The sequence below is a fragment of the Miscanthus floridulus genome, chromosome 1 (genome assembly GCF_019320115.1).
Source record: "Miscanthus floridulus cultivar M001 chromosome 1, ASM1932011v1, whole genome shotgun sequence".
NCBI lineage: Eukaryota > Viridiplantae > Streptophyta > Magnoliopsida > Poales > Poaceae > Miscanthus > Miscanthus floridulus.
Window position 1 is genome coordinate 151,289,406 of NC_089580.1, and position 69,194 is coordinate 151,358,599.

Here is a 69,194-nt window from a genome sequence, read left to right on the forward strand (position 1 = left end):
AGAAAAATACTGTTCTGGATGAAAAAAGAAGCGGATCAAGCCGGGTTTAAGGGCACGCGAACAGGGTCAGTGTAAAAACACCTTGGCCATAGGATCAATATGCTTCAAATATCATCTTTCAAAAACCCAGGTGAGAAAAACTATATGATATAGCATATACATTTGTGTTAACATTGCCTCATCAAAAACTTTATATGAGATACCTCAAAAGGAAAAACTCACATAAAGAAAAGAGTACAATGCATCTTATGTCCCAATATCATCCACCAAAAACCCCTGTGGGAAAAAATAGATGATATGACATAACCTTGTGTTGATATTGCCTCATTAAAAACTTTATATGAGAAACTCAAAGGGAAAAACGCATACAAAGAAAATAGTGCAGTATGATGTTTGCAACAAGTTATTAATCAGAGAGACTCTCCCCCTGATATTAGCAAACCTCGAAGTAAATTCATACCAATGCACTCAACACATAAAAATATGGAGTATGGTAGACTTTGTGAATATCTCTGCGAGATTATCACAAGACTTAGTTTGCAAATATTGTAATGCTCATATTACCTATGGAATAGAACCATCTTAGTGCAAAATATTGCATTAAATATAACTTATCTCCATCTACACAACACAAGTTGCATTACCTTTATAGATAATGACTATTGATTCATAGAATCAACACCACATAACTTCAATATGTGATATATCATTCTGACAAGCTATACACATTCATGTGAAGCTTTCTACAATACAATGTCAGAATGATTAATGGAATTGACTATTAAATATCTATTTAAAGAATATCACAAAATGGTCTTTCCATATCCATGTAAAGCCTATTTCAATGATCTAGAATTTAGGTATCTTATAGATAACCAGAATCATTATGTTCACATAATTGGATCATGGATTACACCAAGACCACATGTGCTATTTGAGACATCAAAAGATATCCTTAACTTCAATCTACCAACATTTGGTAGTAGTGCTGCTACTAGATAGCAAATCATTACAAAAATAATATCTGACCGGGAACTTTTGCAAGATATATTAGCGCATAAATAGCACAGAGATAATGGACCATATGTCCCAATATCTCATCTCAGTCACTATGGCATAAAACAATCTTCCTCTATCATAAGGTAGAACAACCATAGGATACCTTCATATTGAATCACTCAATATGATCTAGATATAGATAGCTTTTGTATAAAATCCTGAGAGAAGATGCTTGGATCATAAACACAAAATAAAATTTTGGTTTAGTCTGTATCTTCCATCTTAAACTACGTCTTTAGATTACAACGTGCTATTAACATGTGTTCATCACTAATGATATCAAGATTATTGATTATCATATAACACTATGAAATCCAATCAAGGACTTCAAAATAAACACCACGTGTAATCAATCTTGTATCTCTTCAGTTTAGAGAATACACACAAAGTCGATTGTACCAAATTTGACTTAACTTCTTTAAGCCATATATCGACTTACGCAATACACAATCTGTTGTGATTTATGTATGAGGGTTGGGTATGTGAACTCCTTCCGGAAGCTTCACAAATACACCAAATCAAATGATCATATAAATATATGCAATCACTATATCTATCAACTATCAATTGCAATGATAGATGCTTTTGTACTGCCAATCAAAAGATAGTATCGAAAATTTATAACTTACTATATAGAATAATTTGCATTGAAAATCAATGCCTGGGCTTTGCGTAAACCCCTTGTACTACTAGTCTTGCTTTGATCTCACCACCACATTGTTCTCAATCCATTCTAGGACGAAAACACTTTTGTACCCACAGTAAAGGTACCATGAGGTGTTGGCATCACAGCCCAAAACACCTCTTTTCTGGTGAGCAAGACTATCTCTGCATGTATTACATCACTCAACAAGTTCCAGTAAGAGTGAGCAAAGCACTCTGCCATGGTCTTATTGACTGGATAACTTAGAATGTTGTATATAGTTTATTTAGAGAAGTGCGTGTCAACACATGTAGCCTTTTCTATGATATAATTCTGGTTATCAAAACTCAAAGTACCCTGAATGACTCATCGTGACTTCTCAAAATGAGAGTCAGGGCTTTTCGATATCCTAGCTTCAGCATTTAGGTGCACCTCTGAGCTAGGTTTGTGGATGACATCCATCCACAGGGTAATAACCAATATTTACCCAAAAAGGTGTCATCAACCGTAGGTTAACCTGCATTTACTATCTTATATTGCAAGGAAAACCTTCTCTTGCTAGCATGAATAATCCTACTTTATAGCCATACTTCTCCTCCTCTTATTTACAACTGGGAGTTGAGTGGTTTTACTTGGTACCACTACTCTTTCTGGCACATATTTACAACGGATTAACAAGTTAAAAGACACCTTAGTAATCAATAAATGCATTTGGCAGTTTATTTGCAATATTATGCAAATTAACAATTCTTTGAACTCAACATTTAGTACGTGATCCTAAGCTTGAAATGCCTTATGCATTCCAAATAATTTCCTGGTATTATGTATGGTACATCAAATCTCCCCCTAATGCCTGAAAATCCTTATTATCAAAATAAAACCAGCATATGGGTCATAAATAGATCCTCCATAAGAGATCTAAATACTTAACAATCGACGGAGATTGAAATCTCACATTGATCCCTAGTTTCCTTTGTGTACCCATCAATGTATGCTATGGTGGTGAGATTGGTACGTATACAACGTACTCAATTTTACACAAATAGAAAATCTTCTTGGATTCCCACGTACTAAATGCATATGGGGGATATGCAGTTAATCTCAAATTAGGAGTGTGTAAATCTACCTGACCCAACATGAAGTTGGCAAATAGCAATTCACTAATAATGGTCCTGCTATGACCTTGATGTCATACTCATAGATTCCATTTATCCTTTCGGATATATAACTAAATTCTTGTTATACCAAACAATCGTCATTGTAGGTACAAAAATTCAGTAGTGTTTAGGATAATGAGCTCACAACAAGAGCCATTATTTACCAAATGCATGGCTGAGTGTGGATACTTTCACACACTCTAGATCATCTTATAGATGTATCTTTACAACCATGAAATGCTTGAACTATCCATACAATCTTTGTATCAGACCCATAGATATTCTCTTGAATATAATCAAGGAATCTAAGACATTTAATCTGATTTTAAGATAAGAGGGTCTTAAAATCTATTTCTTTTGTGGCACTTATCGTATCCACACTTTGGGAAAATCTTGACCAAAAGAATTACCAATAAGTTTCACCTCATCCCATATGATGGCCAAGTTGTTCATTCCAAATTTGGAATGCATCAACAGTGTGAAAATTATCGTATATGCAATATGTTGTATGGTGATGGTTGTACGCATAATACAACCAAAACGAGACTTATCTTATTACTTATATGCCATATCCAATGTTGTCTTTTTGTGTTTCCATACAAAAATACATTTAGATATCTCTATAATTTGGTAAGATACGAGTGTAATTAGGACATAATTAAATATCCTCAATTGCTAACTCAGTATTCACAAGAAGAATGATAGTGGTGAAATAGGTCAAACTATCATTGCATCGCATCAGTGATGGCCAAAATATTCCATCTTCTTGTCATAAGAACCAGGAAGATTTTGCTTCCTAAATTATAAAGTTTGTGGTACTATTGTCCACTAGGCACATACCATTTCCACATTGGAATAATTCCCGTACAATCTATATATGACAAGAATTCAATGAAATTCTCGTCTAATATATAGAAATCCATAAATATTGTCGAGTATCAAATACATCGATATGATACCCACAATACTTATGCATTGACAACAAGTATTACAGCATCTTCGATGGACATTATCACATATGATCAACGGACCATGAGATTATCCCATATCTCAAAACAAATCATTCGAAACATATTCGATGATCATGTTGTCCATCTATATGATGTTCTCTTTACGAGAAAAAAGAGAAGTGTTGTTATGTGATCCCATAAGATCTAGCATAAATAGCCAAACTCCTATGTAGCTTTAAATTTTAAGATTGAAGCACCCTTCATATCTTATTTCTATAGCTTCTTGTTTCATCCCTTATAGAATATTGATATAGATCAACTACAAATTTAAGAGTACGGCATTGTTTAGCGCTATGCTAAACATAACCACATATATGACATTACTCTTTGTCATTCTTGGGTTCACATTGCCATCACTCATATTGCACATTAGGCCTTTTGTTTTTACTAGTGGAAGCAAATTGTATGAACAATATGATCATAGTCTTCAATAGTTTGAAAAACTAGAGACATGATCCACTCATGATTAGCATCAAGCTATATGAGTTTTCTTTATTGTTCATAGTACTCCTAAAGAGTATGCCGCCAATTATGTGCGTTTCTTTCCACGAGATAGTCTTATCTATGGTAAGGCACAATTTCCTTTGATCTATAATGAAAGCAACCCCTAATTGAGGGTCATTAAATGCTTCTATTAGTCCATGGGATAAAACTAATGTCAATGTCCATTGTCCATGTGGGATATTGATGCCATCAAGAGTGAGTTCATCAAACTCCTCTGAAGTCAGTATCCCCAACATATGACAAACTATTGATTTAATTAATTTACACCTAAGGTAAATTAAAAATCACTATGGTGATGTTGTGATCTCTAATGTAAAATTTAGAGGGTCCATATCTTGTCACTTTATTTTAGATTGTTGGAGATAGTCAACAAAACTATAAACTTTCCAACAATCAGAGGTAATCATAAGATGTGTAAACCTCACGAACAATCATTAAAAATGTTGACACACACATTGAAGATAATCTCTATGTCCGAAACATAGAGTAGATCTCTTAGTAGTAGGCAAATAAATTGTTGCTATAGGCATGGTCTCTGGGCTGATATATTCGTAGGAATATACCGCAGCCAATGCCTAAGACTCTACCACCTGTGTATAGCCTTTAATAATGAATGATGGTAGTCACCATAAAAGTGTACCATTCTAATATTTCCAAAACACTTATCTGGGACAACACAATGTAGGCAATCATCAAGTTTCAATAAACATGATGTAGACCTCTCAGTAATGGGTGAATACTCACTGCCATAGGTACGGTCTCTGGACCGAATAATTCAAGATGAATTAAGCGCAATCAATGCCTAGGACTACATTACTTGTGTTACGATCCCAAATATATCCAAGATATGAATATAACAATTTTTGCATAATCCATCATTAATTAAGAAACGCTTAATTAAGATGATCTACCGTTGTTAAAATGCAATTTATGGAAAAATTGTCAAATTAACAAAGTCAACAAAGTACATGAATAAACACTCTCCTGTATTGATATTGTTCAAAACAAGAAAACTTACTAAGCACATAGTGTTATAGTGGGCTAGTGGCATAACTATGCAAAATCCTGTAGAATAAAAAAATGCTTCCTATGTAACTATGTTAGCCTCACTAGCAAAAAATGGTGTGGCTGCCATTTTGCTTTTTCAAATTAGGCATATATGAGCCTAAATGATCTATCCTTAATTAATTATCAATTAATTGAGATGATCGATTTTGTTGCAATTAAAATTAATTGCCGAAGACCAAAATCGACAAACTATGTATGTTTAGGCATGAACAATTTTCTGGTCTAAAAACAAAACAATGTATAAGAGTAAAACTCTACCATACAGTATTGTCAGAGTCCATGACTAAAACATAAAATTATAGACACAGAAAACATATCTAAACATGACAATAGTAAATTTATCTGCAATAATATATGATGATGCAATTTCTAAGGACTCATAAGTCTCAAAAACATCTATTTACGCTTGGTAAATAATGTGCATCATAATTTATTTAGACATGAGATCTAAAAACAAGCATTTATACGAGGTATAAATGCAATATATATTGTAGTGATATATAGAGGGCTAGTCATAAAACCTGAAATATATCAATAATCGATTAGGATTATTATGCAATTCACAAAATATAGAATGACTTTTGTGCAAAACTGCACAATCTTATCCCTTCCCACGGGAAGCCTACGGAGGCACGGACGGTTTCATCAATCGGGCACTCGGCCTCACGGCCTTTCTTCCGTACGTGCAGTTGGTCGGCCTCCGCCGCTGCCGACGTGGCCACGTGGGTGCAGCGCAGGGCCACCGGGCAAGGGGGCACGGAGGCTGCCAGCCGCGGGGGCGCCGAGGGAGCAGCCGGCCGTTGCCGGCGTGGGGCCGCGAGTCGCCAGGCGCAGGGGGCGCAGGCCGCCCGGTGCGGAGCAGCAGGGCCGCGCGGTCACGGGCACCAAGCCGCTGGCGCAGGGGCTAGCCGGCCGCGGCGCAGGAGGCGCCAGTCCCCGGAGTCGCGTGCAGCCACTGCCATGGAGCCGCATCGAGGCGCAGGGCCGGGGAAGCCGGCCGCGGCGTAAAGGCCGCAGGCTTGGGCCGCCAGCCGCGCGGGCCACGTGTGTGCCCAGCCACGGGGGCCGCTGTCGCGAGCGAGGGCGCGGGGCCGCTGGCCGCTGCAGGCGCAGAAGCCGCCGACCGCAGAGAGCCAGCCACGGGACGCGGAGGATGCCGGCCGCCGCAGGCACGGGGCTGCGAGCCGCCGTACACGGGTGGCCGCGCGGGGGCCTCAAGCCGCCGCCGTCGTGCACAGCCACAACCGAGCGGAAGCGGCGGAGACGAGGACGAAGGACGACATCGACGAGTGTTGTTGCCGTAGGTACGAAACGTGGCCGTATTCCATACCTTTGTTCTAGTTCTCGTTCCTGATTTTCATTCTTGAGCATGACGCCGGCACTGTTCCTTCGACGACGGACGGCGCTGCATCATCGACGTCGAATCCTTTCCGGCCCAAAACCAGCGGAGAGCAAGCATCGCTGATAACGTGTTAGAAGTAAAAAGAACCAGAAACAATGAAGTGATGCAAATGTTGCCGTGTATTTCCAATGAACAATATATACAGAGAGAGAGAGTTCATGTGAGCGGTTAAAGGGTAAAAGCGAGAGGGATGAAAAGACACCTCTTGAAATAATTTATAATTAAGTACTAAATAATAATTCTCAACAGTGTATACGCCTTTGTCTAATATAATAACCAGCAGGGGTCCAAACCCCTCCTTTTAAAAAAAATGTTGCTTTGCAAGGGGGTTATAGCGTTTTTGAGTGTTTAATAGTAGTATTGCCACGAATTTTTTTTGTGTTACCCTCACCAAATTTCATCCATTTATTTAATGAGGTTTGCTACCGTGCTGGGAGGAACCCGAGGCTCCTCAGAGCTAAAAACACATGGGCCGTAATGACATTAATTTGTATGCGCATGGGTAGTTCAGTCATGTTCGTTTGTTGGTTTCAGGCAGCTCAAACCAGCTAACCAACAGTGTTTTTCTTTCACAACAAACCAGCATCAGCCAGCGCAAACCAGCCCAGAAACCAACCAGCGAACAGACCGATTGTAGTTTAATTGATCCGGCATCTTAGCACTGTGACAGATTGAGATGATCATCGCTCTATTCGGCGCAGGGGTGTCCTTGCCGTCCGGGCTTCCGGCCCATTCTCTCATGTTCAGCCTGTTCGCTGGTTGGTTTCAGCCAGCCCAAACCAGCCAGCCAACAGTGTTTTCCTCTCACAATAAACCAGCACCAGTCAGCCCAAACTAGCCTAGAAACCAACCAGCGAACAGGCCGGTTGTCAGTAGCAACGTCTCGCCATGGCCCTCCAAATTCAGCGCCTCGGCGCCATCCAAGCACCGCTGCACCTGCCGTCGGTCGCAACCGCGCACACACAGAGTGGATCAGGAAGGTTGCACACCACTGCAACTGAATTGAAAGGCCGATATTCACTCTTATGCTTTAGTTTTTGCCACAATTGAGCTTCAGAGTTATCTTGCTTCCATTCGCAAAAAAAAGAAAGAGTTATCTTGCTTCCTCTGCAATTTCTATACATATACAGGAGTTTGATAAACTCCACGGTCATAAGCAATTGCTGTTTTGTGTCACAACAATAATTTTGATTTGCTGCAGTCTTTTGGCCATCGCGCAATTCCTGATAGCCTGTAGTCATGTCGAGACGGTGGAAAGGTTCGATCGGCAATATCTACTGGATGCTGCTGCTCTTGGTCGACGGGTAGCCGGATACTTGCATACGCGGAGGCAAGGAATAGGGTGGACGGAGACTTGCGAGCACCGAATGGACGCTGAGATGAACATTATGGAGCCCTCTGCGTTGGCCTGAGACCATTGGGGCTTCTCAGACGAGAGGGAGGTAGCCGGTGGTAATGGACAGTCGTCTGAGATTAGGTGGGAATGAAAGGTCGAGAATGATAGGATCATAAAAGAAACTAAAGGGAATGCAAATGATCAATGTACCCTATACTATTATTTTTGGGGCTTAAGCGTTTCTACCCTTATTTTTAAGTGAAATGATGATTTTACTATCGTTTTTTTAACTTTGTGATTTTACTCCTGCTTTTTCAAAATGAAGGGAGACTCTACCCCTGGTCTGTTAAGCCCCTGTAACGGTGTTAACTTTTGGACAAAATGACAACTTTGTCCCTGCGTTTTTACCCTTGTTTTAGATCAGCAAGTTGACATTTTGTATACATATTTTTTAGAAAAACTAGACAACATTTCTGCTGACAATCCATATAAACAGAATGTAATATCACATAATAAATTAATTTCACACATATTGCATTAACGGCAACAAACCAGATTCATATAACATGCCATCACAGTACCATATTAGATGCCAACCTAGAGGTCCAAATAACATGTCAAACACCAACATAGAGGTCCAAATAATATGTGAAACACTAAATGACATGTGAAACAAAAGTAGAAACTAGTAGTGAGTTTCCTAGGCAACTAGCAGTGAGCTACATATCAACCAACAAAGTAGCAAGCCTCTCAGAAGTTGCTCCTGTCCTGCTTCTTCCTATTCCCCTTCCTGAAACACTTGCACTTATATGAAAAAGGAGCATAATTATGTTAGTATACTAAAATATGTAGTAAAGAGAAGCAAATGTGCTATGTCTTGCTTTGTCCACTTATATGAAAAAAGAGCATAATTATGTTAGTATACTAAAATATGTAGTAAAGAGAAGCAAATGTGCTATGTCTTGCTTTGTCTCATTGTTGGCCTCTCTTGACCCTCTTCCCCTTTCTCTTCCCCTTCCCCTTCCACTTTCTGTACCACTTGCACTTAACAAGAATAGAGTAAAAGCGAGTTAATATAGGTGGCAATGCTGAAATTTGCTAGAAAAATAGTAACGAACAACAACCATGAATCATATGCATTGTCTCATTGTTGTCCTCTGCTGAACCCCTTCCTCTTCCCCGTCCCCTTCCCCTTCCCCTTTCAGTTATAGTACCACTTGCACTAGCACCCACTTGCACTAGCACTTGTACTTGTACTAAATGTTCGTTCAAAGAATTGTTAGTACAAGTAAATATGAATAATTGGGCTAAATAAATGGAATTGGACAGCAATGCATGTATGATTTACATTGGGTCATTGATTCCTTGTCTTGATCCATCTTGTTGTGTTGACTGCCTCCTCTTTTGACTAGCTGTAGGACCTCCTTGGCAAGTCTTGGCTGTATGGCCTAGTTCATTGCATTACAAGTCATATGGGAGGGTCATACTCATCTTCCTCATCAACAATCTCACCATCAGAATCAAATTCAATGTCCGGGTCAGACCAAGCATCATCAGAGTCAGATGATGCAGCCAAATCAGTGTCATAGCTGCTATCACTTAGTACCTCTGCATCAATAGCCTCAGAAGCACTTTCTTTGGTGGCAGCTCTCTTTTTTTGGTGGATATTGTCTTTTTTTGGATGGGGTTGTGGTTGTTTTGTTTGTTGCTATTTCATTTGTGGCTCCCTCATTTGTGGCTCTCTCACTGGTGCCTTCCTCAATTAGGAGCACACTAGCCCTCACAGTAGGGTGAAACCTTCTCTTTGTTGGAGAAAATTGCAGTGGCCCATCAAAATCATTTATATGAGCATTGATACATACTAATCCGTCATCTACATTGATTAGAAACCACTCTAACAAATTCTCATCGGATTTAATTTCCATAGAATCATTCTCCAAATCACGCGACAAAGTAATGTACTGTTTAGAACCTCACAAGCAATGCTCAGCAATGAAATCAACTAGCCACAGCAGCCCAAAGCTATTTGTGTCAACAACTTTTGTTGGCAAAGTTCTACCTTGCCACCATGTTTTTGGACCACTGTCTGGCAAGCTGAAAAACGAGCGCACTCTAACAACAAGTTCCAATTTACTATGATTTAGCCTATAAGTCACAACAGGGAAGAAACGAATTAACACATCTACTAATTATGGCTATTTTTCTACTGCATTGAAGCACACATCTCAGAAATTGTTGAATATACCTGAGCTCTTCCATGGTGGCCGGCTCTTCCATGGTGCCTGACTAGAGATGTCGGTCAAGATGCTGCTGTTGCGGGCTCCAGCCTGCGGGGCGGGACTGAGCGAGACCCCCCAGCTGCACCACCGAGGGCGCGAGCCGGGGGTAGTGGGCTGGACGGAGCCTGCACGGCGCTCCCAGCCGATAGCCGCGCCACCAAGGGAGGACGAGATGAGCCGGGGCAAGTGGGCCAGAGGGAGGAGGAGACGAGCCGAGGGGGAAGCGTGCCGGAGGGAGGAGGAGCGGCGCCACCGCTTGCCGTGCCGCCGCCACTTGCTGCGCCGCCGGGTAGCGAAACCCTAGCGCGAGTCCGGGCGTCGAGCCGCGAGTCGCGACTCCCTTCGGGGACGATTCGAGAGACAGTGACAAAGGAGATAGGGAGTGAGGGGTACCATGGTCTTTTTGTGTAGGTGCCTTTTCTTTTTTTTAACCAGTTAATCAAACAATTTTAGATGGTGTTACAAAGAGGGGTAGACGGGAGCTTCGTTTGAATATAAGGAGGGTAAAATCATAAAGCTAAAAATAAGGGGTAAAATCACCGTTGCACTACGGAATAAGGGTACAAACATCAAATTCCCTATTTTTTTCAATGGGTTCTGGGCCCACAAAATTTTAGTTTTGGTCCACAACTAAAGTTCTTCCCAAGAGGTACCTCCTATCTTGTAACCCTTCGATCATGACTGATGGATGGCTCTTATTATTTCCAAGCACGGTAAAATTTCACTTATTTAATAGTGCCTCTTTGCTTTAAATCATCTGTTGGTGTAGAAGGGAAACAAGATGCTTGTTTAGGAGGTCACTGAAGTTCGATTCATGTAAGGAAATGCTCCTCAACTATTTTTTCGCAACAGTGCCTAGGCACGTATTTCATAAGAAGGTAGAACAAATTATAGATGACCCTGGACTCTTCAGGTAGGTGAATCCAAGCACCCTCTATATATCCTCAGCTAAAAGTTAAAGTACTTGACGGACATGACAAATTCTCCAATGTGAATCTTTGACCACTTCTTTATTAGAATATACATGTAAAGTTTAACAAACATAAGAGATCATAAAAGTATATCTTTCAAGGCAATCTATGCATGCTACTTGTAACATCTTGGAGAATCCGAGACAACCATTTAATTCACTGATCATTTAAGGAACTTTCTTGTGTCTCGGGGATTCTTGGATTACCCACAATACGAGGGTCCAAATAACCATCCATAGGTGCTCGTCGCTCTTCATTGTAGCGAGCCCAGATAACCAGATATAGACCAACAATTATGGAAACTCCCCCAATAATGCTGAAATGAAAGGATTTGAATACAAGTGTACACGGGGTCAGAATTAATGCTACTTCGTTTCAAAAAGAATCGATGCTAGTTTCCTACATAAGTTTTTTTTTACCAATTACATAAATTCATTGAGGTTTTAAAAAGAACTCTGTCTGTGTGACCACTTTCACGTTCCGCAAAGCACCGCAAATGTTGTTATTTGACTTGAAAGAGTATCATGCAACATCTAATAAAAACACAACTCCAGAGCTACGAGTTCAAAAGGTCCAAGATTTGGGGAATAATCCAATAACAATGTTCAAATAGCACATTTGGCATAATTATTGGGCAGTGTGTGAAACCAAACCTTCCGATGTAAATTGGGTCACCAAGAAAAATAGTTGAGAGGGCGGTGGAAAAAGCTGGTTGGAGTGGATTGTAGAGGGCAACTAGAGAAGGTCCAAGAACTTTGTTTGCCCACGTCATGATTGAGTAGCTCAAACAAGACGCAACAATTCCCTGACGGTGCAAGCAAGAATCTTGGTCAGACAATTAACCATGGAGAGGAAATCTTAGTATCACTGTTATGCATGCAAGTGATGTGCGCAGTCTAAGCATAAAGGGAGTTACTCACAGCATACAGAACAGCTATGATCTCAGTTTTTGTCAGCACCCACTCGTGTAGCCCATTAGTTGCAGATACTCCAGTTAACACCATAAATATTGTAGCAAAAAAATAGGAACAAGCTGTCACGGATAAGCTTGCAGGATATTTTATCATCACTGGAGCCTGTAATAGTCAGGGCAGAGAAAAAGACACTAAATCTGTATCAGCAATGAACATAAAAGTAAAGACCTATGCCTATCTTGTTGCTGACAAGAAAGGATGTGGTCAATAAATATTAAACCCAGAAGCAGGAATTCAGGATTAATTGCAAGCTCTAAAAGTTGCATTACCTGTATGACTAGATAAACAGCCACCAAGAGGCAGTTTCCTATAAGGCAGAGGACACCAAGATGCCATGTTTCTACACCATACTCGAGCAAGGCTGATGCCAACCAGTTGGGGGCAGGATAGGGAGTGCTCGTCCATGCGTTGGGCATGATATTGCTTCCAGTAAGGCCAATCAAGGATGGACCTCGGTACAGAGCCATCAGAATGGCGCCGGAGACGCATACAACGGTACCGATGACTTTGAGGATGCCGTCTTTGGTGAAGATGTTGATGGCTTCAACACTGTAAAAGTTAGTCTCATTCAGTATTTACACCCAAATTGGTGGCGATTCAGGACTGGCTCCCTGAAATGTGGGTCCAGGGGTGACAAGTGAAGTGAGTGAGACAAAGACATCCTGAATTTCTGATGACATTGAGTGTTATGACAGTGTTACCCGACAATCGCAGCCAAGAGAAATGTGAGTACTGGTATGGAGGGCTGGAAAGCCGCGGCGTAGGAAGCGTTCGTGTACTGGAGGCCGACGAGGAAGAGGAGCGGGTTCCCATACAGCCTGCATATATAAATACAGTATAAATTCAATCAAGGATAGAGGATCAGTATCACCGATGGAAGACTTGTGCAGACTCTTCGCTATAGATGTTCCTTTAGCAGAGGGATTATTAGTACCCAGTGAAGCCAAGAAGAGCGAAGGATGCGAGGAGCTGAGGGGTCACCGGAGGCCTCACCCTTCTGCAACAACGGATAAAGACCAAAGGGCAGGAGAAGATGTGATTTTCCCCTTGCTTTGCTTGCAGCAAGATCCAAGAAGGAAAGGAAATTAATTGAGGGGCAGGGGCAGTGCACCTCTCGCGGAGGAAGGCGACGGGGGCGAGGACGAGGAGCGCGAGGAGGTCGCGGTACACGCAGAAGACGACCTGGTTCATGCCGACGTTGAGGACGGACTTGGTGAGGACGTGGTAGCCGCTGTAGGCGAGCATGACGAGGACCATCCCGGCGTGCGCCCGCCACCGCTCGCTCACGCTCCATGGCCACGAGTGTCGCTGGAGCGGCACCGCTCTCCGGTCTCCGCCCATCGCCCTCCACTCTCGTCTCCACTGCTCTCACGTGCTACTACTAGGATGAGTACGTTGCTTCCCAGGCGTAGGATTTGGTCCGCCTGGGGTCACGATCGTTGCCTGGACGAGAATCTACCTGCCAGTCACAATCCAAACACGCCATGCCGCCTTGCGGACTCCGGTGGATTTCGGGAGTTGGGACTTGACACGCAACAGGCACAGTGGCGGGCGTCACTCGACAGTGCTCCCAAAGCCCAGGATAGCAACATCTGGCCACACGCAACGGAGTCCCAAAGCGGAAATCCTCCGGTCCTCCCCCTCTGTTATTGTTTTTTTCTTTATTTATTCGATCGATAGCTTTCTCTCTCTGACTCTCTCTCAAGGCACAGGTAGGGTTTATATAAAGAGTTAAACATCTTCAAGAATCTTTCTAAAATTTACTCATTAAATCACATTTGGACAGTTATTGGAATAAAATTCACTTTCTATATTTCCGTGCCCTCCAACATTTTTTCCTATAGCTAGCGAGAAATCCAAAACAGAGGATGTCTACATTTGAAGATCCAATTAAAGAGACTGTTGGAGGATATTTTTTTCACTAAAATCTCTACTCCCATAAATTATAAAGAACATAAAGTTAGTGTGTAACAATAAGCCCGAATTCTCAAATCAGTCCTATCTCCTCTTATTCTAACTACTTACATGTTACACTTTTGGGAGGACCTTTTTTTACCATGCTAGGGTTAGTGTGGGGGTATTAACCCCTATACCCTTACGGCTAAGCTTGGGCTGGCCCGGATTGATGGTTTCAGTCCACCCGAAAGATGACGTGCGGCCCGGTTAACCTGATCGGAGTTCCGCACAAGGAATCAAGACGGATTTGGCGACCAAGCAGGATCCTGGTCGGTTAGAATAGGAATCCTTATCCGGCCAGATATGGCAATTGTAACTGACTAGGATTAGTTTCTAGATCTGTAACCCTGCCCCCCGGACTATATAAGGCGGGCAGGGGACCCCTCTAAAAAATATCTCTCATTGACATACAGCAATACAAATCAGACGCAGGACGTAGGTATTACGCCTTCTTGGCGGCCGAACCTGGATAAAACCTCGTGTCTGTCTTGCGTCACCGTCTTGTTTGGGGCTTGCGCATCTGTCTGCCGATAATCTACTACCTTGGGCATACCCCTAGGTAGACTGCCGACCATATTTCGTCGACAGTGGCGCGCCAGGTAGGGGGTGTGCGTACTGCTCTCCAAACAAACAAGATGGTCATCATCTCCGGCTCCATGGCTACGCCCAGCGGCCTCACGTTCACCGTCGGCCAGATCACCTGGACCACCAGCTCCGACGACTCCATCGCCATGGCCACGGGGGAGGCATGGATTCAGCCTGCGCCGACGACTACTTTACCTGCATCGGCTACGGCTCCGACCACGGTGAACACGGCTCCGACCACGGTGAACACGGCTCCGACCACGGTGAACACGGCTCCGACCACGATGGACCTGGCTCCGACCACGGGACATCTGGCTCCGACCACGCCTACAGCCACGCCAACAACCCGTCATCCGCTTCCCCGCTACAGAGGGAAGCAGATCGACAACACCGACCTGCTCGATTCCGTTGATCGGGTCGGCATCCAACTCGCTGAAACCCTGGCTCTGGTAAGTACGATTCAAACCCAACCTAACGAGCAGGTAACAGCTCTCCACGACAGATCTATCCGACCAGCTCGGACCAGTCGTCCTGTGCGATTTGGAACAGATCTTGTGGTCGTATCAACTCCTGAGGGGCGTTTCGCTCATCGCCGGCCAGACATCGCGACGGGTCTCCGACTCTGCGAGTACGAAGCCCCGACGGAGAACCACCAGGTCCAGCCCTACGGCCTGCAAAACGCTGCCTCCAGCTACGCGTACAACCTGCGACACCGCTCGGATCTGTGTCCTGTACACCGATCTCGGCCGAAGCCATGCAACATCGTCAACATGGTCCGGATCGAAGATTATCAGGAAGGATCCGTCCACACAGTCCGAGAAGGTGACTCCAGCTCCTCATCCGGCATCGCGTCCAACGCATCTGTCCACACCGAGCTTCAGCGTCACGAAGATGAAGGCGCCCAATACGATCTGGATCTACCAGACCACGCCCCGGGTTTCCCCCAATTTTCGTCTTTCCCGCCAAGACGAGGGGATTTGATCCATGTTGTCAGCAACGACGAGCCGCCAGCAGTTGGCGAAACAGAACAAGAAAAGACTGCACGCGAAGCACGCAATATTGACCGGTTTAATCGCCGGCAAATCGAAGCTGAAGCAGACCAGGAGGCACGACGCATAAGGGTCCAACCGCGCGACCTCAACAATGCTTTCGACAGGGTGGGGGATAAACAAGTCTTCAAGACCCCAAGCGCCAACGTAGCCGTCGCCATGGCGACGATGCAGCGGCTGCCCAACACTCCCGAGACTCAAGTAATCCGTGATGACATACAAGCTTATCTGACGGCTGCTATGGCTCAGACCGCAGAGATGAACCAAGCCCGGGCTCCATCCGTTTATGTCGAATCAAGCCACAGCCGCCAATACTCAAGTCGCTCACAGCCACTCAACCTACGTGGCTCGCGCAATAACGACCCATCGGACAACCGTCAAGGCGGGAACGGTGGTCGTGATGGTGGTCGGGACGACAACCGCCGCCGGGAGGATAACCGCCACGACGTTCGAGGCGACAACCGCCGAGATAACCGCGACAATCGTCGTGATAACCACGGTCGCAGCGCTAATCCAGGTGGCAATCGAGATCGCCGCGATGGCAATAACGATCTCCGCCATTACCTCGGTGGACGTGATTTGCGTGCTCGCATCAACCAGAGAGCCGACGATCATGCATCCCATGAAAGCTATCGCCGTATGGAGTACGACACCGTCCACGGTCCGCCGGGTCTGAAGCAGTTCACTCCACACCTGCGCCAAGTCATATGGCCCAAGAATTTCAAGCTCGAGAAGCTTCAGAAGTACGACGGCAAAGAAAACCCCGAATTATGGGTCATGCTCTATGAAACCGTGTGCCGATCAGCCATGGCTGACGAGCACGTTATGTCTAACTACTTCCCAGTCGCCGTTGGTCATGCAGGTCACCAATGGCTAGTTAGCTTGCCGGCAAACTCTTTTGACTCTTGGCAGGAACTCAAGCAGGCCTTCATCGACAATTTCATCGCTACTTGTGAACAACCCGGCAACAAGTACGATCTGCAACGGATCCGAGATCGGAAAGACGAACCACTGCGCGAGTACGTTCGGCGTTTCTCGGAGATGCGCATCAAGGTCCCATCAATATCCGACAACGAAGCAATCGAGGCTTTCGTCATCGGCCTCCGCTTCCACGACGCCCTAAGAGACAAGCTCCTCCGGAAAAGACCTGAGTCAGTCACAGCGCTCTTGGCCACCGCTAAGAAATACGCGGACGCTGACGACGCTAAAAAGATAATCGTCGAAGAAGAAGCAAGGGTCCCACGCTCCGACCACCCCCCACACCGCGATGATTACCGCGGCAACCGTGGTCGGAACGACAATTTTGACCGCCGCAACCAGCGCAACGACTCCCGCGACCACCGTGATCAACGTAATCAGCGGCGCAACCGCCGTGACGATTACAGAAGCAAGCGTGCTCGGGAAGACGATGGCGAGGTCAATACTGTGAAAAAGGGCGGAGGACGTCGTAACTACGAGGACGATTACGCCAAGGCATTGAAGGGCCCCTGCCAGCTCCATCCCAAGTCGAACCATACCATGGAGAATTATCGCGTCCTCAAGACTATCTACACGCGCCAACAGGCTCCGGATATGTCCGACAAGCCTACTGACATGAGGGAACAGCGCAACGAGGACAACGACGACGACGATGCAGATCCTCGTCATAAATACGTCAAGCCGACGGATCGCGTGCACACCATCATCGGTGGCAAGGTGTCCATTGAGACCAAACGAGAACGCAAGCTGCTCGCCCGCGCCTGCTTGAACGTGGCAAAGAACGACAACCTTCTCACCGATCCGCGGCTTCCTCCGTGGTCTCACCGTGAAATCTACTTCAGCAGGAAGGACCAATGGGCCGCCATACCCGAGCCAGGGCGTTTTCCCCTGGTCCTCGATCCTTGTATCAATAAGGTTCAGTTCGACAGGGTACTGATCGACGACGGCAGCTCCATTGATATACTGTTCAAGAACAGCCTGCCCGCTCTGAAAATAGCCCAGGCGGACCTGAAGCCGTACGAGGCACAGTTCTGGGGCGTTCTCCCCGGACAGAGCTCCACACCTCTCGGGCAGATCACGCTACCTGTGCAGTTTGGGACTCCGGACCACTTCCGCACTGACTACGTCAACTTCGTGGTCGCTGATTTCGACGGCACCTACCATGCTATTCTTGGTCGACCGTCGCTCACCAAGTTCATGGCCATACCTCATTACAGGTATCTGGTGCTCAAGATGCCTACTGAGAAAGGAGTTTTAACCCTCAGGGGCAACGTATACGCAGCTTATACCTGCGAGGACGACAGCTTCAAAATAGCAGAGGCCCACGACCTCTCTATTCGCATGGCCGAGACCATGCTCAACGCTAAGAAGACCACGGCCGACCACTTGGAGATCCCAGAGCTCGAGGCTCCGCGCAAGAACATCAGGTGCAAGGAGCACAAGACGATCCAGCTGGTCGAGGGCGATCCCAGCAAAACGGCCCTCATCGGGGCCGACCTGGATCCCAAATAGGAAGACGCGCTCGTCAGGTTCTTGAGGGGCAACGTGGATGTGTTTGCATGGAAACCTTCCGACATGCCCGGTGTACCTCGGGACTTGATTGAGCACTCCTTGAATGTCAACAGCAAAGCCAAACCGATCAAGCAGAAGCTACGACGGTTCGCTCGCGACAAAAAGGAGGCGATTAGGGTAGAAGTTACACGGCTTTTGGCAGCCGGATTTATCAAAGAAGTGTATCATCCGGAATGGTTAGCCAACCCGGTTCTTGTACGCAAAAAGAATAATGAATGGAGAATATGCGTTGATTACACTGATCTCAACAAACACTGCCCTAAGGACCCCTTTGGCTTGCCTCGCATAGACGAGGTCGTAGATTCAACCGCCGGTTGCGAGCTGCTTTCCTTTCTCGATTGCTACTCTGGTTATCACCAGATCGCTCTCAAAAAGGATGACCAGATCAAGACATCTTTCATCACGCCTTTCGGCGCCTACTGCTACACGACTATGTCGTTCGGGCTCAAAAACGCCGGTGCTACCTACCAACGCGCTATACAGGCCTGCCTCAACGACGAGATAAAAGACGGCCTCGTCGAGGCTTACATCGACGATGTAGTTGTCAAAACCAAGGAAGCACATACCCTTGTTGACAATCTGGAACGCACCTTCGTAGCCCTTAATACGTTCCAATGGAAATTAAACCCAAAGAAGTGCATCTTTGGTGTCCCTTCTGGCATACTGCTCGGCAACGTCGTCAGTTACGACGGCATACGCCCTAACCCGGAGAAAGTCAAAGCTGTCTTAGACATGAAGCCCCCCAAAAAGGTGAAGGATGTCCAGAAGCTCACCGGCTGCATGGCTGCTCTAAGCCGTTTCATATCAAGATTAGGAGAAAAAGGACTACCATTCTTCAAACTGCTCAAATCGTCCGAGAAGTTCGAGTGGTCGGAGGAAGCAGACGCTGCCTTCACGCAGCTGAAACAATACCTCACGTCACCTCCGGTACTTACTGCTCCCAGAGAAGACGAAACTCTCCTGCTTTACATTGCGGCAACCGATCGGGTGGTTTCCACTACAATGGTGGTCGAGCGCGACGAGCCGGGCCACGCCTACAAGGTACAGCGGCCAATCTATTTCATTAGTGAGGTACTCAACGAATCCAAGACCAGGTACCCACAGATTCAGAAACTGCTCTACGCCATACTGATAACATCCCGAAAGTTGAGACATTACTTCGACGGATATCGTGTGGTGGTCATGACCGAGTATCCTTTGGGGGACATCATTCGCAATAAGGATGCGAACGGGCGCATCGTCAAATGGGCAATGGAGCTATGCCCCTTTTCCTTGGAATTTGCAAGCCGTACTACAATCAAGTCTCAGGCACTCGTCGATTTCATCGTCGAGTGGACAGACTTAAGCACGCCTGCTTCTCCGGGATCCGACGAATATTGGACGATGTACTTTGACGGTTCTCTCAACATTGACGGTGCGGGAGCAGGAATTCTTTTCATATCACCATCCAAGGAGCAGCTCCGGTACGTCCTCAGGATTTATTTCCCAGCATCTAATAATGCCGCCGAGTATGAAGCATGCTTGCATGGTCTACGCATTGCGGTTGAGCTTGGAGTTAAACGTCTCTATGTTTACGGAGATTCGGCTTTGGTCATCAACCAACTCAACAAGGACTGGGACATGACCAGTGAAAAGATGGACGCATATTGCAAATCGATAAGAAAGCTGGAAGGCAGGTTCTATGGCATCGAGTACATACACGTGGTCCGGGACAAGAACCAGGCAGCGGATGCGTTGTCAAAGTTAGGATCATCCCGAGCCAAAATCCCACATGGCGTATTCGTCCAAGACCTGCTCACGCCCTCCATTGAAGACGAAGATTCAATGACCGACAAAGTCTCAGACCAGCAATTAGTGGCTACGGTTCCGGCGCCGAGCACAACCGAGCCGCTTCCGACCACTCATGAGCCAGACTGGAGAACACCTTTCATCAAGTACTTAACAGACGGTAGTGGTTATATCAATCGAACAGAAAATGAACGCCTGATGCGTCGTAGTAAGCAGTATCTGCTCGTCGATGGCAAGTTATGGCGCAAAAACGCTAAGGAGGAAATCTTGATGAAGTGTATAACCCAGGAGGAAGGCAAGCATCTCCTATACCAAATCCACTCTGGCTCCTGCGGCAACCACGCGGCCTCAAGAACACTGGTCGGTAAGGCTTTCCGAGCAGGGTTCTATTGGCCGTCAGCAGTGGCCGACGCAGAGAAGCTAGTCCGCCGCTGTGAAGGTTGTCAGTTCTTCTCCAAGAGAATCCATGTACCGGCACATGAGATCCAGACGATTCCAGCCTCTTGGCCCTTCGCATGCTGGGGACTGGACATGATCGGGCCTTTCAAACCAGCTCCTGGGAAATTTACATGCGTCTTCGTGCTAATTGATAAGTTTTCTAAGTGGATAGAATACATGCCTCTGGTACAGGCATCCTCAGAGAAAGCCGTCACATTCCTCGACCAGGTCATCCACCGTTTCGGCGTGCCCAACAGCATCATTACTGATCTGGGTACTCAGTTCACCGGGAACGCTTTTTGGGACTTCTACGATGAAAGGAGCATAGTTGTAAAATACGTCTCGGTGGCGCATCCTAGAGCTAATGGACAAGTCGAGCGAGCAAATGGCATGATCTTGGACGCATTGAAAAAGAGGATGTACAGAGAAAACGATAAAGCTCCTGGAAGATGGCTCAAGGAGTTACCAGCCGTTGTCTGGGGCCTCCGAACTCAGCCCAGTCGTAACACTGGCGTCTCACCATACTTTATGGTTTACGGCGCTGAAGCAGTCCTCCCACCAGATATAGCTTTCCGATCAGCACGGGTAGAGAACTTCGACGAAGGCAAGGTCAACGAAGTACGGGAGCTAGAAGTCAACAGCGCAGAAGAGAAAAGGCTTGATTCTTGCGTACGCACGGCCAAGTACCTTGCTGTTTTGCGCAGGTACCACAACAAGAACGTTAAAGAGCGTTTCTTCGTGGTCGGGGACTTAGTCTTGAAGTGGAAGACGAACCAGGCTGGTGTCCACAAACTCGCAACCCCATGGGAGGGACCCTTCATGATCAAGGAAGTCACACGTCCAACGTCTTACAGGTTGGCTCATCTAGACGGCACGGACGTACCGAACTCATGGCACATCGATAAGCTTAGACGTTTCTATGCTTAACTACTGAGATATGTACTCTACTTGTATTTTCGATTTACTTTACTAAAGCAACTATGATTTCTCCGACCACTCTAATGTGTCACTCCAAATTTTATGGTTATTCTAACTTAAGCCAGTACAAGCCGACCACCACTCCTTCTACGGTTTTCGGAGCAGGCCCTGTCTCCGGTTCCTCCCAACACGTGCACGGGATCCGCTCTCTACGTTGCGGGTGATCGGCAGGTCCCCCCTGGTTTGGCTTGTCTGCGTTCACGTGTGCACAGGTCATAGTACCTCATACTCCGACCACATGCCAGACTAGGGCCGCACAAACTTTTCAGGATGACGTGTCGAGCAAAACGGTACAACTAAACAGGACGTTAACACGTTCCCACTTAGTTACACCAACACAAAATTTCAAGCTTAAAGTACGTTTTGTATAAAACAAACAAGCTTATAATGATATACAGTTACGTTATTACAAGCTTGCCTGAAAAGGCTCAAGTTTACAATAACACAACTATGTCCTCCTTCTACAGCTTTAAGCCTATTACATTGGCTGGTCGGGGCGCATGGCATTTACTGCTCGCCGCCTCTGATACCCTACTCGAGTCTCGGGGACTCTGGAGCTAGTCAAGCTGAAGGGGATGGCCCCGCCGGTGCCTGGCTGGTCGAGACCGCAGGCTTCGTTGGTTGGCTTGTAGCTGATGGCATTTCCAGCTGGCTTGTCGATGGCATACCCTGCACAGGTGCTGTCCCACCTCCGCACAGGTTAATATCGCCAATTATCTTTGACGACAAGTCTAGCTGGGCCGTCCGAAGCTCTTCGGCCTGGTCTGGGTCTATCTCCTTCGGGTACCCAGCCTCCAAGCGTTTGAGATCGATCAGGGGGTAGTGAGCACGCACCATGCTTAGCACATGGGCACCCGTGTACTCACCCGCCTCCTTCACGAAGTCTTGGAACCATCCCCATGCTTGCTTGCATCTCTCGACCAGTCCGAGCTGAGGTGTCCTTAGCTCTTCCTCTATGAGCGCCGGGTCGATAAGGTCGAGGACGGGCACAATGCCAGTTGCCATTTCTTGGCACCGCTTGCTCCACGTGTCCCGCTCCTCGGAGGCCTTAAGGCATTGTGCTTTCCAGTCGTCGCGCTCCTTGATCACGGCCTCAAGGTGCCTCTTGGCATTGACTTTCAAAACTGAAAACAGTACAAGACATCAAACGTGATGACACGACAAGGCGATGCGGGCAATTGAACGAGAAAGGTGGTCTGGAGTGCTTACTTTTCAGGTCGTCCTTCATTTTGTTAGTGTGGTCTTGGAGTTCCGACTGGCGGCGTGCCAGTTTCTCATTGTCCTCCTTCAGGCGACCACATTCTGCAAGCGCGCGGCTGTTCTCCCCCTGGAGGCGGGTCACTTCAGCTTCTAAACCTGCATTACAGCTATTGCTGTCAAGAACAAAATAACGCAAGTCCTGCACTTGCTATGATACGGTGAACACTTACTTATTTTCTCCTGCTCTTTGTTTTCGAGCTGGCCGACCAGGTTTTGGTTCTGTGTTTCTTGGTCTGTCCTCTCCTGGTCGGCGGCTTCAAGGTGGCGCCGTAGGCGTTCCACTTCAGCCGTCAGCTCCTTATTGGTCATCATGGTTCCTTCTATCTGGTCGAAGCACCTTTTTCGGTATCTTGCAGTTTTCATCAAGTCCTGCACACAGACAAGCTACGTCAGACAGCTCGACTACACAACAGGGTCAAGGACTAAAGCCAAATATACCTGGACTTCGGTCACCAGACGCTTGGCCGCCCGTTCGACTCTTAAGGTCTCTTCGACCTCTAGGATTTCCTCGTGCATGACCCATTCGTCGTTCCGATAGCGCGACACATATACATGTTGTCGCCTATCTTGGGGACGGCCTAGGACTTCTTCCACTTCATCCTCTTCAGCCTCCTGTTCGGGAGGTGGCACTGGTCCGAAGTTTGCAGACTCCACGACCATCAGGGCTTTCCCACGAGCCGTCGCGTCGGCAACCATGTTCCGGGCAACTTCTGGCTGCTGCCCCTCGGCTAGATCCAGCTCCCTTGGCGCCATGGTATCCGCCTCATCAGGTTTCGTGCTTGGAGCACTTGTATTCTGCTCGGGGACTGGCATCTGGTCGTCCGCCTGCTGAGGCCCAGGCGGAGTCCCTGCTATGGGCTCCTCCACGGTTGGTTGCTGAGCAGTTTGTCCAGCCGTTGTCGGTAAGGACGTTCCGCACCCAGCTAGCTGGTCGGGGTTTTCGGTGGACGCCGATCTAATACATTCAGAGACAAATTCAGAAGATAATAGCATCCAATGCAAAATGCAAAGCTTACATCAAAAGTATAGATACTTACAGTTTTGATTTGTGGAAGGATGTGAGGAAGGAACGTCTCCTCGACCGCCCCTGCTCCGCTTGCTCGGCAGTTTCCACCGGGACTTGTTCAACCTCCGGTACGGGCGTCGGAGCTTGATGCGGCATGTTCTCTTCGTTCGTGCTCTGTGTTGCAGTGGTCGGTGCTGTGACCACTGCTGGCACAGAGGAGCCACCTTGCTCCGACGGTCCCACCTGCCTTCTCCTTTTTCGGGGGACGAGCCGAAAGATGTCCGCATCCTCTGCTTCGTCGTCCGACGGGGGGAAGATGGCTTGACGTCGTTTGTTGGAAGCCGGACGCTTGCCAGCGGCTCTGGTCGAGGCGTCCTCTACGGTCTTGAGTACCGCCCAGTGAACGTCGTCGGTCCTGGCGCTGGTCTAGGCGGCTGGCCCAGTAGCTTGTGGCCATTCTACACCAGGGGGAGGCGACACAAATACTCCTGCCCGGTCACGGCCATTACACTGAGACACAAAATGAAGGAAAAGATAGTTATTTTCTTGATGCGACATGACTATACAGTTAAATGGAGGCGTCATTTACCTTTGGGGGAGGGCGAGCCAGTTTGAAGGCGTGTTCGATGGCGTTCAGTGCAACATAATTGGGATAGGCCAGGTTGAACAGCTCTCCAATCCTGGCCTTGATTTCCATCTTGTCGAGCGGCTCCTTCCTGGTCCTCGTCGGATCAGCGCCTCCTTGGTACTCGAAGCCGGGGTGAACCCTTTTCTGGCAGGGCTGAATTCTTCGGCTGATGAAGTTGCCGACAACGCTCGGGCCATCAAGCCTTCCCCACGGGATCATCCCGAGCAGTTCGGTGATCTGCTCCAAGTTCTCGGGCCTCTCCGACCAGCTGCTTTTCTTCTCTAGAATCAGTCCCACATCGCATAGAGTGATGGTGTTCGGCTCTTCGCGGATGTAGAACCACTTCTTGTACCACTCGTCCAATGAGGTGTTCCAGGGGCAGTGCAGGTATTGAGCCTTCATGCCGTCACGCAGGTTCAGGTAAACGCCTCCGGCGATCTTCGAGCCACCGCTCCCTTTCTTCCGAAGACAGAATAGGTGGCGAAAGAGGTCGAAATGGGGCTGGAAGCCACCATAAGCCTCGCAGAGATGGATAAAGGTGGAAACAAGAAGAATCGAGTTGGGATGCAGATTGCAAATCCCAATCTCATAGTACAAGCAGAGACCCTGAAGGAAAGGGTGCACTGGAATCCTAAAACCCCGTTTGAAGAAATCTTCAAAGACCACAATCTCACCTGGTTGTGGATCGGGGAAGCTTTCTCCTTCCGGTGCACGCCATCCCGCAAGTGCCTTGTTGTGGAGCACTCCCATGGCGACGAGGTCCTCGATGGTCTGCTCGTTGCTCCGCGACTTCCACCATTCTTTCGCCATGACCCCGCCTTTCTTCTGGGCGTCTCTCTTCGCCATTAGTTCGTCCTTACTAAGTGGATGGATGCGGGAGACCGGAGGGATTGGTGATTATTTTTGGGGGAATAGGGTTCGGCAGGAGGACGAAGAAGGTGGCGGCGGCGGATACCAATGGGGAATGGTATGAGTAACTTACCAGATCTGCATTATATAAAACAAAGAGCACCGTCGCTTCGTCCGCCCGAGAATATTGGGCGTCGTGCGCACGCGCCGCAGACGGTTGTTCACACAACCTCGAAATCTGCGCCAATAAACGCGCTCCTTCGTTAATAGTGTACGCGCCTCTTCGTTGATGGTGTAAGGGGGGCCCACACTGACACACCTCAATACAGGTGTCAACCGACTGTTAAAAAAAGAGAGAAGAAGAAGACGGAATGACGTATTGTATCTCTTTACTTTTTTGACCAGACGTGTCAGACTGGCCTTGGCAGAGAATAGAGAAAAGTACACAAAATAATAGTACAAGCAGCGCAAGTGATCGTGGATTTGCCTTGACCACTACTGTGCTCGGGGACTGCCCAGACCACTAATGTGCTCGGGGACTGCCCAGACCACTAATGTGCTCGGGGACTGCACAGACCACTACTGTGTTTGGATACTGCCCAGGCCACTTTTGTGCTCGGGGATCGCTCCGACCACGGCCGTGCTCGGGGAATGCCCCGACCACTGCTTGCATAATGGTTCTCCTTGGCTACATGTGATCTGTACTCACATACAGTTAAGAGACTTTTCTTTAGACCTCGCTACAAGGCTCATACTTCGCCTTCCAGCAAGCTCGGGGACTACGTCGATACGATGCACCTGCCGGTGTATCTTGTTTTGCCTGTACGGTAATTGGATTCTTAATCTCAGCGGAATTTCTTTGATAGACCCTGGCACCACGTACCTGCGTCACCTACTACCAGGCTCGGGGACTAAGTGGGCACACTTCACCTTGCGGTGAATGTGTTTGTTTAAATCGACCCCTGTGTTTTGAAGGATTATTAGGATTATTAGTATGCTCGGGGACTGTCCCGACCATTGCTTGAATAGTGGTTCTCCTTGGCTACATGTGATTTGTACTCACATACAGTTAAGAGACTTTTCTTTTAGACCTTGCTACAAGGCTCATACTTTGCCTTCCAGCAAGCTCGGGGACTAAGTGGGCACACTTCACCTTGCGGTGAATGTGTTTGTTTTTCGACCCCTACGCTTCTGATGTTTAAGGATGCTATACTTCAAGACCACTTACATTTCTTTTCAGAAATACAAGTGGGCACACTTCTCAGGACAGAAATCTTTTTCTTTTTTCTTAAGAGCACCATACATTCTTCGGACAACCTACTTCTCCGGTAATGACGGTGGTCGGAGGCGTCAAGAATTCAAGCCTCGCTTGTCGGAGAAGGTTCAAATGGCGTGTCGCAGCATAATACATGATGCTCGGGGACTAGCTGTGGGGCTATTAACCCCTATACCCTTACGGCTAAGCTTGGGCTGGCCCGGATTGATGGTTTCAGTCCACCCGAAAGATGACGTGCGGCCCGGTTAACCTGATCGGAGTCCCGCACAAGGAATCAAGACGGATTTGGCGACCAAGCAGGATCCTGGTCGGTTAGAATAGGAATCCTTATCCGGCCAGATATGGCAATTGTAACTGACTAGGATTAGTTTCCAGATCTGTAACCCTGCCCCCCGGACTATATAAGGCGGGCAGAGGACCCCTCTAAAAAATATCTCTCATTGACATACAGCAATACAAATCAGACGCAGGACGTAGGTATTACGCCTTCTTGGCGGCCGAACCTAGATAAAACCTCGTGTCTGTCTTGCGTCACCGTCTTGTTTGGGGCTTGCGCATCTGTCTGCCGATAATCTACTACCTTGGGCATACCCCTAGGTAGACTGCCGACCATATTTCGTCAACAGTTAGGGATTTGGAGGTTAGGTGGATATGGGGTTATTGTGGGCTAAGGGCCTATTTGTCTCAGCTTTCGGCTGGCTTTTACCAGCTGGAAAAGATGGCTTCTGAGAAAATGAGCTAGAAATTGAAATGTATGTTATGAAGAGCTTTTCTGGCTTTTGTTGTGCTGAGAAGTTAAATATTAATTATAAAAGACAATAGCAAAGAGCTAACAGCCAGAAAAGCCAGCTTTTGAGCCAAATGCTAAAAAACCACAACTAATACAAACAAGCCCTAAAAGAGGAAAGATGGCTTGACGTTGGAGACAATTGGTGAACTGATATGAGAAGCACTTCTAGGCGAGGTAGGCTAAGGTGTAAGGTCAAGGCAATGGTGTTAAAATGAGAGTGGTTAGAATAACAACAATCTATGGAGAAGGAAGGATGACAAATAAGGAAAAAGGTGGGCATATATATGTACCATCAGATCAGTCCTGAATTCAAATGTTTGGGGCTTGAAATACCTTAATAATTGATGGCATACCATAGGATTAGTCCTGAATTCAGATGTTTGGGGCTCGAAATACCTTGATGATTGATGACATGGATAGCCCTTATTTCCAAAGTTCCAAATGATCGTTTATAAGTGGCGTGGAGAAGGGGATGAAGAAATGTTGTTGGATGCTAGGCTGACAGTGGTGCACCCTTGATTATGTGTGTGCCTGGACAGGTAGGGATAGAGAGAGAGAGAGAGAGGAGGAACCAAGGATATAGAGAAATGGAGAAGAGGAAGAGTGGCTGACCATTGAGTCTCGCTTGTTAGCTGCCTAGGAGCAGGATGTTAGCAGGTTGGCATGGCTGCTTTGGTTCGGCCTCATCCCACATTGGCTAGGTGGGTTGGACCAGAAGATAGAGGAAAAGAGTGGTAGAGAAAGATATGTTGCCTATGTTGTTGGGCTTGTTTAGGCATGAGATAGGTTATGAGTTAGGAAGAAGTTAAACCATTTATTCAAATAGTTTTTATAAGTTGAATTTGAATCTTGGTTCAGTTTAAACTCCAAAAAGAATTTAATTAAGACGATGTAAATCCAAATCGCTTCATACAACCACGCATTTATATGCAACACACATGTTATTTAAAAAAATAATTTAAGAATTCAGGAGAGAGGTTGAGGTCTTGACTTAATTTGACCTTAAATCTATTTGATTCAAAGCATCAAGAAAAGGTTTTGGAAATTTGAGATTTTTTTTTACGCACAAACGAAACACCTAAATTTATAGGATGATACACATGCACTTGCTATCATGTTACCGATTTATGTTCCAAGCCCAATACAATTATGTGCATATTTTCTATGAGGAACCACACAGATTAATCTTCCAAGGTCAAATTGTCAATGGTTTGACCGGCCTAGTTTAGAAGAATCAATCTTGTATATATAAAAGAATCCATACATGTTGTTTACAGTGATGACTTGGAGAAAACAATTGAGATAACTATTTGATCCCCTAATATTTAAGGATCCATGAAAGAACTTTCTTGTGTCTTAGTGATTCTTGGATGACACACAAGAAGAGGGTCCAAATAATCATCCGTCGTTGCTTGCTGCGCTTCATTGTAGCGAACCCATGTAACTAGATATAGGCCAGCAATTATGAAGAATCCACCAATAATGCTGAAAGCAGTTGAATACAAGCGTGTACAAAAGGTTAGGATCAATACTACTTTGCTACATAAGTTGTTTTCTCTATGATGAGTTACATAACTTCGTTGAGTTTATAAGGAGAGAATAAATGAATATCAATAGCTATATATATCTGTAAAAAGTTCACCAGTTTCATATTTGACCAAGTACCTCAATGTTTTTTTTTTGGCTTGCAAGAATATAAGTCAACATTTAATAAAAACTACTAGTTCAAAAGGTCCAAGATTTGACGAATAATCCAATGATCCCTCTATCCTGAAATATAAGGCACAGTAGGAATTTTAGTATATGTTATAGTGTAGAGAAAAAGATGCATGTAACCCTCTTTTAAAAGTCGTAATATCTTTTGCTTACTATATTTTGAACCTGGTGGTACACATTAAAGGTTAATACACATGTGATTGGTGCCTTTCGTAAGTTAACTGATCGGGAATACCTTATAATTAGAAAATTTGGATGTGTCTATACCTTATATTTTAGGATAGAGTGATTAACAACATTCAAACATCACATTTGGCATAATTATTGGGCAGTGTGTGGAATCAAACCTTCCGGCGTCAACTGGGGCACCAAGAAAAATAGTTGAGAGTACGGTAGAAAAAGCTGGTTGGAGTGGATTATAAAGGGCAACCAACGAAGGTCCAAGAATTTTGTTTGCCCATGTCATGAGTGCATAGCTCATACAAGATGCAACAATTCCCTGAAGGTACAAGCAAGTAAGGATTTTGTTTAGAATAACTAACAAAGAGTTTCCTGAATCTTAGCATCATTGCTATGCAAGTGATGTGGTCTAAGCAGAAAGGCTTCTAGATAGAGATACTTACAGCGTATAGAACAGCTATGATCTCAGTTTTTGTCAGTGCCCACTCATGGAGCCCACTGGTTGCAACTACTCCAGTGAACACCATAAAGATGGTGGCAAAAAAATAGGAATAAGCCGTCAAGGATAAGCTTGCAGGATACCTTTTAATCACAGAAACCTGCAACACGGCAGAAAAAGGTTATAATTGATTCAAAAAAAAGGTGCTAATTTGCATCAATCATGAGCACAAACATTGGGTGAGAACTAATAAGACAACAGAAAATTAAAGGTGGTCTGGTACGGTCAATAAATATTAATTAAAACCACAAGCAGATCAATCAAGCATAGATATCTCTTGTGTAACCCCAAATCCGAGCGGTCGTCATCGCTCAGTGTTGTAACTAAATGTTTTCGCTTCTTTAATATATATAAGCCAGGCGGGGAAGCTCTCCCCTCCGTAGTTCTCATTAAAAAAAAATCAAGCATAGATATAAGCTCCAAACTTTCCATTACCTGTATGACTAGATAAGCACCCACCAAGAAACAGTGTCCTATAAGGCACAAGGCACCAAGAAACCATGTCTCTACACCACGCTCGAGCACGGTAGATGTCAGCCATTTAGCAGGAATAATGGTGTTGACATTTTCACTTGCTGATGCAGTGGCGCCTCCCAGGAGGCCAATCAAGGATGGACCTCTGTACAGAGCCATCAGAAGGGCACCGGAGACGCATACGACTGTTCCCATGACTTTGAGGATGCCGTCCTTGCTGAAGATGTTGATCGCTTCAACGCTGAAAAGAGTTTTAATTAGAGTCTTATTCAGAATAATGTAGCTGACCTTGCTTTCCGAATGAACACTCAATTTGGTCACGTCTCCTGATGAAACTGCCAATGAAACTATTGGAGCTGCGCATGCATGTGCATCTGATGATTACCCGGCAATCACAGCCAAGAGAAACGCGAACACTGGCACCGAGGGCTCGAACGCCGCGGCGTAAGAAGCGTTGGTGTAGCGGAGGCCGACGAGGAAGAGGAGCGGGTTCACGAAGAGCCTGCACAAGAAGATCAGTGTCGGCGCTTGTACGTAGAGGCTAGTTGTTCCATCAGCAGCATCAGCAGAGGATCGGAATTCGTACCCAGTAAAGCCAAGAAGAGCGAAGCATGCGAGGAGCTGAGGGGTCACCGGAGGCCTCACCCTTCTGCAACAACGGAGGAAATGAATTGAAGCGATCGAGCGAGCCCAGCAGCACAGGCGATGAGCGCGGCGCCGCCGCCACGCGTGGTGCACACCGTACCTCTCGCGGAGGAAGGCGACGGGGGCGAGGATGGCGAGCGCGACGAGGTCGCGGTAGACGCAGAAGACGACCTGGTTCATGCCCGCGTTCAGGACGGCCTTGGTGAGGACGTGGTAGCCGCTGAAGGCGAGCTGGACGAGGACAACCCCGGCGTGCGCCCGCCATGCCGTGTTGGAGCACAGCTGCCACGGGAACCTTTGGGGCAGAGTCGCCTCCCGCTCGTTGCTCTCGTCTCCCATCTCCACTGCACGTCTGCACTCACACCTTGATTTGACTAAAAAAAAAACCCCGTGTTGCACCCTCTTGCGGTCATGCCTCTTGGGAGTCAGGGGCCACCAATAAAAAGCTGAAAGATTCATTCTTGATAAAGAACTAACTCTGAACAGGCTCGACATCTATGCGAAGCATATGCGAAGTATATGGTACCTGTTGGTGGGTAAGAATTACGGCTCCATCTGTCCCTGAATAAATAGATTTCTAGAAAGTTTAGAACAAATTAGTATGATAGAGAAAAGATCATACTACCCTTCATTAATTGGAGTAGTTTGCACAATTGTTCGAGTTGCGCAGTAATTATAGCATCTAGTTGCATAAACTCAAGCGTGGATTTGTGAAAAAGAGAGAGGTGAGGTGGTGCGGTAAATATGTGGAGACTTTGAGGAAAATAAATAAGCCAGGAGACCACTAAATCTCCTAGAGATTGATTTATTTGTAGACAAATTTTTGTGCTAGGAATTTATTTATTTAGGGACAGAGAGAGTATATTCCAACATTTATTTACAAATCCCATTTGGGCATAGTATAGATAATATTTTTTTATCCAATAAAAATAGGCAAAGTATGGGGAGTAGATTATATATCTATGGGTAAGTTTTGAGCTCAAATATAATTATTTATTAGTAGAAACTAGTCTATCAACCTTTGGTTAGAATCAACATTAGCTACTGCTTAATACCTCTTGCTAATAAAATTACTTATAAAAAATTGCCTGTGTTTTTCTTTGTTTATTTTCTAATGCAATATAATAAATACTCTATAGTTCCTATCCAGTTGTGATAAACTTATCAATTACTAAACTAAATGTTTTCATCCATATCCATAGTTTTTTTCCTTTGCTTGCATGTCACCTTTTGTGTATTTTTAATATTCATTTAATTGAAACCTTAACTTAAACTATAGTGATTCATATTGTAGCACATTTCTTATATGGCATAATGAATCTGATTTTTTTTTAAATATTTAATCTTATTGATTGCTACACAATTTGTTATCTCAATTGAAGTTGAAACTCTTGGGTTTAAAATATCAATTATGAACTCTCCTTTTGTACTTTCTAAAATAAGAATCTTAGGTCATAGATTACACTCTTAAGTACTATAATGGCATAAATAATAATTTATAACCTTCATCACATCATATAAGGTTAGTGCTAGAGCTTGAATTGAGGTCTACGACGGGGTAGCGCGCTAATATCAAGGATATTAATATCTAAGCTTTATAATTACTATTTACTCTAAAGAGATCTTAAAGGACAGCAGGTATAGCCACCTATGATATGCAATAACACCTGTTTTCCAAGATGTTTGCATTTCATATCAAGGAATTATATGTGCATTAATTGTTATACTATCAATATAGATATGTCAAACTTTTTGTTCAAGTGTATAAATAAATATCTCTAAAGTAACAACTTATCCATGTCATGGATATTAAAATAATTCTAAATAATTCGTTAGTATCATCAGAATATGAATTATTAAGGACATTGCTCCTCCAAGGTGCTTGACAGTTGGCCAAAATCAGTTTTCCAATAGTTTGGGCTTGTACATTTCACGTTTGCTTGCTTTGATGGGCCTTTCAATCCTTGGATGACATCTTGGTAGTCTTCATATCAAACCGGCCTTGAATTAACGTGTCAAGCTTCACTAGAGTGTGTTTTCTTGTGTTAGATAAGGATTGTACCTGGTTGGGTCCAGGGCCAGGTTAGTTGACCGAGAATGGGGTCCGGTGATCTATCTCTTTGGGCCCACTTTGTTCCATTTTGCCATGTTGTCTCTTGTAAGCATACATGCTCCAAATACATGTGGAACCATATCATTTAAATTATAACTATACAGAAATGTTAGTGTAATCTTCACTTGTACTGAGGACTTTATGGTCGGATTTGTGTTATAGTGACCATCAACAAGCTTTACCTCTGTTGCTACGATCTTCTTTGTAGCCCCAAACCTCTTGATCTCCTCCCTTCAGGCTAGGAACCCCTTTCGTTGCCGCCATAAGAACCCTATCTTTTAACACTCAAACCCACAACGAGGATGCTGGGCGTATGCACGGGTGGATAGAGACGATGTTGTCTAAAGGGCTACTAATTTCGTCTTGTGATGGCCCATTTGCTTCTGGACTAAATCTGCAACCCACCTTAGTCTTCTTTGTCCCTTTCTTTCCTCCACCTCCCACCCTATCTGCCATGGCTGCGATGGAATCTTACATATGGTTGCCTCTAGGGATTTCGAGGCCTCTTCCAGTTTGTGATCAATTGGACTACGATGACCAGGAAAGCTAAAGAGCGCTCTCTTGATCTCCTCCTCTTGGCACTTTTTCTCATGAGCCTGATCCCACAGCGTGACCCTCCGGGGATGAGGGTGGGGGCCTGGATCATAGCCTCGCACGACTAGACAGCCATTTGAAGGCCATTGCTTCCTAGCCAAAGATTATGCTCCACCCTAGAAGGCCATGGTGAATCACCTTCTACTCATCCTTGAGGTGGGATGAGCGCCCCCACGAGATACACCTCATCCCTCCACCAAGCGCCCAACAAATAACTCCTCAAGGTGAGCCAAACAACATCCCCTACTTTTGGCCTGTCGGCAAGTGAGGACTCTGGTGATCGTTAGGAAAACTTTTTGTAGCTAGCCTCTTCATCATCAAGAACAGTAACTCCGACTCTTGCATAACCCGCCTAATAAGACCATTTGACTAGGCTTTACTACGAGAAGTATCTTTTTTGTTAAAGGTATTCCAATTTCAACACAAACGAATACTCATGTTTCATTTAGAACATAAGACGACATCATGTCAGGTCTAGGATTTTGAATTTGAGCATGGAAGGGGTAGTTCCAACACATGGAACCTAACTAAGCGGAGCTGAGTTACGCTCGATTCACATATCATACTACGAGACTAAAATTATAAAAAACTTACCGATCAAGGTTTCAAAAATTTGTTAACTTTATATCAAGCAATAAAATAAAACTCTATATGACCGAAGGATAAAGAGCACGGGAAATCTTGCAATCTCTCCTTTTTGCTTTTGTCCAGCGATCAAAGTGCTCTTCGCATAAAATATAGTGGTATGACCAAACACGAAATTTTGCATGCTTCCCTTCCACCAAAAACATGTGCCCAAAGCCCCAAACCTAAACTAAAACCAGAGGAGAGGACGGGCAGGGTCCGAAAACGGCGGATTCTCTCCGCGCAACAGGCCAAGTAACACAGACGCACCCACCCCCGGTGACCTGACCACCAGCAGCAGCCACCCACCCCCGTCGTTCCTCCTCCACCTCCACTCTCCCAGGGACGCCCCCGTCATTTCCGCCCACGACGCCTTTACTTTTCTGCTCACCCCCATTCACACTCACCGACTCACCAGCGCGCTCGCCCGCCTCCCCTTGTCGTCACATCAGGCCAATAAATTTTCCCAGCGCGACGGCGCCCCGCCCGCCTTCCCGCTCCGTTCGTTCCTCCTCCCTTCCCCGAAGCTTCCGTCCGCGCTCCCTCGATCCCTCCTCCCCGTTTTAAGCACGCCCGCCTCCGACCAGCAGCCGCCACGCGAGCGAGCGACCGCTTCGGGAGACGGGGGAGGAGCGTTTGTTTGTCTGTCTGATCGGGGAGGCGCCATGGCGGACACCCGCAAATTCGTGCTGCCCGGCCAGCCCCCAGGTACGAGTCGTCGTCGCCTCTGCTTCCTGGGGTGGAATTGGGGTTTTCGCGCTTCCCACGGGAGAGAGCACGGAGAATTCGATGGGTTTTTCCTTTTGCTGCCAGTTTGGTTTGTTACGGTTACGGATGCGTTTTCATCTCAAGGTGAAGAGAGAAAAAACTTCACGTGTTGTGTCGATCGAGGACAAGTCGTCTTAAACGGAGTACATCTGAAAAAAGGCCGTGCGTCCTAGTATGTTCTTGCAGTCCCCGCGAAATCTCACGCTCTTCTTCTTCTTCTTCTTCTTTTAAAAAAAAGAATTCCGTTCCATTTCCGGTCTTTGCAAATTTGCTTTATCGCCTTGTGGAATTTTGAGCTGGTCAGTTTCTCTTTCATCGGCCACGTATTTTCTTTATCTTTTTTCAAAAGAAAGCGATTGGCCAGTCTCTGGCGTTTTGCTGACTTTTCCGCCCAATAATTCAGAGCAGACAAAAAGGGTTTTCGGTACCAAACAGCGCGAGCGCGAGAACCGGATGCGAGTGGTGGTGGGAGCAGTTGTTGGCGTTGACTAACCGGTGACTAACTAAACCATCGTCGTGAATCTGCAGACATCTCGCAGATACTGCAGGAGGCTCAGAAGCGGTGGCTGCGGCCCACCGAAATCTGCGAGATATTGTCCAACTACAAGCTCTTCTCCATCGCGGCCGAGCCGCCCAACATGCCGAGGAGTATGCTTACTTTCTTACTTTTTCTTTTTTACTTTCCTTGTTATGTTTTTGTGCTCTCTTTAGGTACTGTGGCTTCTGAACACTGGCCTAATAAATATTCTCATTAATTCCATTAGCAATTATGATGTATTATGCTATGTACTATGGAGTATAGAGTTGTTGTCTGCCGGCAGCCTGGGCTTGGCATGGGCATTTCGGCTGTGTATGTTTATTGGGAGTAGCTAGTGATACAGCTTGTGGTACAATTGTCGCTTGCTTTGTGGGCTCATCATGTCTTCCTCTGCTTGCTATGATGCCATCAGAAATATGTTCTCATTCTGAAACAGAATTCTGGCAACTTGATGTGTTGGGGGATCTGGTGTCAGCGGTAGAGTCTTATCGCCTATGACCGGAAGGTCCTGGGTTCGAGTCGCGGTCTCCTCGCATTGCACAAGCGAGGGTAAGGCTTGCCACTCACACCCTTCCCCAGACCCCGCACAGAGCGGGAGCTCTCTGCACTGGGTACGCCCTTTTTTTTTATGTGTTGGGGGATCTGGTGGCCAAATTTTATGGTGAATAGTTTGTGATTTTCACTAGACAACACCACCGCATGGTGATTTCCTTTCAAGTCATCGCTGATGATACGTTAGCCATGCTCAGTATCCTCTTTCTTTAGATTCTTTACAAGAAAATATAGTTTTGTTTCCCTTAGCACGAATAGCACAACAGTTACATTAGCTCTACAGTTTGATTGCTTGATTTGGTCAAAGCTATTCTTATAATAGTATTAGCTCTACAGTTTGTTTGCTTCATTTGGTCAAAGCTATTCTTATAGTTTGTAATGGTCACCCTCTCATTGGCACTGATTCTCATTACTTAAACTTCCATGTGATTGCAATAGGTGGCTCTCTTTTTCTATTTGATCGCAAAGTACTGAGGTACTTCAGAAAGGATGGCCACAACTGGAGAAAGAAAAAGGATGGGAAGACTGTCAAAGAAGCTCATGAGAAACTGAAAGTGAGCAAATATTTTAATTTTTTATTTTGAAAGAAAATTAATATCTCGAAGGCTGCACTGAAAGTTTAACTGTGGATGCTGGGATATTCTGTATCATTTTTGGCATTTGCTACTTGTTATTGTGCATTCTGTAACTTCTGTATCGGTTTGTTGTTGCTAAAACTTGAGCATATGCTGTTGTGGTCATAAATATTTTTGTGTCTGTACTACTTATCCACCATAGATGGTGCCCATGCTTGTGGAGTCTTTTTAACAACTTGCAGATGGCACTTCTATCCATACTTATGGAGTTGCTAACCACTTCCATCTTATGCTTCTACATTCAATTTAGACCTAAGCAATGCGCATTACATTGGGGAAGAAGGTGCTGCATACAGGTGGGAAGTGTTGCATCCCATAGGCTGGGGCATAATTCCACCATCTCACTGACCGAGCATGTTACCTGTTAACTGATACTTACATGAAAGATGTGTTTCACAACCCACAAGTTTGTGTACAACTATGACATGAAGGGCGGGCCTGGTGCAAGCGGTAGAGTCTTACCGCCTGTGACCGGAAGGTCCTGGGTTCGAGTCACGGTCTCCTCTCATTGCACAGGTGAGGGTAAGGCTTGCCACTAACACCCTTCCCCAGACCCCGCACAGAGCGGGAGCTCTCTGCACTGGGTACGCCCTTTATGACATGAAGGAAACATAAAATTATGTCAGATTTACTGCAAGCAGAAGTCCTACTTAATTATCTCATACTAGTATATATTTTGATTTAGTCTATTTCTTTAGTGCCTTCACTTGTCCGCTAAAGCTTGTTATTTTAGGCTGGCAGCATTGATGTACTCCATTGCTACTATGCCCATGGAGAGGAGAATGAAAACTTTCAAAGGCGAACATATTGGCTGTTGGAAGAGTAAGTGCTGACCGTTGCATTCATGTGATTCCACACTCATTTGGATGGTAGACTGGTAGTTAACTTCATACTCAGAGGAAAGCGTGACTGTAATCAAATGACTTCTCATATTTTTCAGAGATTTCACTCATATTGTTCTTGTACATTACCTAGAAGTCAAGGTACATTCTATTTCGTAGTCCATTAACCTTCTCTTTCATCTTTCCCGTTTTTGTGTATTTCCTTGTTGGGTGGCTTGTCACTGGAAAATGGCTTGTGGAGATCTTATTTAATGAGTAAACATTGGATTTACCACCTGTGCTAGGAAATGTGTCTAAAACACCTATCTTCATCGGCTGTAGTAACAAATATATCTGAAATACCACATGAGCTTATGCTCGCTCGCATACTTGTGACATCATTGACATGTACCAATGGCCTTGTTAGCTATGGTTTACAACTTCCCTTCCAACCTATACTTTGTTCTACATCCCGCTTGGGATCCTCTCTTGCATTTTGTGGTGACCACTTTGCCACTACAGTCAACACACCCCATTCCCTTTAGGTAGGGTACACATTATGGTTATATACCTTTCTAAAGTGCGCGCACACAAATGACTATGATTTGCATGGAGTCATTTATTTGGAAATGGTCCACTTTTGTTTCATATACAATAAATAAATTCTTCTGGACTACGAATATAACTGTATGGCATTGCTTGAATGGAAGGATAACTCACATTCCTATTGCAATTTGATAAAAATGTTAAGGCATTTTGTTTATTCGCTTGTTTATGTTTAACTTTCCAGGGATGCAAGCAAAGTTTCAATCGTGTGAAAGAAGAACTTATGCAGTTATCCAATGTTGATAGTCCTTCATGTTCAAATTCTATCACTAGTCAGAACCAGATGGGACCACAAAACATGGAGGCTGCTGAAAGCCCAATAAGCGGACAGATTTCAGAATATGAAGACACTGAACCAGGTCTTGCAGTTTCTCTATCTTCCTTCTGCATCATCTACTCTAAGTATAGATTAACTGATGCAGATTCAATTATGCACCTTCTTTCAGTGTATCTAAAGCGAAATTCGGTGCAGCAGATAATTGCCGAGCAAGCTCCAGATACCACCCTCTCGCTGAGATGCAGCAGCTTGTGGATGGAGTCATAACGGAAAACATGTTATACCCTTCCGCTTCAAATGTTGATAGTAGACAAGGCAAGAGTCACTCCTCTATTTGAGATTTTGGGTTTCTGTGCTAATACTATCTTCTAAATCATTTCCCCTTGAACTTTCCCAGGTTATCATGGTGAAATGCTGCCAATAACAGATAACTTAGATAGCCGTTCAATTTCTCACCATGACATAGCTAGAATGCTCGATGGCGCCAACATTGGGCTAAGTGATGTTTCCAGCACTCTGTTTGATTCAGTGCCATTCAACGAGCCCTTCGCAAATTATTCAGCTGGGTTCACAGAGCCAACACTCCATTCTTCATTGGCCTGCTTAGAGGCTAACAATCTGGACGATAGCTCTTGTTTGCAGACATTTACATCTGAGGCTCTATACACTAACCACCTCAGCCAGAAGGAAGCTGATGCACTGGGTTTCACTGGCATATTAGCATCAGAGGTACTTCAGATTGTCTTGTTTACTTTGAGTCTGTAGAGGCAGGTGGGAGTTTACTTTGGGTGTTAGTGCAGGTGACCCAGGGTAATACCTGTTGCATCAAAAGCATTGTAGCTCGTTCAGACTAGGTGTACATCAATTGCTAATGATACATTTGATCAAAAGGAACTGAAAATAGAACAATATGCTATGAAAGCAGATGCACATCTAATGCTTGTATGGCCCTTATAGTGTGAGCATGGGTACAGCTATTTGATGGTCTTTTATCTGATTTATGAAAAAAATCTTTTATACAAAATTTTCAGGTGAACGGAGATAGATATAATGATGGTAGCATCAAACATCCACTCTTGAAGCAGTCATCATTGGATCTATTGACGATTGAGACTCCTGGTTTGAAGAAACATGACAGCTTTTCAAGATGGATGAGTAAAGAACTTGAAGAAGTGGTTGATTTGGGTATTAAATCCACTTCTGATGCTTTCTGGAGTAGCATTGAGACAGTGAAGGTGCCTGATGGTTCTAATGTGCTGAGTAATGAACAGCTAGATGCTTATGTAGTGAGCCCTTCACTTTCTCAAGACCAACTATTTAGCATTTTAGATGTTTCACCAAGTTGTGCATATATTGGTACAAATACAAAGGTGCGTAAGGTGTTTTGCACTATTAATTGCTTCTATTCTTACAGTATTTATGGTTTTCACCTCCATAGACTACAGGTTGATAATTCTAATTAGTTATTTAGCAGTTTGTAGTACTCATGTCTCCTTCTAGTTGTTAATTATTCTAACGATGCAGGTTTCGGTTACTGGTACATTCTTGGTGAATAAAGAACATGTGGAAAATCACAAGTGGTCATGTATGTTTGGGGATGTTGAAGTACCAGCTGAGGTTTTGACTGATGGCACCCTCCGCTGCTATGCACCAGCACATCAATCAGGAAGAGTTCCCTTTTATGTGACCTGTTCAAACAGGGTGGCTTGTAGTGAAGTGCGAGAATTTGAGTATCGTGATTCTGATGCTCAGTACATGGAGACTTCTCGTTCCCAAGCCAATGGTGTAAATGAAATGCATCTACATATTCGTCTTGAGAAGCTACTCACTTTGGGGCCAGATGACCATCATATGCTTGCTATAAGCAGTGGTAATGAGAAATATGAGATAATAAAAACTATAAATTCCTTAATGCTTGATGGGAAATGGTCAAATCAAGAATCTTCTGCTGTCAAGGAAGTAGTTTCCACTGCTAGGGTCCAAAGTTTAAAGAAACTGGTGAAAGAGAAGCTGCATCAATGGCTCATCTGCAAAGTAAACGATGATGGAAAGGGTCCCAATGTTTTGTGCAAGGAAGGACAGGGTGTAATTCATTTAGTAGCAGCACTGGGTTATGATTGGGCTATAAGACCGATAATGGTTGCTGGTGTAAATGTGAACTTCCGGGATGCTCATGGATGGACTGCACTCCACTGGGCTGCATCTTTGGGAAGGTATGGTTGCACACATTAAAGCTATTTGAAACTGGGATGTCCATGCTTCACTAGAGTTTTATGTAAAAGAAGCTACCTTTATTTCTTTCTCATCCCTTTATTATTCACTTGTTTGTACTTTATTAGGAGCTTGGTCCTTTTTCTATTATTGAACCCCATATTTTATGCTTTTTTAGGGAGCGAACAGTTAGTGTTCTCATAGCAAATGGAGCTGCTGCAGGAGCACTGACTGATCCAACTTCTGAGTTCCCTTCTGGAAGAAGTCCAGCCGGTTTAGCTTCAGTAAATGGACACAAGGGGATTGCTGGTTTTCTCGCAGAATCTGCTTTGACAAGCCATCTGTCAGCACTGACTATTAGAGAATCAAATGATAGCACTGTAGAAGTGTGTGGGTTACCAATTGCTGAAGATCTCACTGGCATTGATTCTGCCCAGCTCTCTGGAGAGGATCCTCATGCTGAATCACTTGAAGGTTCTTTAAGTGCTATTCGTAAATCCACTCAAGCTGCAGCTCGTATATTTCAAGCCTTCAGGGTGGAGTCATTCCACAGAAAGAAAGTCGTGGAATACGGAGATGGCGACTGTGGATTATCTGATGAACGCACACTTTCACTTGTTTCTCTTAAAAATGCCAAACCAGGACAACATGATACACATCTGCATTCTGCTGCTGTTCGTATACAGAACAAGTTTCGTGGATGGAAGGGAAGAAAGGAGTTTATGATCATTCGCCAGAGAATTGTCAAGTTACAGGTAATGCTAACATCTAATTATTGATTTTTTTGCTTCTTTATATTATATTCGTTCCTACTACATTTCGCTGACTATTTAGGGCTTGCAAATCACGCCACTTTGTTGGCCTACAATGCTAACACTCCGCAACAATCTTGCATGATTTAGCTAATATAACAGAAGCCTTCTGTTCCACTAACTTGCTTGAATGGTTTTGATGAATCTTTGCTTCCTTCAATAATAGATGATCTCTTCTTTCCTTTTTCTTAAGAGCAATTCATCTATTTGAAATAGCACAGTAGTGTAGCTCAAAGATCCTGATGCATGCTACAAACAGCATTCATGAAGCTAGTAGGCTGTTGCTAACCTTTTTTTGCACAATTTGTTGCATGGTACACGAACATAAGAATTTGTTCTCTCGTCTTTGGTCTCCCTGTAGTGTGAATACTAAAATTTATCATAGATATATGTAGCAGCTCAGCCTTCAGAGACAAGGTAGCATGCATCACAGTCAATATTTGTTTGATAATTTTGTATATAGGCTTCATTGTAGAATTTTCATGCTATATTCAATGCAAAGCATGTCATCATTTCCATAAGTTGTAAGCACTTTTGGATGTGGTGTGAGCTGCCAAATCCTTAGTTTCTTCTGACTGACCAAATGTAATGCCATGAATAATGACTTGCAACTCTCAAAATGCCAAATGTCCTGTGCAAGCATTAAGATTTATTAACTTGTCTTTTGTGATCAGGCTCATGTACGAGGACATCAGGTGAGGAAGAACTATCGGAAGGTAGTCTGGTCAGTTGGTATCGTCGAGAAAGTCATACTGAGATGGAGGAGAAAGAGGCCTGGGTTACGCAATTTTCAGCCTCAGAAACAACTAGAAGGTCCATCACAAATCCAGCCTGCAAAGGCCGAGGATGAATACGATTTCTTGCACGACGGCAGAAGGCAGGCCGAAGCCAGGCTACAGAGAGCACTCGCCCGGGTGCGCTCTATGTCGCAGTATCCAGAAGCAAGAGAGCAGTACCACAGGCTCACAACCTGCGTTGCTGAAATGAAACAGTCCAGGGTATGATCTGATCACTCCTATGCTTTGGAAGCCTGCTACAGCCCATGATTTTTTTTGTTTGACCATGATTTGATGCTGGCTACTTTTGAACAGATAATGCAGGATGAGATGCTAAGCGAGGCGGCTGGTGGTGCAGACGATTTCATGGCTGGACTGGAGGACTTGATCCGCATAGATGATACCCCGATGTCTGCCATTTGGTGAAGCTGAGCCTTCTAGATCAGAGATAGGCAGGGAGGCGGTTTCCTTGGTCCCCTTTGTCAGACTAGTCCTGTAAATATTCTTCAGCTAGTTGTTCACCTCTGACTGTTTACTCGCGTTCTGCTAGTACTACTATAACGTAGTTTCATTGCACTCATTATCGGTACAATAATCGCCTCTTATTTGATATAGAGTTTATTTATAACTCATGGTTTTAGCTGTAAATCCTGCATCCGTATCGAGCCATAATGGTGCGAATTTGCGATATCTAAAGCATGGCCCAGTAATACACATCCATCATTGCCAAAGAAAAGCATAGTAGTTCTTTTCTACGCTCGGACTTGCAGGTTTAAAAGTACAGTGGTCAGTGTTCTATCGTGGACGAATTGAATTACTATTTGTTGAATTTGACAATCAGGTAGCTCGAAGGTCGTGAATCATCAGTGGAGAACTGGAGACACAGATTGATATGATAAGCTATGGTCCTGTTTGTTTATCTTATAATCTGTCTTTTTCAGTTTGTTTTTTCGATTAAAATAGTGTTTTTCTTTCATAATAAATCAATCGAACAGTGTTTTGTGTTTGTTTCTTCGGCGAAGCGAACGGGGTCTAGAACACGTTGGTTACCGACACAACCTACTGTGACACGTGGAACCTGCAGCTTTGTCCTTCCTAGACACACGGCTGCACCTGCACCAGTGAATGTCTCACCAGCGTCTTCACGACAAGGAGGAATCAGAGAGCTGAACCAGCTAATCGGATCCGCAAGTAAGTGTGGAGCCTCTTTTGGCTTCTAGCAAAAGCGAACGTGGCGAACCTGGAAATGCCAATGGCACATTTAGGGAATAGGCACCTACATCAGGGCCAACTTAGAGCACGTCACTTCGGCTTTTTATATATATATATATATATATATATATATATATATAAAACCTCCGGATTTCATTTCAAATAAAATTTGGTTTCATACTTTTGTAAGGTACCGGGGGCCATCACAAAGTTAAAATACCTTCGTCAGTTTACACCCCGTTTGTTTGGGCTTATTTGACTTATAAGCCGTACTTTTTCAGCCAATGAACAGTATTTTTCTCTCACACCAAATCAGCCAACAATACTTTCAGCCATGACTTATCAGTCAAACAAGCCCAAGCGAACAGGGCGTTTGTAACACCCCGGTGTTATGTCTGCATTTAGGCACTGCAAATCATGCATATCATGCATCATCAAGCATCCAAATCATACATGCCTAATCATGTGAATAACAATTGAAACATTGCTTTGAAACATCTGAAACATGCGTGAAACCTGAATGATGCATACACCTGTTTAAGAATTGTTTTGCCCTGAATTTTTCTTGCTAGGTTAGTAAAACATGTTTGGCTACTATTGTAAATCATCTAGCAATGTTTAGTTCAATTTTTGGAGCAATGTTTGTATTCAAATTAATTCAAAATTTGGCTTCAAAAATAAATTCCAAAATTAGGGTTTTGAGCTAAACGTGGTCTTTGATGCTACAATTCAAAATCTAGAAAGAATTTGGCTTTGGTCATAAAAGCAAAGTTGTAGAGAATTAAATTCTAAACAACTTTCATTTTTGGTACATTTTCAAAAGAGGTCATTTTCTTGCTCAAAATAATATTTGAAAGATGGCATTTAAAAATTCCTTGAAAATTTTATTTGGAAAAGGATTTTTCCTCCTTCGCGGGCCGCCGCCTCGCTTCTGGCCCGCCTGCCGAAGCCGGCCCAGCGCGCCAGCGAACCCGCCCGCGCGCGTCAGCCCACCTCGCGCGCCGGCCTGCTCACGCCATCCCGCGCTGCTCTCGCCTCGGCCCAGCCCCGCGCCGTTCCCCTGCTGGCCGCTCGTCCATGCGCCGACCGCGGCAGAGAACTCCCGCCGCGTGGCGACCATGTGCCGGCGTCGCCCGCCGCGCGGCAGCCGCGGCCTGACCCCGCGCCCACGCGCCCGCCTACACCTGCTGGTGCCCGTGCGCTCGCTCACTCCCGCCCGCGCTGCCTTCCCTCTCCTCCAGAGCCGAGAGCCCCAAGCTCTGCCCTCGCCGCGCCTACGCACCCACCGGCGAAATTCGTCGCGGCTTCCTCACCTCGACCGGCAATCACGCGCCCGCAACTCCGCCTCGCCCTCCTTCAAGTCGCGCTCGTGCTTGCGCCGCCTTCCGAGCTCAGGTTGAGCCTCCCCGAGGCTCGCCACCGACGGCCATGGCGCCGCCGTGCTCGGCCGCCATGGAAGTCGTCTTCCTTCTCTTCTACAGCCCCGCCTAGCTACCCTACCGCACTCGCCGTCTTCTCGCGCATCCCGTGCGCTCGCCAGCTCGCCCTGCCGTGGCCGGAGATGGCCGCCGGCCGCTGGCCGAGCCACGCCGCCGCGAAGTCTCGGCGCCGGCGTGTTCCCTTCGCTTCGGCCGAGCTGGGCCAAAGCGGCCGTGGGCCGAAGCCCCTGCCAGGCCACCGCGCTCCCCTTTCGCTCGGACCGCGCGGACCAAAAGTGGCCATGGGCCAGCTGATTTCCAGCGGGCTGGCCCAGTAACGTTTACATGAATTGTTTTCCATTATTCTTTATTATTTGAAAATGGAAATAGTTTGAAAAATGTTTGGGTACTTAAATTTGCTCCAAATTTGTTAAAACAAATTTTGCTAGGTTCCTTATCACCAGATCTACTTGGGAAAATTATTGCATGTCATTTTTGGGATACTTTTCTGTAGGATTTTATTTAATCATGGATATTGCTGATAACTTGAAAAATATGTAGAAAAATCTATAGTCTGCAAAAAAATATGATTTCAAGTTGTTAATCTTCTTATGTCATGTACTTCCTAGGAAAAATATGTTTCATACATGTGCTGTGGAAAACTTTGGAGGTGTAGTTCAAGTACCTTTAATGGCTGATTTTTGTTATTTTTGCTAGAGAGCAAACTTTGTATAAAACATGCATGTGATAATTTTTGTACAGTCATTGTATGCTATGAAGAACCTAGGAAAAATATTAATTCTGTTGTTTGACACTTTTCACAGTTCAAAGTATTTTTATGTACAAAATCATGCCATAGTTTGTGATTTTTGTGTAGGCTAAAACCCTCATTCAAATATCATGAAAATCTGATGGTAGTCTACTTAGAGTAGTACCATGCTACTGTAATTTTCTCAGATTTTTATAAGCACCAGAAATAGAGAATGCTGTTGTAGCCCTAATTAAAAAGGAAATAAAATAATCCTCTTTAATACAAGGTTAGTTAATAATAATAGCTTTGGTGTATCTTTGAGGCATTTCATAAGATATGTTGACTTAACATATTAGTAGTAGAAGAGAATGCAGTAGATGACATGTGCTTGTGGTATAGTTTCTTGGATGATGTTGACTACCTTGCATTTAAACATATTCATTGCATTCATCTCCTTCGATGCACCGTTTGCATAATCACTTACGCGCATTACATCATACAGGATCGCAAACCGAGAACCCAGTCGTCATACCCGAGGAGCCCGAGGAGTAGTTCGAGGTGCAGCCGCAGGAAGTGCCAGAAGCCGATGAGGAGGACATTGAGGAACTTCCGGAGTGCCCCGATCACCGTCCGAGCTCCTTCGAGAGAGGCAAGCCCCGGAGCATTTTTCTCCCGGTTTGCAATGATTTAATTAAATGCTTTACTTTAATTGATGCATTATATCCAGGAGTTGTTTGCAACCGTTGCTGCATTATACCTTGTCTACCTTTGTTATACTTTATCCTTGTTACCCTAGTATCCGCAGTCGAGTCAATGCTTAGCTGGCTTAGACCGGTAGAAGTCGGGTGATTTCCTGTCACCTGCGAGCTATAGGTGGTTACCTGGATCTGCTTGGATGACTATGAAGTCATGGTATAACTAAGTGTTAAATGAAGTTGAGACCGGACGGAGACTTGCAGAGTTTTGGGCTGTAGTGTTTCCGTCTGTGTCGATTAAGGACCGACCGTTGTTGGGCCTCGAGTCATGTTGAACGCATGCCTTACATTTAGCTGGCCGGATAAAGTACCTTCCGACCACGAAGCTGGGAGAGTTTTCGGGCCGAGTAGATTGCCCGCAACGCACTGTGCCGGAGCAGGTGTGGTAGGACATGGGGGCGGGATGATAAGACCAAAGTGCAGTCGGTCGGCCCCTGGGTACATGTGGTTCCTGGCAAACTCGAGATTCCTGGAAAGTTGACTCGGTGATCAATATCTCACTTTAGCGGATGAGTGATGTTTGTGTAAGGAACAAATCACCAGCTGGTTAGGAATCGATTCGAATCGCCATCGCTCCTGGATAGTGAGCACTTGACTTGAGTTACTTTATCATAGTAAATGTTATGGAACACTTGGACAGTTATAATGAATATGACAGTATGGAAGTTGTTTAATGATCATTGGTTATCATTATCTGCTTAATCACATGTTTACTCTAGTATATGTGCAAATCTAGTTGACAGGTTAATAATAATTAACTTGGCAATAATGCTTCTCGAAAAGTTCTTGAAAGGCTAAAAATGCTTCTTTTTGCAAATGAGTCAGCTACCCTACTATAAAGCCCTTCATAATCCTTGGTGTCACTTATTTTCGGTTATGTCGGGTAAGTCTAGCTGAGTACCTTCTCGTACTCAGGGTTTTATTCCCACTTGTTGCAGATGGGTAGATATATTACGGCTACTATATCAACTATCTGTATCCTGCAATGGGTGATGCTTAGGACCATGGGCATGGTCATTCCTTACGTCTCGTCTGATGCTTTTGTTGGAGATGATCATTCGCTGGCACTATATTTAAACTCCGCGTGAGTGTGTGTGGTTTGAACAAATGACTTCCGCTACTTTTATTCGAACTAGGTGTTGTAATAACTATGTTGAAACTCTGATGTATCCGTGATGCAAACTTTTATGTAATATGTGATGGTGACCGCTAAACTTATTACGATCTTGGCTGGAATGGAAGTTGGTTTGAAATCCTTCGTGATTTCACGGACTACCGGGTTATACGGGCTTAAGTTTGCTAAATCGTCTGCTCTGGCAGATGATTTTCTTACTTAATTTCGTATAATTGGTCGGTTCTGTTACAGCTGGCATCAGAGCATGGTTTAGCATGTTACTGTTCACAAGTGTATTTAAAACAAAAAGGCATTTGGAAAACGTGATTTTAAAACTATAAAGTGTGCCAGTGATCATATCCTTTATGCCCAGTTAAGGACTTTAGGTGGCTTAATTAAGTACTGACTTGGGGTTCTTGCATCATATTTCTCTTTCGTCGCTCATACGGCGTGCTATTGTATGAGTGCCACTTGTTTGAGTGGTAATGTATGGATCAATTGCCTCTACGCCTTGGTAAGTGTGAGTTGTGAGAGCATGATCGGATACACCGCCGATCTAGGGTGAATGCTTATATGATGCTGGAGTAATTACATGTTCTACGCATGTTTTACAAAGGTATCTCATGTATGGGTCTTCCGTCTGTTGAGGCGATGCCATCAATAGGACGATGGTTCGGGTAGTTACTACCGTTGTATACGTATCTGGGGATTCGTGTAGAGCGTGTAGATAAAACTTTACTGCTTTTATGCATTCATTGGAAATTGGGCTGAAATGAATCTTCTGCAGGTACATAACAACGCTATCGTGTAGAACATATTAGCTACATATTGAGAGATCGTTGTATGCCACCGAATTCGTCGTTAGAAATTATTTATTCCTAAGTTTGTGAGAACGTACGGCACGTACATACATCATATTACTTATGCATTTCATTCATGTCATGCATTCCTCCCCTTATAAATTGATTATCTCCTTTTGATAAAAGTTGTATCACCTAAAATATGTTTCCCCGGTGTAATGAAAGAACTTTTGCTACAGATGGCCCGCACAAAGCAGACCGCTCGTAAGTCCACCGAAGGAAGAGCACCTCGACGTTCGTTGGCCCTGAGGGAGCACCGCACCACGGGCACCTTCTTGAGCGAGTTTGGCATGCCAACTCTGCTTTGGAGAGTGCTCCATGATGTGGGGTACCCAGAGGGTCAAGAGCCAGTGTACTCTTGGAATGAGAGCCAGTTAGCAGAGGATGGACTTGCAGTGGTGGAGATCACGGTTCCTGCTCTCGGTGATGCTCCAGATTGGGATGGTTGGCATTTGGAGTTTGAGGGTCGTACTCCAGCTGAGGGTGCAGAGGGAGCAGCCTTCCGTGTCATCAGGGACATTATGAGCAGATTTCCCAGTGAGCTTGCAGCAACTCTAGTTGGTACTTTTCCTAGGGATGATCCTCGTGATGCCATTTGGGTTCAGCCTCAGGGAAGTGCATTAGTCAGAGGTCCAGCTGAAGGACAGGCTAGCGACAACCAGGCAATGAGTGCTATGTTCGCCGCCATCAGAGCGTATGAGGGTCTCGAGAGTACCTACTAGACTTTGACTGGCTTGCATAGTGAAGATAAGCTAAAAGGGAAGAAGCAGAAGAAGAGACAGGCACATACTATAGCTAGCTTGCAGGAGCAATTGGCTGATATGAACTTACAGTGAGATCAGGTGGTTGAGAGAGGTGATAGAGCTATGCAGCGAGTGCATACGTTGACTCAAGCCAACAACAATGCAGACCGCATGATTGGACAGTTAGTTCAGGAAAGGAATGAAGCCTGGAATGCAAGAAACCTTCTGCTGCAGAGGGTCGATGAGCTAGAGGAATACAACGGCAACCTGCACGAGGAGTTTCACGTGCTCTATAATGGGGTTGGCCCATATGCTCCACCGAACGCCGCTGGCATGGACATCGACGACGACAACCAGGACGAGCCTGTAGTTTCACCTGGGGGCGATGGTGACGTCTCCGATCCCGACAATGGCCCCGAGGAGTAGGCTAGTTGCCTTGCGCTAGTATCTAGGTCCTGTCGTGATGACCTTTCTTTTGTTGGCATGTAACCTATTGTATGCTGCTTCGAACGTATGAGACTTGGCATGTGGTTGGAACTTGATTTTCGAATGCGATATCTGAACGCATAAAAAGTCCAGTGTATGTATGCTGGCAAATTGGTTGTATGGACGCGATGTTTGCCGTTGAAGTAATTTGATTAAGTGCTGTTGTTTTAATTGGGATGCGGTTGTTGTGCCTCTGTTTTATTGTATGAATTTATTCTCTCTAGTAAATTCAGTACGGCATAATTTTTCTTCACCCACAATTATTACAGCTTCACTCAATCATTACTTGTTGCTGAAATATGCAGATGACAAACACTCGCCGAACCATGTATGAGGCCACTGAGACCGGTGCTAACGGTGCGGGGACCGGTGGTGGTGGTGGTGGAAACCATGGCAACAACAATGAACCTCCCCATGAACCGCATTTGCCACCTCCTCCCCCGTTTACCCCCGAGATGTTCCTCGCACAGCTGCTCGGGAGTCAGCGCAACGCGGAACAATCCCAGAAGAACATGGAGGATTTTCTGCGCACCATCGCCAACAACGTTCAACATGGTAACAATCAAGGTGGTGGCATGGGAGTGAACCAATATAGCAGCTTCAAGGATTTCATGGACACCAGGCCGCCAGTATTCAAGGAAGCAATAGAGCCACTCGATGCTGAGGAATGGATCAACACGATGGAAGATAAATTCCGTGTGTTGAGGATGACTGGGGTTCTAAAAATGGAGTATGCTGCACTTCAATTGCAAGGACCGGCGGGAATGTGGTGGAAGCACCATCGCACCACCTTCCCTCCAAATGCTCAGATTTCTTGGAGAGAGTTTGCTGAGGCCTTCCGTGGAGTCTATATTCCACCTGGGCTGACCGAAATGAAGTTGGGAGAGTTTCTGGCGTTGAACCAGGGCACCAAAACCGTGACGCAATACCTGCATGCCTTCAACAACTTGTGTCGCTATGCTCCCGACATGGTTGACACAGATGCTAAAAGAATAGCTAGTTTTAAGAGGGGACTCAATCTAAAAATGATGAAGCATATTGGTACCAACAACCGCGTCAGATTCAATGACTTCATCAGTGACTGTCTGAAGCAGGAGAAGAATAACAACGCCAGCACCGCAGCCAAGACACGCAAGAGAGCCTTTGAAGGTGGTCCGTCGCAAGCTAGAGCACCTATGGGAGGTCGTCCTCCTTATCGCCCATCGGCACCTGGCGCTAGGTTCAGGCCACCTCAGCCAAGAAGTCAGAATTTCCGTGGACCTCAGAAGCCGTACAAAATGGCAGTACAGCCCAACAAAGCAGCCGCAACTGCGGTACAAGGCAGTTCCAAAGGAGCTGTGGGATCTGCCGGGACAGTGAGAGGACCCTGCTATAACTGTGATCAACCCGGCCATTTCTCGAGGTTTTGTCCGTACCCGCCTAAGAAGAAGCAGCAGACTTATAATGCTAGAGTGCACAGTACAACAGTGGATGAAATTCCAGAGGGAGAGCCCGTCACTGCTGGTAAGTTTCCTGTCAACGAAAACCCTGCAGTTGTTCTATTTGATTCTGGATCATCGCATTCTTTTATGAGTCAAGCATTTGCACAGAAACATGGACAACTATGCACAGAATTGGGTTATGGGTACCGTATAAGTTCAGCAGGGGCTGATGTTTTGACCAACCAGATGGTTCGAGGGGCAACCCTTGAATTAGGTAGCAGGAAGTTCCGAGTGAACTTGATAGTTATGCCTGGGTTAGTCTTGGATGTCATTATAGGGATGAATTGGATGAAGGATTGGGGAGCAGTCATAGATACTGGAAGTCGAGTACTTACCCTTAAGGATCCCCTGGGTGAGGGTACTTTCCAAGTACCATTGCCTTGAAGAACAGACCTTATAAGTGTTACATGTGCTACGGCAGTCATTCCTATTCATCAGATTCCGGTAGTGTGTGAATTTCCGGATGTATTCCCGGATGAGCTACCTGGTCTTCCGCCTGATAGGGAGATTGAGTTTGGAATTGAGTTAGTCCCCGGAACGGCTCCGATTTCAAGGAGACCCTATCGGATGCCTCCAGATGAGTTAGCGGAGCTGAAGAAGCAATTAGAAGATTTGTCAAAAAAGGGGTTTATTCGGCCAAGCAAGTCCGAATGGGGATGTCCCGCCTTATTTGTGAAAAAGAAGAAAGAGGGCACGTTGAGAATGTGTGTAGATTATAGGCCACTCAACGCTGTGACCATCAAGAATAAATATCCCTTGCCACATATTGATGTTCTGTTTGACCAATTATCCAAGGCCAAGGTGTTCTCAAAAATAGATTTGAGATCCGGTTATCATCAGATCAAGATTAGGCCACAGGATATACCAAAAATTGCATTTTCCACCAGTTACGGGTTGTATGAGTATCTTGTCATGTCTTTTGGCTTGACCAATGCTCCTGCATACTTTATGTTTTTGATGAATACAGTTTTCATGCCAGAATTTGATAAATTTGTGGTAGTGTTCATCGATGACATTCTAGTGTACTCTGAGAACGAGAAAGATCATGAAGAGCATCTGAGAACTGTCTTGACCAGACTTAGAGATCATCAATTGTATGCTAAGTTTAGCAAATGCAAATTCTGGTTGAAGGAAGTTCCTTTCCTTGGTCACATTCTGTCAGAGAATGGAGTTTCAGTCGATCCAAGTAAGGTGCAAGAAGTTATGAATTGGAAAGCACCGACCACAGTTCCTGAGATTAGAAGTTTCTTAGGACTAGCCGGTTATTACCGTCGCTTTATACCAGATTTCTCGAAGATCGCCAAACCGATGACAAGCCTCCTACAGAAGGATCACAAGTTTGTGTGGACAGAGGAGTGTGAAGCAGCTTTCCACACTTTGCGGAAACTGTTGACCACTGCTCCTGTTCTAGCACAACCCGATATCGAGAAACCATTTGATGTGTTTTGCGACGCATCGAAGACTGGATTGGGTTGTGTACTTATGCAAGAAAGGAGAGTTATTGCTTATGCATCACGACAATTGAGAAAGCACGAGGTCAACTATCCAACACATGATCTTGAACTTGCTGCAGTTGTGCACGCCCTAAAAATTTAGAGACATTACCTACTTGGTAATGTGTGCAATATTTTCACGGATCACAAGAGTCTTAAGTATATCTTTACCCAACCAGAGTTAAACATGAGACATCGCAGATGGTTGGAATTGATCAAGGATTACAACTTGAATGTGCAATATCATCCTGGAAAAGCCAATGTAGTGGCAGATGCCTTGAGCAGAAAGTCACATTACTTGAATGTGCAGCCATTACTTGAAGATGGGTTCGATCTAATGCATCCTGCTATGTTACATAGTATTCAGATTAGTTGCTCTTTGGAGAGTAAGATAATAGAAGGCTAGAAAACCGACAAGGGAATATTCCACATCAAAGAGAAAATAAAAGAAAAGCCGTCTCAACACTTTAAAGTGGATGAACAGGGCGTGTTGTGGTTTGACAACCGTCTTGTGGTTCCCAGGGATCGAGAGCTTAGGAATAAACTCATGGATGAAGCTCACCTTTCTAAGCTATCTATCCATCCCGGAAGTAGTAAGATGTATCAAGAATTAAGATCTCGCTATTGGTGGACCAAAATGAAGAAAGAAATTACAGCATATGTTGCCAGATGTGACACATGGTGTCGAGTGAAAGCCATTCACATGAAACCTGCCGGTATGTTGCAACCCTTATCAGTCCCTAGTTGGAAGTGGGACGATATCAGTATGGATTTTATCACGGGTTTGCCCACTACTCAAAAAGGACATGGTTCGATTTGGGTAATTGTGGACCGTCTTACCAAGACCGCTCATTTCTTGCTGGTCAAAACAGATTATCGACCACCTCAATATGCCGAGAAATATATCGCAGAAATTGTGAGGTTGCATGGTATACCAAAGACCATAGTATCTGATAGAGGCTCACAGTTCACGGCTCATTTTTGGGAACATTTACACAAAGGCTTAGGAACTAGTTTGATTCGCAGTACCGCTTATCATCCTCAGACAGATGGTCAGACTGAAAGAGTGAATGCTGTTTTGGAAGATATGTTAAGAGCCTGTGTATTGTCTTCTATGGGATCATGGGAGTCATGGTTACCATTAGCTGAGTTTTCTTATAATAATAGTTATCAAGAAAGCATCAAGATGGCCCCATTCGAAGCTTTATATGGCAGAAAATATAGAACACCATTGAATTAGGTCGAGCCTGGTGATAGAAGATATTATGGCATTGACTTTGTAGAAGAAGCCGAGAAGAAAGTTCATATTATTCAGCAGAATATGAAAGCTGCCCAATTACGTCAGAAAAGCTATGCAAACAAAAGAAGGAGACCCCTTGCATTTGAAGTTGGTGACTATGTTTATCTGAAAGTCACGCCAATGAAGAAGAAAAGGTTTGGAATCCGAAGAAAGCTTGCCGCGAGATTCATAGGACCATACAAGATCTTGGAACAAAGAGGCCCGGTAGCCTACAAGTTAGAGTTATCTGAAACAATGAGTACCGTTTTCCTAGTTTTCCATGTATCACATCTCATGAAATGTTTGCGTGTTCCGGAGGAAAGAATAGAACCTCGAGGTATCCAACTCAAATCAGATTTGGTGTATCGTGAGCAACCAGTCCGGGTGTTAGACACTAAGGAACGTGCTACTCGGAATAGTGTGGTGAAAACATACAAGATACAGTGGGATCATCATAATGAGGGAGATGCAACTTGGGAAACAGGAGAGTATCTACAAAAAGCTTATGAAGAATTTTATAACAAATGGTTCGTAACCCAAATCTCGGGACGAGATTTTTATAAGGGGGGAGGGCTGTAACACCCCGGTGTTATGCCTGCATTTAGGCACTGCAAATCACGCATATCATGCATCATCAAGCATCCAAATCATACATGCCTAATCATGTGAATAACAATTGAAACCTTGCTTTGAAACATCTGAAACATGCGTGAAACCTGAATGATGCATACACCTGTTTAAGAATTGTTTTGCCCTGAATTTTTCTTGCTAGGTTAGTAAAACATGTTTGGCTACTATTGTAAATCATCTAGCAATGTTTAGTTCAATTTTTGGAGCAATGTTTGTATTCAAATTAATTCAAAATTTGGCTTCAAAAATAAATTCAAAAAATTAGGGTTTTGAGCTAAACGTGGACTTTGATGCTACAATTCAAAATCTAGAAAGAATTTGGCTTTGGTCATAAAAGCAAAGTTGTAGAGAATTAAATTCTAAACAACTTTCATTTTTGGTACATTTTCAAAAGAGGTCATTTTCTTGCTCAAAATAATATTTGAAAGATGGCATTTAAAAATTCCTTGAAAATTTTATTTGGAAAAGGATTTTTCCTCCTTCGCAGGCCGCCGCCTCGCTTCTGGCCCGCCTGCCGAAGCCGGCCCAGCGCGCCAGCGAACCCGCCCGCGCGCGTCGGCTCACCTCGCGCGCCGGCCTGCTCACGCCATCCCGCGCTGCTCTCGCCTCGGCCCAGCCCCGCGCCGTCCCCCTGCTGGCCGCTCGTCCACGCGCCGACCGCGGCAGAGAACTCCCGCCGCGTGGCGACCATGTGCCGGCGTCGCCCGCCGCGCGGCAGCCGCGGCCTGACCCCGCGCCCATGCGCCCGCCTACACCTGCTGGTGCCCGTGCGCTCGCTCACTCCCGCTCGCGCTGCCTTCCCTCTCCTCCAGAGCCGAGAGCCCCAAGCTCTGCCCTCGCCATGCCTACGCACCCGCCGGTGAAATTCGCCGTGGCTTCCTCACCTCGACCGGCAATCACGCGCCCGCAACTCCGCCTCGCCCTCCTTCAAGTCGCGCTCGCGCTTGCGCCGCCTTCCGAGCTCAGGTTGAGGTTCCCCGAGCCTCGCCACCAACGGCCATGGCGCCGCCGTGCTCGGCCGCCATGGAAGTCGTCTTCCTTCTCTTCTCCAGCCCCGCCTAGCTACCCTACCGCACTCACCGTCTTCTCGCGCATCCCGTGCGCTCGCCAGCTCGCCCTACCGTGGCCGGAGATGGCCGCCGGCCGCTGGCCGAGCCGCGCCGCCGCGAAGTCTCGGCGCCGGCGTGTTCCCTTCGCTTCGGCCGAGCTGGGCCAAAGCGGCCGTGGGCCGAAGCCCCTGCCAGGCCGCCGCGCTCCCCTTTCGCTCGGACCGCGCGGGCCAAAAGTGGCCATGGGCTGGCTGATTTCCAGCGGGCTGGCCCAGTAACGTTTAAATGAATTATTTTCCATTATTCTTTATTATTTGAAAATGGAAATGGTTTGAAAAATGTTTGGGTACTCAAATTTGCTCCAAATTTGTTGAAACAAATTTTGCTAGGTTCCTTATCACTAGATCTACTTGGGAAAATTATTGCATGTCATTTTTGGGATACTTTTCTGTAGGATTTTATTTAATCATGGATATTGCTGATAACTTGAAAAATATGTAGAAAAATCTATAGTCTGCAGAAAAATATGATTTCAAGTTGTTAATCTTCTTATGTTATGTACTTCCTAGGAAAAATATGTTTCATACATGTGCTGTGGAAAACTTTGGAGGTGTAGTTCAAGTACCTTTAATGGCTGATTTTTGTTATTTTTGCTAGAGAGCAAACTTTGTATAAAACATGCATGTGATAATTTTTGTACAGTCATTGTATGCTATGAAGAACCTAGGAAAAATATTAATTCTGTTGTTTGACACTTTTCACAGTTCAAAGTATTTTTATGTACAAAATCATGCCATAGTTTGTGATTTTTGTGTAGGCTAATCCACTCATTCAAATATCATGAAAATCTGATGGTAGTCTACTTAGAGTAGTACCATGCTACTGTAATTTTCTCAGATTTTTATAAGCACCAGAAATAGAGATTGCTGTTGTAGCCCTAATTAAAAAGGAAATAAAATAATCCTCTTTAATACAAGGTTAGTTAATAATAATAGCTTTGGTGTATCTTTGAGGCATTTCATAAGATATGTTGACTTAACATATTAGTAGTAGAAGAGAATGCAGTAGATGACATGTGCTTGTGGTATAGTTTCTTGGATGATGTTGACTACCTTGCATTTAAACATATTCATTGCATTCATCTCCTTCGATGCACCGTTTGCATAATCACTTACGCGCATTGCATCATACAGGATCGCAAACCGAGAACCCAGTCGTTATACCCGAGGAGCAGTTCGAGGTGCAGCCGCAGGAAGTGCCAGAAGCCGACGAGGAGGACGTTGAGGAACTTCCGGAGTGCCCCGATCACCGTTCGAGCTCCTTCGAGAGAGGCAAGCCTCGGAGCATTTTTCTCCCGGTTTGCAATGATTTAATTAAATGCTTTACTTTAATTGATGCATTACGTCCAGGAGTTGTTTGCAACCGTTGCTGCATTATACCTTGTCTACCTTTGTTATACTTTATCCTTGTTACCCTGGTATCCGCAGTCGAGTCAATGCTTAGCTGGCTTAGACCGGTAGAAGTCGGGTGATTTCCTGTCACCTGCGAGCTATAGGTGGTTACCTGGATCTGCTTGGATGACTATGAAGTCATGGTATAACTAAGTGTTAAATGAAGTTGAGACCGGACGGAGACTTGCAGAGTTTTGGGCTGTAGTGTTTCCGTCTGTGTCGATTAAGGACCGACCGTTGTTGGGCCTCGAGTCATGTTAAACGCATGCCTTACATTTAGCTGGCTGGATAAAGTACCTTCCGACCGCGAAGCTGGGAGAGTTTTTGGGCCGAGTAGATTGCCCGCAACGCACTGTGCCGGAGCAGGTGTGGTAGGACACGGGGGCGGGATAATAAGACCAAAGTGCAGTCGGTCGGCCCCCGGGTACATGTGGTTCCTGGCAAACTCGAGATTCCTGGAAAGTTGACTCAGTGATCAATATCTCACTTTAGCGGGTGAGTGAGGTTTGTGTAAGGAACAAATCACCAGCTGGTTAGGAATCGATTCGAATCGCCATCGCTCCTGGATAGTGAGCACTTGACTTGAGTTACTTCATCGTAGTAAATGTTATGGAACACTTGGACAGTTATAATGAATATGACAGTATGGAAGTTGTTTAATGATCATTGGTTATCATTATCTGCTTAATCACATGTTTACTCTAGTATAGGTGCAAATCTAGTCGACAGGTTAATAATAATTAACTTGGCAATAATGCTTCTCGAAAAGTTCTTGAAAGGCTAAAAATGCTTCTTTTTGCAAATGAGTCAGCTACCCTACTATAAAGCCCTTCATAATCCTTGGTGTCACTTATTTTCGGTTATGTCGGGTAAGTCTAGCTGAGTACCTTCTCGTACTCTGGGTTTTATTCCCACTTGTTGCAGATGGGCAGATGTATTACGGCTACTGTATCAACTGTCTGTATCATGCGATGGGTGATGCTTAGGACCATGGGCATGGTCATTCCTTACGTCTCGTCTGATGCTTTTGTTGGAGATGATCATTCGCTGGCACTATATTTAAACTCCGCGTGAGTGTGTGTGGTTTGAACAAATGACTTCCGCTACTTTTATTCGAACTAGGTGTTGTAATAACTATGTTGAAACTCTGATGTATCCGTGATGCAAACTTTTATGTAATATGTGATGGTGACCGCTAAACTCATTACGATCTTGGCTGGAATGGAAGTTGGTTTGAAATCCTTTGTGATTTCACGGACTACCGGGTTATACGGGCTTAAGTTTGTTAAATCGTCTGCTCTGGCGGATGATTTTCTTACTTAATTTCGTATAATTGGTCGGTTCTGTTACAGCGTTAGTGACCAGACAAAATACTCGACGGCGGACAGCCAAGCTTTGACACCCATCTCATCTCATACCAGTTAATTAATGTACAACATGTTATCTGTCATAAGCTGGTTAGAAATAGTAATACGTGAGTTCTTAGCTGTTAAGTCAGAGGCACACATATAAAATTTGACAAGGTTCTTTCTATAGTACTAGTGTTTCTAGACTAATCAAAACCCTCCACCCCCACCCCAAATTATCATCTAGGCTTGTGGCTTAAAAATTAGTTTTTTGGAAAGGCATCCTCCCAAGTTGGCATTTGGGTCCACGTGTCACGCCCAACAACGGACGGAGCCCACGGCCCGCCAAAAATAGCAACGCCATTTAAACCGCCGTCCCCGCCGTCCCTCCTCGCCTTGCCCAGCGCCCCAGCCCATCGCCCCAGGCCTCAGCGATCGCCGGAGCCCGGGCCCCCCTCGCGCCGGCGGTCGCCGATCATGGCCACCACCCCCGCCGAGGAGCTGGCGCGTGGGCTGCCTACCACCCCCTCCGAGGAGCCGGCGCCTGCGCCTAGGCTGCCTACCGCCACCCCCTCCGAGAAGCCGACGCCTGGGCTGCCTCCTCCCAAAGGGCCGGTGGACCAGCCGCGGCGGCGGCGCCCGTGCGTGCTCCTCAGCTTCGCAGCCGCGCGCGACCGCTTCCTCCGGGGCCGGTTCCTCTCCGCGGGCCTCCGCCCCTTCTCCGTCCACCTCCCTTCGCCGGCCGGCACCAGCACCGTGGTCCACCTCTGGGCGCCCCCGCGCCCCGCGCGGCGGCCCGTGCTCCTCCTCCACGGCTTCGGCGCCTCGGCGACGTGGCAGTGGGCCCCGTACCTCCGCAGCCTCCTCGCGGCCGGCCTCGACCCCATCGTCCCGGACCTCCTCTTCTTCGGCGCCTCCTCGTCCACGGTCCCCGACCGGTCCGACACCTTCCAGGCCAGGACCGTGAAGGCCGCCATGGACGGCATGGGCGTGCGCCAGTTCGCCGTCGTCGGCGTCAGCTACGGCGGCTTCGTCGGCTACCGGATGGCGGCCATGTACCCGGAGGCCGTGGAACGGGTGGTCCTGGTGTCGTCGGGGGTGTGCCTGGAGGAGGGGGACCTCGCTGCGGGCCTGTTCCCCGTCGCCGACGTCGGGGAGGCGGCCGAGCTGCTCGTGCCCCGCCGGCCGGCGGAGGTGCGGCGGCTCGTGAAGCTGACCTTCGTCCGGCCTCCACCCATCATGCCCTCCTGCTTCCTCAAGGATTACATCAATGTCCGCTCCTATGATTACTCTCTTCTAATTTTTTTCTGTCAATTTCGTTTTCTTAATTTTGGCTCTCACACATCTGGATTGATGAATTTGATGATGCATCAGGTGATGGGCTCAGATCATCTTCAGGAGAAGACCGATCTTCTACATGCTCTCATCAACGATAGGAAACTATCAGATCTTCCAAAGATAAATCAGGTAGCTTACATTTCTCTCTTTAATTTCAAGCAACTCTGAAAATCTTCAACTATTGATGGTGTTCCTGGCCCAACTATGCATGCAGTCAACGTTGATCATTTGGGGAGAGAAGGATCAGGTTTTTCCTATGGAGCTGGCGCATAGGTTGGAGAGGTAAGTTTGGTGCTTCCCTCTGATTATAAATGGCATGCAGGGTGATGTATCAAACACACATTATCTATTGCTAAACTGCAATTTGATATTATTATTCAGGCATCTTGGGGAGAATTCTAGATTAGTAGTCGTAAAAAACGCTGGGCATGCGGCCAATCTAGAGAAGTCCAAAGAGGTGTGCAAGAGCATCATTGACTTTTTTCAGGAACCGGCTTCAAGTGCTTCAATTGGGGGAAAGGTAGGAATTGGTTGTGGTGCTTCCGATTTGTTAAGAATAAATATGTTACCACAAAAATATTATATAAGGTGATTATATATATTGACCTCCTCACCATCTATCGTAATAGTTAATAGTTATGTATATCCTTTTTTGCTTGTTAAGTTCAGAAGTTTCATTTCAGTAGTTCAATTGAATTGTTGTTCATATATAAGATCCTGCCAGTCATCAGACTTTATTAGAAATTGATGAAGTGCTTATTTCATAAATACTAGTTGGTTTAATTTGTAGAATCATTAACATTCCTTCTCCTATTAATTCAGGAGGTCAAGCTACAATGATTGTTGGAAATTCTGAGCTAGGGCATCTTGTGCTTGGTTCACAATTTTGCCGTTTCCTTGGCTCTTGAACTGTTCTAACCTGTATTGTAACAAAACCTTTGTAATCACACGGACCATAGAAGTCTCTTGTAAAACGTCTGAGGACTCTTCTGTGCTCAAAGAAGCACACTTTTGACCTGTGAAAGAAGGCTGAGGTCCTGTTTTCTTGACAAGATAATGCCAAATGCCAATGTGAAACGGCTTCAGTTCCACCACACCCATCTCATCGGTTTCGATGTGATTTATTTTTTATTATATGAAGTTATGATCAATCTCTGAATGTGATATTAAGGGCCTATTTGGCACAACTTAACTTCACTAGTAAAGCTTTTTTTTTTTTGAAAACAGCTTCATAAGCAACTTTCTAAGTAAAGCTGAGCTGTTTTGGAAAAACTGTTTGGCAAAACAGCTTCACCAACAGCTTCATGCATGGATGGGAGAGATAAATAAGGGAGAGAGCTAGGATAACCTACTTTTTTCAGCTTCATCCCAACTCATGTCTTTGTGAAAGAGAGAAAAACAGCTTCATGGGTGAAGCTATTTTAGAAATGAGTGTTTGGTAAATAAAACAGCTTACAACAGCTTGTGCCAAACAGTCCCTAAGTATCGTAACACTTAGTTTATTTTATATAGAGTTATATAAAAGAGAAACAATAGCCTTGTTACAATGGGCCATAAGGTACAGTAGGCTCGGGAGCCATGGACGATATGATGAACCAGGTCGTCCACAAGCTATGAGCTTGCCTCAGGTCCGGTGACATGTAGCACACATTATTGACACATAGACAATTAGTCACACATCATTAGCAAGCAAGCATATATCATCCTTAAACCCATCTGGTTTATTGTTCCGACGACACGGCAGTTTATAGAGTCCAGACGGCAGTATGTAGTCTGCAATGGCAAGCCAGACGAGGCTCTTACAGCGCAAAGGGCTCGCGGTAGACGTCGAACATCTCCGAGCAGGACAGGTTAGGTTCCTGCAAGACGAGCCATGCATGCATTGCATATATGAGTTGCATGTCAGGGACAGACAACAAAGTCAGTGCTCAGCTCATCAGTATCGCGATGGCCAGAGCCTCACCTGCACGCCGCTGAAGTTTGCGACCTTGCGTGCGGGCGCGCCGGCTCCGATAGGACCCTGCAGCTGGTTGCAGCCGCCGGCGTTGGTCATGATGGCTTTCATGGAGGTGAGCAGGCGGCCGTAGGTGACCCCCTGCGGCTCACATTCCACCGCCTTGATGAAGCTGTGCGTCATGGCCTCCACCGTCGCGCAGGCCTCCGGCGTCTGCAATAGAACATGGTGTGTCGCGTGTCAAACCAATCGGAAGAGATCAGAGCGTCAGTTACGTTCATGGCGACCATAGAAGACTACTGGATTCAGGTTCTTTGCCGAGTGCATGAGGCACTCGGTAAAGGCTAGATTGTACTCAGCAAAGAACACACGGCAAAAAATTAATCGGCAAAGCTTTCTTTGCCGAGTGTCTTTTATCGGACACTCGGCAAAGAAAAGCGACCGTCACGGCGCCGGTCCCGTTGACGGTCACTTTGCCGAGTGCCAACCCTGCAGGCACTCGACAAAGATTTTTTATTTTTTTTAAAAAAAATTCTTTGCCGAGTGCCAACCCTTCAGGCACTCGGCAAGGATTTTTTTTAAATTTCTTTGCCGAGTGCCCTCTGCCCGGCACTCGGCAAAGTTTGAATTTTTTTTTAAAAAATTTCTTTGCCGAGTGCCCTCTGTCCGGCACTCGGCAAAGTTTAAATTTTTTTTTTAAATTTCTTTGTCGAGTGCTCTCTGTCCGGCACTCGGCAAAGTTTGAATTTTTTTTAAAAAAAATTTCTTTGCCGAGTGCCTCTGTGCGGCACTCGGCAAAGTTTGATTTTTTTTTTAATTTCTTTGCCGAGTGCCATGGTCACAGCACTCGGCAAAGCTGGAAAAATGGTTTTCTGGACACCCATTTTTCCAGCTTTGCCGAGTGCTGTGACCATTGCACTCGGCAAAGGGGTCATTTGCCAAGTGCAACACTCGGCAAAGTGACCCAAAACTATAATTTTTAATTTTTTTTTACATTCCATCATGACAAATAAATTCATACAAACATATATCACATATATATCTCATTCATCACATATATATCTCATCCATCCACACATCCATCTACACATATCACATCCATCACAATATATATCACATATATAATAATAAGTGCTTAAGTCCATCCAAATAAATCCACAAGTCCATCAAAGTTCACAAGTGCATCACAAGTATATCACAAAGTGAACAAAAAATGAAAAAAAATACAATGTGCACTTATCTCGGCCAAGGCGACTGTGGTGAAGGCCCAGCTCCATCATTCGGAGGTGCATGAGGTGGATTATTCGAACCATCGTCAGATGGAAACTGCACAAAGGAGAAAAGATTGCATGTGAGACAAGATTATTTGGATAGCTAATCTAGGAAGGTAGAGGCCATACAAGCAAGGGCCTTTTACGCCAGTGCCATTAAAAAAGATGGCATAATCGTCAATGCCCCTACAAAGTTGGGTCTATCACTGCCGTCCCTGGGTTTGAAAACTTCTTTCGCCCAAGCCATTCTGTCAATTATAGCTACTAACGGTGGGTAACGGAGGTGGAAAAAGACTTCAATGCCACTGGGGAGTAAGAGGATGACTGAAAACTTATGTGTTTCTTCTATGCCACTCCCAGGACCTAGCCTCTTGGCGCCATTCAGGTGGGTTTTGGCGCCAATCTTGTTGGCTTTGGTGCCAAAATGACCCTGGCTCCCCTAGGCAGTACACTCCTCATTTCTTCACCACTCACTTCTCTCAACACTCACCATGTCTGAAGCTTCAAGCAGTAGCTATGAGAGGCGGCTCACCGGGCGGGTGTTTTGCCCCAACTGTAGGGTGCTTGCCAATCGATTCACCTCGATGACCGGCAAGAACACCAAGCGTGTCTTCCACAAGTGTCCATACTTCTCGGTATGTCTTTGTTTATTGGTCATGTTCTTGTTTGTTCCTACTTCTCAAGTGCTTGGTTCCTACAATCTGGTGACCATTTTGTGCTCAGGCTGGAGGTTGCCAGTTCTATCAGTGGGAGGATGAGATAGATGTCACTCCTGCACAAATTGCAGCTCCAGTGGCTCTGCAGCCAGTTGCAGCAGGACCTACTGCAGATCCAGCTCATTTGCCCATCATCCATGAAGCTACCCAGGCTGCTGCTAGAGGTGGAGTGGAAGACAGAGCTGATGATGTTATGCAGTAGCTAAAATGGATTGAGAAGCTAGTCTTTGTTGCCATCTTTCTTGCCTTGTATGCAATAATGAAGAAGTAGGTGTGTGTTTGTGTGTTTGGTTGTGCTCATCTATATACATGTATGAATGAATCAATGTTGGAATGTCATTGCAGACCACACAACAGTGCTAATTTATGGTGAACATTTCATTTGACCAAACTGATGATACCAACATTGCACAGGCATAAGTTCAACATAGTATTTCAACACAGCCATAAGTTCACAACACAGTCATCAGTTCACATCACAGGCATAAGTTCAACATAATGTTAACATGACAGGCATAAGTTCACAAAAGATGGGTGTTCTCCAACATGAGTTGTTTCAAAAGGACAAGAGTTGAGTCACCTATTTTTTAATCAAGATGAAGCTTTTTCCTGTCTCTGGTATTTACTGCTGGGCTGGATGGGTCAGCTGCACCCTGTGGAGTGGAAGTAGCAACCTTCTTTGGAGTGAGCTTCTTCTTGAGACCAATCTTCCTCCTCCTTGGACTGGCAACCTGGCTGCTTCTCTGCTCATTCAGTGATGCCATCACTGTGGCACTGTCTGTGGCTTCAGTTGTGGCTTCAGCTGTGGCTTCAGTAGTACCCAAAGTTCCATCTGTGCCTTAAATCTATACAAGTTGTTAAAACTTTTGTCCCATGGACCATAAATCTTATCAATGGCAAGATTCTTACCATTGTACACTCTTATGTAGGGCATCTCCATCTTGAAATGTTCCTTGAGTTTCTTGATCAATTCAGTAGTACCCAAAGTTCCATCTTCTTTGAGCCAATTCATAACTTTCTCACAAACCTAGTACTGGGTGCAGCCAATAGGGACTCCAGTCCTCCTCTTGATCTAACAGTCATGGCTGGCTAGGTTCACCTTAACCTGTGAATCAAATCATCAAAGTTAAGGTAGTAGACTATGTTAAATATGAACAAAGAACAATGCTAAATACTAATGAACATATATATCACCTGAATTGTTTTACCATCCCTCATGGTTGATGCATGGATTCTCCAGGGGCAACCATCATTCCTCCAGTGGCAGTACACTCTGTACCTTCCTGTATCACTCTTTTGAATAAAATACTGATTCTCTCTTATTGCAGCATGAGTAGCTAAAGCCATCTTAAATTGAAACATGTCTGCAAACATACTGCCTACAACCATAAAGGGGTTGTTTCTATCATAATCAGCTGGTGCCATTAGATCAGGCTCATGGTCTTTCACCATTTCATCTAAGTCATCAGGGTCAATTTCATAGTCATCATCAGAAACAGCTCTATCAGGACTATCATCAGAAACAACTCTATCATCACTGTCACTTTCATTGCATGCAGCTCTATCAGGAGTTGGGCACTCATTTTGTGTGCTGGTAGGTTGAGGCTGAGACTGAGGTTGTGGAGGTGGTGGGTGCCGTGGACCAAGGTCAATGTACAACCCTTCCTCATCAACACCCACATACTCATTCTCTGGATTTGGGTTTGCAAGGACTGCATCATCTGCATTTTCACTGTTTGTTTGACTTGGTTCTGCAAAGCTAGGACAAGGCATGGAAGGAGTCATGGTGGGTTCAACAGATTGCTTAGCAGTGGTATCCCAAGAAGGAATGACAGGAGGGTCAGTGTTGGGTTTATGGTAGGCTAAAGTCATGTAACAGCACTTGCTAGCTTTATTTTTGGCAAACATCTCAAGTAACTGCTGGTCATTGGTCAAGGGGATGTTCATCTTTGTGTCATGGCACCAGTAAAACAGACTGAAAACATCCCCATAATGCCCAGGATACTTATCCACAATGCCAGACACCACATTTGAGTAGTTTGCAACATCAGCATCCAGAACTTCGTTCAAGCTAAACCACGGCGCATGAGTATTTTCAGCAACAATCCAAAATTCTATGTTGTAGCTACTATTTGGATCCATCCTACAGATGAACAACAACGATCACAAAAGGCAGCAATCACACATAACACACTTAGACCTAACTGTCCACAATCACCACGAACAAGCAAGCAAGGGGGAAAAATAGAACTCACCCTTCTCGGAACCAGGAAGGTCGGTCGGCCGTCGCCGTGTTCGCCTCCATGGGCCGCCAATGCAGAGGATGAGCAACGTTATCTTCGTTGCACCACTATCCCATGCCGAGGCTCAGGAACGAGGGATTGATTTCTTCTCTCCCCGCTGCCACCGCAGCCAGTGACTGTCCTGTCGCCGCTAGGGCTTGGGGGATGGGGACAGAGGAGGAATCGAGCGAGATGGGGAGAGTGAGAGCGGTCAATACCGGTCAACACGGAGACCTGTTTTGTCTCAATACCCATGGGCAACTGGGTCATTTCCCATGTCCGACCCCACATGTCAGGCCTCCCAAACAGCGAAAAACAAGCGGAGAGGCGACGGAATGGCTTGGGCGAAAGAAGTTTCCAAACCCAGGGACGACAGTGATAGACCCAACTTTATAGGGGCATTGACGATTAGGCCATCTTTTTTAATGGCACTGGCGTAAAAGGCTCTACAAGCAAAGCACAAGCGAAAGTAAAAAACTTTCATACTCACAGGAGTAGCTGTAGCTGCAGGACGCGGTTTGTAGAGATGTCCTGGTTTGTAAGCATCGTACGTGACAATGTGCACGAAATCTTCTGAAATTTTTATCATAGCCTCCGCATATGATATCACGACATCTCAACAAGTTTCATGATTTTCGGACTTCGTTTGCTTTTTATAGAATTTAAAAACACTTCGCACGCAAGTTCGCGGTCATGTTTCGTGAACAAGATGTCCGAAATTTCAGGTCCATTCCTGGATACGGCCTCACACTACACTCAGTAACATGACTATCATTTTTTGAATCATTAAATTCTATTATTCGTACCACGTGCAGTTCAAAATTATATTTTTCGAAAAAATTCAAGTAAATGAAATAAAGTAACTAAATATATCAAAAAGCCATAAAAAATCCCTAAATTCTAACTAGGAGTTCCTGGTGCTTTAAAAGGGCTGCACAAAAAATTTGGAGGAAAAAAAAACCTTTGCCGAGTGTCGGGGCATGGCACTCGGCAAAGGGGGTCTTTGCCGAGTGTCACGAATAAGACACTCGGCAAAGAGGGTTTTGATTTTTTTTAAAAAAAATTCCTCTTTGCCGAGTGCCTTCACAGGACACTCGGCAAAGACATTTAAAAAAAATAAATCTTTGCCGAGTGCCGTGCTAGGGGCACTCGGCAAAGTATTTAAAAAAAATTTGCCGAGTGCCAGATCTGGGACACTCGGCAAAAAAATTTAAATCTTTGCCGAGTGCCAGATCTGAGACACTCGGCAAAGAATTTTTTTTAAAAATTAAATCTTTGCCGAGTGCCTAACAGCAGGCACTCGCAAAGAAGGACGTGGCCGAACACCGTTACGCGGGTCATCCTATGCCGAGTGCCACGCTTTTGCCGAGAGTCTAGCACTCGGCAAAGAAGTCCTTTGTCGAGTGTATTTTTTTGCCGAGTGCCCGGCACTCGGCAAAGAACTCTTTGTCGGCAAAGAAGGTATTTGCCGAGTGCAGCACTCGGCAAATAAGGTCTTTGTCGAGCGCCCGATTTTTAACACTCGGCAAAGAATTTTACACTCGGCAAAGTCTCTGTTTCCGGTAGTGGAAGTATAGGATCAGTGTGCACTGACCACGCTGAACTTGGTCTTGCCTCAAGATGGCAACGGGTACGTACCCGATGGGTACTGGCCACCCGTACCCGCACCCGCCAGATCAAAATCTTACCCGTCGGGTTACCCGTACCCGCAGGCGGGTAGAAAATTCATTCCATACCCGTACCCGACGGGTAATTCTTACCCGACGGGTAATTCTTACCCAACAATATACCCGAGTTCACACACCAAAATATAATAGCTTCCAGCAAAACAAATCAACAATAAAGCAGCAAAACAGAAATATGGGCTGGTGGAGTGGAGTGAGGATGAGGATTAGGGTTTGAGGGAGTTTTGGAATATATATACTCATATGCTTATATGGGCTAAAATTGCAGAGGTTGGATATTATTTAAAGAGAATTCCTTATTTGACACTGGGAAAATGAGTCGTTCCTTTCTTGGCCCTAAAATTTTCTTCGTTCCCTATTTGACACTCACTTCAACTTTCATCCCTAATTTGACACTACCGTCAAATCCGTTAGCTAACGGTGTTAACTGGCTGTTAAAAAGACGTTTTTGCCCATAGGAAAAAAAGCGGCGAAGCAAATTTGAGAGAAAAAAAAACATGCGCCCGCCTCTGATGCATGCGCCTAGCTGCAAAAAAAAAGACGTAGTTTTTTTTTCCTCTCAAATTTGCTTCGCCGCTTTTTTAGGGGCAAAAATATCTTTTAACAGCCAGTTAACACCGTTAGCTAATAGATTTGACGGTAGTGTCAAATTAGGGATGAAAGTTAAAGTGAGTGTCAAATAGGGAACGAAGAAAATTTCAGGGCCAAGAAAGGAACGACTCATTTTCCCAGTGTCAAATAAGGAATTCTCTCTATTATTTATACGGGTTTTTTTACCCGCGGGTATGCGGGTATGGGTAGTATACACCCACACCCGTACCCGCATACCCGATGGGTACAAGAATTCGTCCAATAACGTACCCGTGGGTGCAAAATGTCTTCCATACCCGTCTCCTTATCGGGTAAAACCCATCGGGTACTCGGATTTCGGGTACCTGTTGCCATCTTGAGTCTTGCCGTCGCTGTAGCCGCAGATGAGCACCGCCTGGCCGCCGCTCGTCCCCTTGCAGACGCCCGACGGGGGACGGTGATCCTCCCACTGCCAGTTCCCGGTCCTAGACATGTTGCAGAGGAAGGGGAGGTCGAGGACGGTGGCGCTGTGGCAGGCGTCGACGACGGCGTGCAGCTTGGCGCCGTGCACCAGCGGGCGGACAATGGTCTCGTTGATCTCGTCGTCCAGGATGGGGCCCTTCTGGAATGAGTCCAGCGGGCAGGTCCTTCTGGTCATCGGCACGCACCGGAGTTGCCCCCATGCATCAATTAGTTTCTTGAGAGAGATCGAAATGCATGCAGGATTGCATCACACGCGCGCGCGCATATATATATATAGCCACTTAGTAAAGAATTACTGTAATCTTATAAATTAATATAGTAATTATCGTAACTTATAGTAGCTACGGAATAAGTTATTTTATAGCCAGCTACAAGGTAGTAGTTATATATATATATATATATATATATATATATATATATATATATATAG

At 45.3% G+C, this 69,194-nt stretch overlaps 7 protein-coding genes and 1 long non-coding RNA gene across 11 annotated transcripts; 4 read left to right on the plus strand and 4 right to left on the minus strand.

The window, feature by feature from the left end:
• Positions 1-6,086: 6,086 nt before the first annotated feature.
• On the plus strand, positions 6,087-8,449 carry LOC136497845 (uncharacterized). The gene is made up of 2 exons (XR_010769451.1): positions 6,087-6,745; positions 8,045-8,449. It is a non-coding gene; the product is annotated as an uncharacterized lncRNA (long non-coding RNA).
• A 2,974-nt stretch (positions 8,450-11,423) lies between these two features.
• Positions 11,424-13,823, minus strand: LOC136497836 (WAT1-related protein At3g45870-like). Its single transcript, XM_066493710.1, has 7 exons — positions 13,515-13,823; positions 13,338-13,400; positions 13,105-13,221; positions 12,673-12,952; positions 12,350-12,505; positions 12,083-12,234; positions 11,424-11,745 (listed from the first exon to the last, which is right to left on the minus strand). Exons 1-7 carry the CDS (start codon positions 13,742-13,744, stop codon positions 11,586-11,588), a joined length of 1,158 nt encoding a protein of 385 aa, XP_066349807.1. The 5' UTR covers positions 13,745-13,823; the 3' UTR covers positions 11,424-11,585.
• Positions 13,824-22,144: 8,321 nt separating this feature from the next.
• LOC136497850 (uncharacterized) lies at positions 22,145-23,017 on the minus strand. The gene is made up of 2 exons (XM_066493726.1): positions 22,957-23,017; positions 22,145-22,871 (listed from the first exon to the last, which is right to left on the minus strand). The coding sequence occupies exons 1-2, from the start codon at positions 22,973-22,975 to the stop codon at positions 22,309-22,311; spliced, it is 582 nt and encodes a 193-aa protein (XP_066349823.1). The 5' UTR covers positions 22,976-23,017; the 3' UTR covers positions 22,145-22,308.
• Positions 23,018-28,705: 5,688 nt separating this feature from the next.
• LOC136497859 (WAT1-related protein At3g45870-like) lies at positions 28,706-31,459 on the minus strand. Of its 2 annotated transcripts, XM_066493743.1 has the most exons (8): positions 31,171-31,459; positions 31,012-31,074; positions 30,811-30,927; positions 30,387-30,666; positions 29,896-30,051; positions 29,620-29,771; positions 29,222-29,326; positions 29,000-29,041 (listed from the first exon to the last, which is right to left on the minus strand). In XM_066493743.1, exons 1-7 carry the CDS (start codon positions 31,407-31,409, stop codon positions 29,257-29,259), a joined length of 1,077 nt encoding a protein of 358 aa, XP_066349840.1. In that variant the 5' UTR covers positions 31,410-31,459; the 3' UTR covers positions 29,000-29,041; positions 29,222-29,256. The 2 variants fall into 2 exon arrangements, with proteins under 2 accessions (XP_066349832.1, XP_066349840.1); XM_066493735.1 differs by lacking the exon at positions 29,222-29,326 and having other exon boundaries at positions 28,706-29,041.
• A 3,328-nt stretch (positions 31,460-34,787) lies between these two features.
• LOC136543950 (calmodulin-binding transcription activator 3-like) lies at positions 34,788-42,992 on the plus strand. 3 transcript variants are annotated; one of them, XM_066536263.1, is made up of 13 exons: positions 34,788-35,109; positions 35,698-35,817; positions 36,698-36,813; positions 37,628-37,716; positions 37,835-37,877; positions 38,506-38,680; positions 38,794-38,913; positions 38,996-39,327; positions 39,630-39,968; positions 40,123-40,811; positions 40,988-41,564; positions 42,296-42,619; positions 42,713-42,992. In XM_066536263.1, the coding sequence occupies exons 1-13, from the start codon at positions 35,067-35,069 to the stop codon at positions 42,821-42,823; spliced, it is 3,078 nt and encodes a 1,025-aa protein (XP_066392360.1). In that variant the 5' UTR covers positions 34,788-35,066; the 3' UTR covers positions 42,824-42,992. The 3 variants fall into 3 exon arrangements, with proteins under 3 accessions (XP_066392360.1, XP_066392365.1, XP_066392368.1); XM_066536268.1 differs by having other exon boundaries at positions 38,797-38,913; XM_066536271.1 differs by lacking the exons at positions 34,788-35,109; positions 35,698-35,817; positions 36,698-36,813; positions 37,835-37,877.
• Positions 42,993-43,299: 307 nt separating this feature from the next.
• On the plus strand, positions 43,300-45,365 carry LOC136465420 (uncharacterized). Its single transcript, XM_066464164.1, has 2 exons — positions 43,300-43,307; positions 44,507-45,365. Exons 1-2 carry the CDS (start codon positions 43,300-43,302, stop codon positions 45,363-45,365), a joined length of 867 nt encoding a protein of 288 aa, XP_066320261.1.
• A 13,499-nt stretch (positions 45,366-58,864) lies between these two features.
• On the plus strand, positions 58,865-60,954 carry LOC136497870 (uncharacterized). The gene is made up of 5 exons (XM_066493752.1): positions 58,865-59,737; positions 59,840-59,932; positions 60,018-60,085; positions 60,185-60,323; positions 60,626-60,954. The coding sequence occupies exons 1-5, from the start codon at positions 58,943-58,945 to the stop codon at positions 60,641-60,643; spliced, it is 1,113 nt and encodes a 370-aa protein (XP_066349849.1). The 5' UTR covers positions 58,865-58,942; the 3' UTR covers positions 60,644-60,954.
• A 648-nt stretch (positions 60,955-61,602) lies between these two features.
• Positions 61,603-68,939, minus strand: LOC136465428 (metacaspase-1-like). Its single transcript, XM_066464168.1, has 4 exons — positions 68,647-68,939; positions 64,476-64,485; positions 61,767-61,970; positions 61,603-61,662 (listed from the first exon to the last, which is right to left on the minus strand). Exons 1-4 carry the CDS (start codon positions 68,937-68,939, stop codon positions 61,603-61,605), a joined length of 567 nt encoding a protein of 188 aa, XP_066320265.1.
• Between the last annotated feature and the right edge of the window lie 255 nt (positions 68,940-69,194).

What these genes read in the sequence shown, in the direction of transcription:
- LOC136497859 (XM_066493735.1), bottom strand. Translation starts at nt 31,409, where the DNA reads ATGGGAGACGAGAGCAACGAGCGGGAGGCGACTCTGCCCCAAAGGTTC. An exon ending in CTCTTGGCTGTGATTGCCGG is followed by an intron (nt 30,667 to 30,810) that starts GTAATCATCAGA and finishes AACTCTTTTCAG; the next exon opens with CGTTGAAGCGATCAACATCT. An exon ending in TCATAGCTGTTCTATACGCT is followed by an intron (nt 29,772 to 29,895) that starts GTAAGTATCTCT and finishes TTGTACCTTCAG; the next exon opens with GGAATTGTTGCATCTTGTAT.
- LOC136543950 (XM_066536263.1), top strand. Translation starts at nt 35,067, where the DNA reads ATGGCGGACACCCGCAAATTCGTGCTGCCCGGCCAGCCCCCAG. An exon ending in CTGGCATATTAGCATCAGAG is followed by an intron (nt 39,328 to 39,629) that starts GTACTTCAGATT and finishes CAAAATTTTCAG; the next exon opens with GTGAACGGAGATAGATATAA. An exon ending in ATATTGGTACAAATACAAAG is followed by an intron (nt 39,969 to 40,122) that starts GTGCGTAAGGTG and finishes CTAACGATGCAG; the next exon opens with GTTTCGGTTACTGGTACATT.
- LOC136497836 (XM_066493710.1), bottom strand. Translation starts at nt 13,744, where the DNA reads ATGGGCGGAGACCGGAGAGCGGTGCCGCTCCAGCGACACTCGTGGCCA. An exon ending in CTCTTGGCTGCGATTGTCGG is followed by an intron (nt 12,953 to 13,104) that starts GTAACACTGTCA and finishes TAACTTTTACAG; the next exon opens with TGTTGAAGCCATCAACATCT. An exon ending in GACCCAATTTACATCGGAAG is followed by an intron (nt 11,746 to 12,082) that starts GTTTGGTTTCAC and finishes CTTTCATTTCAG; the next exon opens with CATTATTGGGGGAGTTTCCA.
- LOC136465428 (XM_066464168.1), bottom strand. Translation starts at nt 68,939, where the DNA reads ATGACCAGAAGGACCTGCCCGCTGGACTCATTCCAGAAGGGCCCCATC. An exon ending in CAAACTTCAGCGGCGTGCAG is followed by an intron (nt 61,663 to 61,766) that starts GTGAGGCTCTGG and finishes CTCGTCTTGCAG; the next exon opens with GAACCTAACCTGTCCTGCTC.
- LOC136497870 (XM_066493752.1), top strand. Translation starts at nt 58,943, where the DNA reads ATGGCCACCACCCCCGCCGAGGAGCTGGCGCGTGGGCTGCCTACCACC. An exon ending in TCCTCAAGGATTACATCAAT is followed by an intron (nt 59,738 to 59,839) that starts GTCCGCTCCTAT and finishes ATGATGCATCAG; the next exon opens with GTGATGGGCTCAGATCATCT. An exon ending in ATCTTCCAAAGATAAATCAG is followed by an intron (nt 59,933 to 60,017) that starts GTAGCTTACATT and finishes CTATGCATGCAG; the next exon opens with TCAACGTTGATCATTTGGGG.